This window comes from Heloderma suspectum, chromosome 6 (genome assembly GCF_057233095.1).
Source record: "Heloderma suspectum isolate Gila_16-S chromosome 6, 16-S_ref, whole genome shotgun sequence".
NCBI lineage: Eukaryota > Metazoa > Chordata > Lepidosauria > Squamata > Helodermatidae > Heloderma > Heloderma suspectum.
In genome coordinates this window covers 79,372,270-79,444,042 of record NC_139463.1, presented here as the reverse complement: position 1 = coordinate 79,444,042, position 71,773 = coordinate 79,372,270, and the positions used below count along the sequence as shown (strand labels likewise).

The 71,773-nt window shown below is 46.4% G+C and overlaps 3 protein-coding genes across 3 annotated transcripts in view; all 3 read right to left on the bottom strand.

The window, feature by feature from the left end:
- LOC146341348 (vomeronasal type-2 receptor 26-like) overlaps positions 1 to 17,984 on the bottom strand; it is a 21,607-nt gene extending 3,623 nt beyond the window's left edge. Inside the window, exons 1-2 of the mRNA XM_084807387.1 lie at positions 17,574 to 17,984; positions 1,544 to 1,670 (exon numbers count right to left, since the gene is read on the bottom strand). Of these exons, the coding sequence (XP_084663513.1) occupies positions 1,544 to 1,670; positions 17,574 to 17,984 (538 nt within the window). The remainder of the gene's footprint in view (positions 1 to 1,543; positions 1,671 to 17,573) is intronic.
- A 10,414-nt stretch (positions 17,985 to 28,398) lies between these two features.
- On the bottom strand, positions 28,399 to 49,208 carry LOC146341347 (vomeronasal type-2 receptor 26-like). The gene is made up of 5 exons (XM_084807385.1): positions 49,191 to 49,208; positions 44,051 to 44,109; positions 43,038 to 43,329; positions 41,362 to 42,082; positions 28,399 to 29,303 (listed from the first exon to the last, which is right to left on the bottom strand). The coding sequence occupies exons 1-5, from the start codon at positions 49,206 to 49,208 to the stop codon at positions 28,399 to 28,401; spliced, it is 1,995 nt and encodes a 664-aa protein (XP_084663511.1).
- Positions 49,209 to 49,915: 707 nt separating this feature from the next.
- Positions 49,916 to 54,124, bottom strand: LOC146341346 (vomeronasal type-2 receptor 26-like). The gene is made up of 2 exons (XM_084808325.1): positions 54,004 to 54,124; positions 49,916 to 51,132 (listed from the first exon to the last, which is right to left on the bottom strand). The coding sequence occupies exons 1-2, from the start codon at positions 54,020 to 54,022 to the stop codon at positions 50,279 to 50,281; spliced, it is 873 nt and encodes a 290-aa protein (XP_084664451.1). The 5' UTR covers positions 54,023 to 54,124; the 3' UTR covers positions 49,916 to 50,278.
- Positions 54,125 to 71,773: the final 17,649 nt, after the last annotated feature.

The window sequence follows — 71,773 nt, the reverse complement described above, 5'->3', positions numbered from 1 at the left end:
ATGGTTTTCCCAGTAGTAATGTATGGCTGGGAGAGCTGGACTATAAGGAAGGCTGAGCACCAAAGAATTGATGCTTTCGAACTGTGGTGCTGGAGAAGACTCTTACGAGTCTCCTGGACTGCAAGGAGGTCAAATCAGTCCATCCTAAAGGAAATCAACCCTGACTGCTCATTGGAAGGACAGATAATGAAGCTGAAGCTCCAATATTTTGGCCACCTAATGCGAAGAGAAAACTCCCTGGAAAAGACCCTGATGCTGGGAAAGACTGAAGGCAAAAGGAGAAGGGGACGGCAGAGGATGAGATGGCTAGATAGCATCACGGATGCAATGAATATGAACTTGAGCACGCTCCGGGAGAGAGCGCAGGACAGAAAGGCCTGGCGTGCTATGGTCCATGGGATCAGGAAGAGTCGGACATGACTGAACGACTGAACAACAACAACAACAATAATTAAGTGCCCCAAAAGGTGTGTATCATTCTAGCCCCTATTCAAATATAGTGAGCCTTTAAAATAGCAGACCATACAAGTTAGGGTAGGTATTTTTCCAGGTCGTTTTACTTCTTTATTACATTGTTTTAGCATCTGGCTCTTGGCTACTCACTATAAAAATGATTCCATATGAAAGAAACATTTACTTTAAATACAGGGACACAAATATGCATCTTTTTTGCTGGCTGGGTGAAGAACACAATGAAAACTAAAACTGAAAACTACAGCAAAGGCAAGTCCAAGCTGTGGACTCTAACTCTAGCCCACAAGAGAAAATTGTAATATGTAACTCTTCAGGGCACATGTTACCACAAAGAATCATGTAAGTAAAAACAGGGTGATGGTGACAATGAACACTCCCTGGGAGGTAAAGACAAATCTTGAGAGAGTAGACATGGGAGTCCTTCTGTACTTTTGTAGGGAGAACCAGCACCACCTGCAATATAAATATGACACAGGTGTGTGTGTGTGTCTGGCACAACTAATAATGTGGGTGGAAGCTGAAAAGCTTAGCTTAAAATATGTTTTTGAATACTCTGTTGTTAGTCTTGCTGTTTTTCATATATATCTGTCTCTATCAATATCACTATATAGACACAGAGAGAAAGAGAGACAGACACTTCAATTTTTCCTGTTGTCAAAACAAGCTGGCATTCCTTAAGGAGAGGCTGTCCTTGTCATGTTACAAAGTAAGAAGGACACCCAACCCCCCGCAAACATCCTACTATGGGCAACTCACTGCTCTAGGTTAGGCAGTGCGCCCAATGGCCCCACTTCACCTTCGGGAACTGTTGAGGGGCATTATGAAAATTAGTGGCAAGTAGTGCAAACATATTATATAATATGCCATTCCATATGCCAAGGAATTATAAATGCTCAAAAGATGCGTCTGTAAAAAATCAAAATCTCTTCGAGATTTTTGTCACCTGAAGATTACTACATTAACTGAGTCAGTTCTTTGGGGAATCAAAACTTGAATCAAGACGTTAAAATATGAAAGTAAATACGCATTTGAAAACATTATAAGGGCAAATCTGTGTGCTGCTGCTTACCTGTCTGGTTTGAGATCATGTCTTCTGGGCAATGAATACAGTCATAGCAACAAACTGGGTTCCCCTCTGGAACTATCTTGCTGTGTCCAGAAAGGCAGCTCTCAACGCACGTGGAACGGGGCTGCATCTAATAACAATAAACTGGGAGGTCAATAACAAATAATTTTTTAATGACAGTTAGTCCACCAATATTTCTACTCAAAAACCGAGGAAATTCTGAAGTCTGGTTTCCTGGCGTGCTGTCAAAAGTAGATCCAAATGAAATTCCATATATCATAAACATTGTATAATATTTACAAGACAAAAAGAATGAAATTCAATATTTCATTTTCAGGAATGATTTAAAAATATCCAGGGGAGTAAACATGACTTCTGCATCTTTTCTCACGTGCAGCATAATGTTTGTGTGTTGGGGGTGGGTGGGTGGTGGGGGTGGCAGTCTGTGAAATATTCTCTGTGGGAATACATGGAATTCTTAAAACACTATGAAAAAGAGCAATTCAATTCAGGATAAAGGAAACTATATTGTATGTCTACATTGATGGACAAAGAAAGCAATGGACTCAGGGAAGGAAAGTGGTAGTAAGAGGAGCAACACCCATTGGTTCCAAATATTTGCATAGCCTATCACGTCAAAATCAGGGATGCAAATGGCGCAGTGGATGCCATTTGCAGCCATGAAGCTGGTAGATTAGCCTAAATGCAGCCATTTATGTGCTGCATTTAGGTTAATCTACCAGCTTTACGGCTGCAAATGGTGCCCACTGTGCCATTTGCATCCAGAGATTTACAGTGATATGGCACTGCAATGGCTGCCGGCCGTATCGACATTCAGCATTGATGTGAAACAGGCAGCTGGCTCTGCAGGATCAACATGGAGTGGAGCCAGCCTGGACGGATTCTGGAGGAGGGGCGAATTGCCTACCCCCGCGGAATGACAGGTAGGGGATCCACCCATCCCTAGTTGCATAATGTGATGTTCACAGATGTTGTCTCACATCCATGTTTTTTCTAGTCAGAAATCTGGTTCTGAGTCCAGGAGGTATAGATTTTTAGAACAGATCTCATACTGTGTTGATATTTCCATTGTGTTAACAGGAAACATGAAATCTGAGTGTATGTAAGCAGATAAACATGCGTAAAAATGCTTATCAGGTAGAAAAGGCTGTTCAGAGATCAAATATTATAGTTCTCCATGGGAGAACTCACCTTCTTTGCTTGATTTGAGAAGACTGTTAAAGGGCCATATGTTCTATGGTGTTTTTCTCTTCATAAGCCTTGAGGCCATAAATGTATCTCGAAGTTGTTTTGATTTGTTTGTTTCAGCACTGTGTGCTTAGTGTGTATTCTGTACTAGAGATCGACTTGAAATGAGTAATAGACGGAAAAGACCAAAGCTCAGGCTCTGAGAGTTGTTACTGAACTACAACCCTGTGTCTAGTACCAGAAGTCAGTAAAACCTCGCATTTCCTGGTGACACTTTGCACTGGGGAAAAAAAATATGTGGGAGTGGTTATTTGGAGGGCTAGAACTCTTGCCACCCAATTATTGGAATTCCATTTCAGAGGGCATTTCTAAATGAGGTTAAAATTCTGCCCCCTTACAAAGGCTTCTGCTTTCAGATTCCTTGTGGGATTAAGACTGGCTCCATTTCACATGGTTTCACTTGGGGTTTCTCTTTCTAGGGAAAGTTCTAGATGTTTCATTATAGAGCCACTAGACTGTACTATACTACAGTTGCGATATCGTGGGATTCCAGAAATTCAAGGAACATTTATTGCACTTCAGAGAGCGATGCAATCTCTTATCGCACTTTCCCCATAGAAAAAAAGCCCAAATAATGGCCAGAAAGCACAGGGGCCCTGGAGGTGATGCACATAATTTCAAGGATCCACAAAAGCCTGTGAGGCACAATTACAGATGTTGGAGAAATCCTCCATGGACCCCATTGAGGCCAGATTCATTTGAATCCAGCACTCCGAAGTCCACAGAGGATCGGATGTCCTACCTGCGCCTCCAGGAGGAATCCTCTTCGACCAGGTCCTCCCCACCGGCTGGCTCCGGAGCTCCGTATTGCAGGCTGGGCGGATTGACTGAGGACACAAATGGCATCCGGGATGCCATTTGCCGCAGTAAAGGCCTTAGTTTAAGGTAAATGCAGCCATAAATGGCTGCATTTACCTTAAACTAAGGCCTCCACAGCTGCAAATGGCATCCTGGATGCCATTTGCATCCGTGCGTTTCATTAACACGATAGTCTATGCAGATATTTGCATAGACTTTCACATAAAAGCAGGGATGTCCCTGCCGAAGAGGATTCGAGGGGGGAGGAAGGGATCACCTCCCCCCCTGCAGACCCCCCCCCCCGGAATGGCAGGTAAGCGTTCTGCCCATCCCAGGGCACAATTAAAGCCTTATGTAGAAATGCTCATGGAATCCCTGGGTAAAGGCAATTTTTTTCACAGGAGGAAAGACAATTCTTCTATTTATCCAAAAATAATTTTCCCCACCCCTCAGAAATGTTAGCACAGCTCCACATTATCCGTTTTCCAAATATTTGGGAAATATTTTGGTAAATATTTCACCACAGAATAGACTGAAAGAATTTTACACATACATTTACACAAATGTAAACTTTTGTCTGCCAATGAGAAGGAATATATTTAGACCAAAGGTTGAAAGAAAGCCGAAAAACCTAGCCTGTTTATGAAATCAGTGGGGGAAACTCATTGACTCTTCCCTAGTAGTGTGAAAACTAGACATGAGATATTTCTTGAAATTGTGAGGAAAGGGGGGGGGGATGAAAAGAAAAACAAAACAAAACAAAATTTCTTGTTTTTTCGGAATCATTGAAAATTTGGGGGAAATTGAAAAATAAGCAATGCTTATGTTTTAGCACTTCTTTCAGATCGGAAGTCACTTTATTGCTTTAAGACAGCCTTCCCCAACATGGTCCAGACATTTTGGACTTCAGCACCCATCAGCCTCAGGCACTATGGCCAGTGGTCAGGAATGCTGGGCTCAAACATCCGGAGGGCATCAGTAGTCTAAAACATCCGGAGGGCACCAGATTGTGGAGGGTTGCTTCAGAAACAGAAAGCAGCCTTTCTGTTCCTCAAATTATTTTATGTAGAACTGAGTTTGCTCCTAAAATTGTCATGATACTTTAAAACTTTTAGAAGTAAGATCATTTAGCAAATTTGTAAATATTGACATGGGGGCAGTCTCCATGAGCAATTTACTCTGAGCGGGTTGCATTTGGAGGTCATTAGGGACACATGACATCGTGACCATGCAGCAGGCACCCCGGAACTTATCACAGGAAAACCGGATTTCCTGAGACTGCTTGAAGTCTCATTCTTTTTCTTAAGTAAGCTTCTCTGCAGTATAGTTGTTATGTGTCCCAACACCAGGAATTACCTCGGGTATGCTAGCCCTGCCCAGGGGTATGCTCTTCACAGTGAGAGCATATTTTACAGCACAACGTCCATAAAGGCTGTAAAGCAATATCTCAATCCTGCAATTCTCCATTGTTTGGGTTATTGCATCTGAGTGTAACTAATTCACACCTTTGTTTCAGTGCAGCATCAGCTTAGAAAGGGGGCTGGTAACTCCCATTGTGCTCAGTGAGGCTTGTTCCTGAAATGCAGGTGCATCTGGACCTTCAGGGAAAAGGAGAAAGGGGACAATGTGTTCCTTTAATGATTGTCCCTGCAAGGAAGTAATTAATGATGGTGGGGAGAGACAGGAAGAGAGTGATTTCTGCCGATACAGGGGAGGCAGACCCCAGGATTTTATCTAGAGAGAAGGGGGAGGGAGCCTGGGTGGGGGGGATTGGTTGAGCAACTGTGCCCTCAGATGATATTCATTCCAACCCTCCCACTGGGATCAGATATCCCACAGTGGTACCAGATGTAGGAGGCTTTGGAGGACCACCAGAAAGGGCTTTCCTGGCCAAATGCTGCACACAGGCAAGAGCTTTTGCACCAGTCATATAAGCCAGAGGGTAAAGGGCTACTCAGAAATATGCACTGATGAACAATCTCCAAGACTGAGATACAATGCCTGGGCAGCAATATCCTTCCATTTATCTCTGGCTTTAAAATGGATCCTGTTGTTTATAACCTGGGTAAATATGCTGGGTACCTGGGTAAATATGCTGTTCCATCTTATGGAATCCGAAGCAATGCTGAACTTTTGGCTTGATGTAATTGTTCCAACCTGGACTTTCAGAAAGGATTGGTTGGGAAAAGTGAGCCAGTTGATGATGTCATATCCAGCTGCCAGTTGCCCATCCCCAATGAATATTTCATGGCCAGCACCATTGTTAATGTGGAGGTTTTCTAGGAAGGAGTGGAGCTAGATGAGGAGAAAGTACACCAGCATTTATCAAGGAAAGGGCACTCTTTCTGAGCATTTATCCCATCAGTCTTCCATTTGAGAGTTTACTGTAAAGCTGAACTGCATAGGAATACAGAACAGCAGATTTCCCTTGCCTTCCTATCATCTTGGTACCATACGAAGCTCTGAAACTACATCTACTATTGTTAGATTGTTCACACAACACACAAAAGGGCTCCAGAATATAGGAAGAGCTGTCTTGGATCAGACCAAAGGCCTACCTTGCAGGAATCTAGAGAGCCACTGTGGTATAATGGCTAGAGTGTTGGACTGGGAGCCAGGAGATCTGGGTTCTAGTCCCCACTCGGCCATGGAAGCTGACTGGGTGACTTTGGGCCAGTCACAGACTCTCAGCCCAGCCTACCTCACAGGGTTGTTGTTGTGAGGCTAAAATGGAGAAGAGGAGGATTAGGTACGCCACCTTGGGTTCCTCAAAGAGGAAAAAAGGTGGGATATAAATGTAATGAATGAATGAATGAATGAATCGTTAGTTAGTTAATTAGTTAGTTAGTTAGTTAGTTAGTTACCTGCAGTGACCAACCAAATGGCTGTGAGAAACCTGGAAGCAGGATAGGAGGAAACAGCCCGTTCCCACTGTTGTCCCCAGCAACTTGTACCTGAGGCATTCTCCTTCTCAGTTTTGTGTCTCCTGGCAACAGTCCGTTATGCTACTGAAAGCCATGAAAATACATTGTCCTACTCTGGGGGAAATGTAAATGAGTGGTCACTTTACCTGCCATGGCTGAACATTCATATGTCCTGCTTTGACTCCAAGCACCATCATTTTATGTTTCGATAAATAGGTAGCATGCAAAGTGTGTGCGACAGCATAGAGGGCATTGTAGATACTGTAGCTCTGACTGCTCATATCCATATCAAAGAGGGATGTGGACAGGTTCTCCAGCTTTTCCCCTCCAGTACAGTTCTTACAGTTTGCAAGATTGGCACCTCTCACACAACACTTGAATGCCATTTGCCAGAACAGATAAAGGAAATGCATCAGTGTCTCATCAGGCTTCAGGCTTCGGAGAAAATCCTTGAATGCTGGCACTGCATTTGTTTGGACAGAGAAAGTTAATGCACCATGGAAGGTTTTGGAAGAAAAACTGCTTCCATACATTGTGCTGGTGAAATCCCACTGAGCTGTTGTAATCCAAACCTTCCCTATATGGGGATCATGAAAGTCATAACTGCCTAAGATGACAGTTAAAGGAAACAGAGTATGAACATCCCCGCTGACAATAACCACATTGCCTTTGGTTAATAAAAGTGCTTTCCTTAGCTTAGAAAGAATCTCGATGTAAGCACGTGTATTGGATCTGTGTACTGCTCGGGACCATTCCAGAAATTCAACACAGATATGATTCTGAGCAAGCACAGGATTCAGCAGATGCACAAACCTTTCTCCGTCATCATCCTCTGAAACAATGAGGCCAATCCATGTCCATCCAAAATGCAGGAGCAGCTGGACAATCCCCTCATGCAAAGTTGTTTCTCTTGGTGTCATCCAGTACAAAGAAGGAATATGGGTTTTACTGGAGAGAGTAGTCTCATGTCCACTATATGTGATCTAATGGGGAAAATGTAACTTAATAGAGGCTAGAGAAATCTTTCCAGGTTTCCCAATTACTGTGTCTGCAGATATTTCTTTCAATATTTGTCTTTTCAATGTTTCCTAAATAATATAGACGATACATTTTCTGTGATATAGAGTTCACAAAGAAACATTTCACTAATAGTAAATTATATTCTGACTGCAATAGACAAAAAACAGGATCAAATTATGCTGGTTAAAACAGGCAAATTCAATTCCTCAAGCTGAGCAATTGTTTTACTTGTTAACAAACATAACTCTCCATTAAATCATGGCTAAAATACCCAACAATCAGAAAAAGAGTGTGTTCTATGCATTTTACATCCATGTATTTAGATTTAATGACATGGAGGTGACTTCAATCCATCATTTCTATCCACAAAGAAAACCATAATTAACACCGGTCAGCCTGCAAAATATAGACATATAGTTATATATGTCTATATTTGGACTATAAAATATAGTCCAAACACACCTGTTTAAAAGAAGCTTTCTTCAAGTCTACGCCTGACACAGTGGAATCAGAGCATATCTCATGTTAGCTGGTTGCAATAATGGGGGATATATTTTGGTTATGGGGACATAATGAAGCAGCATATCTTCAGAGAGAGAGAGAGGGAGAAAAGAGAGAAAGAGAGAGGCGGGCAGGCAGGCAGGCAGAGAAGGAGACATGCAGGCAGATGAAATAAATGTAGGTGCATTCATTCATTACCACAACTGTCATCAAGGATGTATATTCATTCCATCTGCCCTTCCTTAAATGCTGGAGCAGGAAATGAAGGTTACATTAGGTAACATATATTTTAGTTTAATTTGAGTTTGTAGATTGCCGTGAAGCCGCAATGACTTTGTTTTGAAATGAACAAAGTTAACTGAAAGGACATCACATTAGAATATGTCTGAAAAGCAAGAGTTTTCAGCCATCCCAAAAGATGTTATTTACCTGTGGAATCTTGTACAGACTAATGATGCTGGCCATCTGGATAATGTCTCCTCCACTGAGCCCCCCAATGATAGACAACACCTCTTTTTTCTGATTACACTTGAAATTAGGCGCCTTCCTTTGCCGTGTGAACAGCAGATCCATAATGGCTTCAGATGTGCTTCTTGTATTATGTAGGTTGTCATAGATATGGAACCCCAGAGTCATGTTGGGCAAGAGGCTGGGATTCTTATTGATCTCATGGATGGCAAAAATAAAAGCAAAGATCTGTTGATAATTCTTCAACACTATTCTGCAATGAAATTGACAGGGAAAGAAATATTGCAATGCATTTTCACTAGTGGAAGATGGGCAAAGGTTGTAGAGCTTCCCATCCATATCAGAATTTGAGATTGATTAATTGATTGATTGATTTTCTTAATTGCCCATCTGGACAGTCACCCAGCCACTCTGGCCGATGTACAACAGTACAAACATTTTAAAACAGTAAAATCACACATTAAAGCATTGCATTTCTACAAATACCCTAACCGACACCAAATGCCTGCCTGAACAATCAAGTTTTCAATGCGTGGCAGAAGCCCATTAAAGAGGGGGTTTGGTAGAGTTCCCTAGGGAGGGAGTTCCACAGAGTGGGTGCCACCACAGAGAGGGCCCTCTCCCTCATCCTCACCAGCCTAGCTATCTTGGCTGTTGGGACAGAGAGAAGGCCATCCTAGGCTGATCTTGTTGAGTGGACGCTCTGGTGCTGATGGAGGAGTTCCTTGAGATACTGGGGCTGGAACTATATGGGGGTTTAAAGTTCAAAACCAACACCTTGAATTTGGCCCGGAAAACAACTGGTAGCCAGAGCTACTCCTTCAGCATCAGAAAGATTAAAGCAAAAGAAAGGGAAGGGTTAAACACAGGGTTGACACACCTCTAATAACTCCTGAAAATCTTGAGCTGATCCTATCTTCCCAATTCGTTGAGATCATTGATAGGCAAAGATGCACCAATTGGAGTTCCACCCTTGTCCATTCTAACCCTCATCTGGGAAATTGCATTATCACTACTAAGTAAAAAAGGAAGACTTACTGAAAATTACCAGGAGTCCAGTCTGGAGGATCTGTAAACTGAAGTGAATCATACAAAGGCTGTATGAGAGAGAGGAACCCTCCAATTATTATATCTCCAGACTTGGACACATTGGTTGATTCTTGAACCTTCTGTGGCTTAAGATCATACACAATAGGAGGCAGCAGGAGAAGCAGCCATACCACCATTAACAACCACTTGAGTCCAAGAACATGCGTACTCCTGAAACAACTGCACACCTTCATCCTTAATGACTGCCTTGTTTACATTGGTCCCGACGGCAGGAAACTCACTGAAATGTACCATACTTACATCCAAGTACCATACAGGAGAAGAATGAGTGGTTCAAAGAAAAGATGATGGATTTTTGGCCTACTCCTCAAAGGAGAAGTAGTACCCTAGCTCTGAGAGGCACGTTATCAGTTCAGCCCAGAAGTCAGTTTAGAAATGAAAAAAGCCTACATTTTAAGCTGGATCAATAATTCTCCCCTTAATGTACATGGCAAAATAACAGTGATTTTGATAATTACATAGGATAGAGATGCCTCCCTGGTGTCATGGATACTTTGTCTGTGTAAAGCAAAAAAAAAAGCAAGTTTTAAAGATGTCATCAAACCATCTCCCTGGAGAATCAGTAATGGGAAAAGTTGGCTCATACTGCACAACAGTTGCATATGGACATCTGGCATGTGTGGTATTGGTCATAAGTTTCCGAAAAAAGAGACATTGGTTTGAATCCAGCTTTAGTTGCATTACTGAAATATATATGTCCACCATACCAATATATGGGTCTCCTTTAAGGATGGCTACATCTGACTCCAACCAATTCTCCTGTGGACTGTTGGGAGAATCAGGCGCAGTCTTACTATGCTAACAATACGCTGTAAGTGTAGGTCTCAGGGTGGGTACGTCAAATCCTGCAAGCATCATTTTCCCTGACAATTACCAGGGTTAACAGCCAAACAGAGTGTTTATTTGAGGAGCAATGGTGAGGAAATCACAGTAAATCAAAATCTGCACTGAATGTCATGGGGACTCATAATCCCCTCCAGCCATTACCCCCCAGCTCATCCCCTCTACCCTCTTTCATCTCCCTCTTCCAGCTCTCCACTTAAATAATTCCAAGGGTGATGTCAGGCTCCCTCCAACTTTCCTTAACATTACATACTCCAAGCAATCTCCTCCTTCCTCACATCCAAACACAAACCCCAAGGATGGTTCATTACAAATTAGTTATTGATTTATTCTTTTGCCATCTTTATATACCACTCCACATCAAGGATTTCAGAGTGGTGAACAACAAGATAAAAGAATAAAAACCCCAAATTCAAAGAATTAAAACCTTTTAAAAGAGACAGATTCTGAACGTAATCAACAGCTGCTCGTCACAAGGAAATTAAGGCTATTCTTTGCCCAAACTCTGAGTCAAAGCTGGGTGTCTCAAACTCCAAGTCGAGGCAGAGGGGGCCCAAAGATCAGATAAAGGAGATCAGGTTAAGCAAATGCCCTTCAGTGCACTTTGGAGAGTTACCGAGGCCAAGCCACCATGCCTCGTTCCAGAAATATAGGGAGACACCGTTTTAAAAATGGTTCCCTGATTCCCTGCAACAAGATGGCTGCCAGACTGTGTCCAGAGGGCCTCGGAGCTGGTGGAGGCAGGGGCTCCCCCATAGCAGTGGCAGCAGTGGTGGCAGCGCACCCTTGTGGCCAACTGCTGCTACTGGCCTCACTCAAGCCTCCACGGACCCCTTGCAAATGAACAACCAGCAGAAGTTTGAGCAGAGGCTGAAGTCGGCCTGCAACAGGGCACCCTCCCCTCCTTTGAAGGAAGGGGGCAGCACAGTTGGGGGGTGACTCCTGCCCTCATGCCTGGGGGGGTGACTCAATGGCATATGAATGTTGAAAAATAGAGTCATATTCTAGTGATGCAAATTGTAAATGACTACAAACATTCCAACCAAGCACAAATAAAGCAAACAAAGCAAAATCCCGTTCCCATAATCATTGAACATAGAAAGTTCAAAACAATCTAAACATTTTGTATTCTTTTTTCATTTTCCAAAATGTAGATATCCAGCCTGAGTTTGAGAGACAACCAGTCTTATAGCCTGTGGGGTGGCAACATTGTACTCATGGTGAGGAGGGCACCCCATACAACTTTCTTGGCACTAGCCAAGGCATCCTACCTCTCCCACTTTTTATTTGTTGTTTGTTTTTAAATAACAAATGTTCTTACTGGCACCTGGGATTAGGGATGTACGAAAGGGACTTACCTGGTTCTGCAGCTTGCTTTGCGGTGGGGGGGAGGCGCTTCGGTTCTCCCCCCGAAATTCACGCCGGGGGGGGGGCACCCTGCCTCACCTGGCCGAAATTCAGGCCGGGGAGAAGTGCCCCGTCCCCCCGGCCACAAAATACAAAAGTAAAACACACACACACACACACACCTGTGATAGGCTATGTAAATAGGCTATTTGCGTTGCCCTTATTTTGGCCGTAGTCTACATAAATCTTTACGTAAACTACTGGGACCAAATAAGGAATGCAAATGGCAGCGCCCATGGGTGCCGCCATTTGCATACGTGCTTTTTTTTTTTCAAAGTCACCCGTGATAGGCTACGTAACGATTTACATGGCCTATCACGGCTGACTTTGGAAATCTAGCCGTGATAGGCTACGTTAATCATTACGTATCCTATCACGGGTGTGTGTGTGTGTTTTTACTTTATTTTGTAATGGCGGCGGCAGCAGCCGGTCAGAAGACCGGCCGCCACCCCCGCCCCCGACGAAACACCCCCGAACTCCCGCCGGGACCCGCCGCCGAGAGGGACATTCGAGGGAGGTAAGTCCCATCCAGGGGGGGCGGGGGGGCGGACAATTTCACCAACAATTTCGGGGGGCCGAATGCGTTGGCATTTGGCCTCCCCGAGATTCGTGGAGAAATTCTCCGCCATCCCTACCTGGGATCACGTCAAACCACAGTGAAGGCCTCTGGCCACTGCCATAGAATCACAGAATAGTAAGATCAGAAGGGTCCTATAAGACCATCGATTCCAACCCCCTGTGCAATGCAGGGGAATCCAAGTCAGAGCATCCCTGATGGATGGCTGTCCAGCTTAGGGATGGGGGAGAATTTCTTCCCAAAACTTCGGGGGGGCGAGTTCCAACGTATTTGGCCCCCCAAAGTAGTTTCGGAGAGAAATTCTCCACCCCCCCGCCCCCCGCCCCCCCCGGGATGGGACTTACCTTTCCCGAATGTCGATCCTGGTGGCGGGTAGCAGCGGTGGTTCGGCAGGGCTTCGACAGGGGCAGGGGCGGCAGCCGGTCTTTCGACCGGCTGCCGCCACCGCCATTCCAAGAAAAGTAAAAAAAAGAAAACGCCCCCATGATAGGCTACGTGACGATTAACGTACCCTATCACGGCTAGATTTGCAAAGTCAGCCATGATAGGCTACGTAAATCGTTACGTAGCCTATCACGGGTGACTTAAAAAAAAAAAGTGCGTACGGCTAATGGTGGACCCCATAGGGAGCCGCCATTCGCATTCCTTATTTGGTCGCTGTAGTCTACATAAAGATTACGTAGGCTATGGCCAAAATAAGGGCAACGCTATTTGCGTTGCCCTTATTTTCACTGTAGTCTACGTAAAGATTTACGTAGACTACAGCGACCAAATAAGGAACGCAAATGGTGGCTCCCTATGGGGGCCGCCATTTCCATAGGCGCTTTTTTTTTTTTTTAAGTCACCCGTGATAGGCTACGTGACGATTAACGTAGCCTATCATGGCTGACTTTGCAGATCTAGCCATGATAGGCTACATAAATCATCACGTAGCCTATCACGGGGCGTTTTTTTAAAAAAACTTTTTATTTCACGGCCGGGCGAGTCGAGGTGCCTCCTCCCTGGCCTGAATTTCGGCCGGGCGAGGCAGGAAGCCTCCCCCCTGGCCTGAATTTCGGCTGGGCAAGGAGGGAAGCCTCCCCCCCCAGCCTGAACTTCGGGGGGAGCAGCGAAGCTCCTCCCCCCCACCGCGAAGCAAGCTGCGAGACCAGGTAAGTGACTTTCGTGCACCCCTAGTCCAGCTTCATCTTGAATAGGGATGTCAGAGAATTTCACCACAAATCTCGGGGAGGCCGAATGGCAGTGCATTCGGTCCCCCGAAATCGGTGGCAAAACGGTCTGCCCCCCCAGCCCCCCCATGGGATGGGACTTACCTTGGGCGAATCTCCCTGGCAGCGGCAGCCGTGCAGCGGCGGTGCAGCAGCGGCGGCTGCGGCGGCCGGTCTTCCGACCAGCTGCCGCCGCCACCATTTCCAAATTAAAAAACAAAACAAAAAAACATGATAGGCTATGTAAAGATTGACATAGCCTGTCATGGCTAGATTTAAAAAAAATACCGTGATAGGCTACGTAAATGTTTATGTAGCCTATCATGGCTGAGTTAAAACAACAACAACAACACCGCGTGTGCGCAAATGTACGTAGCGTCTACGCTATTTGTGTTCCCCTTATTTTCACCGTAGTCTACGTAAATGTTTACATAGACTAGACATGCCAAAATAAGGAACACAAATGGCGGCGCCCATGGGCACCGCCATTTGCGTATGCGCGGGTTTTTTTTTTTAACTCAGCCGTGATAGGCTACGTAAACATTTACGTAGCCTATCATGGCTCACTTCAGGGACAGAAATGGCAGCGGCTACAGCCGCTGCCATTTGCAGACCCGGCCGGCAGGATTCGTGGCGGGAGGGACGGGGCGCCTCCCCCCCGGCCAGAATTTCAGGGGGGAGGGACAGGGCGCCTCCCCCCCTGCCAGGATTTCGGGGGGGAGGGACGGGACGCTTCTCCCTTGGCCAGAATTTGGGGGGGGAGGGATGGAGCACCTCCCCCCCACCGCGAATGAAGTTTCGTAAAAGGTAACGGACTTTCGTACATCCCTTGAATGCCTCCAGTGTGGGAGAGCCCACTACCTCCCTAGGTAATTGGTTCCATTGTCGTATTGCTCTAAAAGTCAGGAGTTTTTTCCTCATGTTCAGTCAGAATCTGGCTTCTTGTAACTTGAGCCCATTATTCCTCTCTTTGACAACCTTTCTCATACTTGAAGAGAGGTATGATATCTCCCCTCAGTCTTCTCTTCTCAAGGGTAAGCATGACCATTTCTTTCAGGCTCACCTGACAGGGCCTTGTTTCCAGTCCCCTGATCATCTTTGTTCCCCTCCTCTGAACACTCTCCAGTTTGTCTGCATCCTTCTTTTAGGGATGGCGGAGAATTCCACCATGGATTTCAGTGTGGCCGAATGCACTGGCATTCGCCCCCTAAAAGCTGTGGCAGAATGGTCTCCCACCCCCACCACCTCGCGGAATAGCCCCAGCACGAAACTTATCTGGGACTACAGTGGTGGTGGCAGTGACAGTGGTGGCTCCAGCGGTGGTGGCTGGTGTTTCGACCGGCTGCCCCAGCCGCCATTTGCATCCTGCTCTTTGCCGTGATAGGCTACGTAAGTATTTACGTAGCCTATCATGGCAAGCTAAAAAACAAACAAACAGCGTATCCACTACACTATTTGCATTCCCCTTTTTTTCGCCGTAATAGCCTACATAAATATTTACGTAGGCTAAAACAGCTAAAAATAGGGAACGCAGATGGGGGCCACTGTAGCCGCCACCATTTGCGTACGCTGTTTTTTTTTGTTGGGTTTTTTTTGGTTTGCCGTGATAAGCTACGTAAATACTTACGTAGCCTATCATGGCAGCTTTGCTGGACGCAAATGGCAGCCGGTACGGCGGCCGCCATTTGTGTCCGCAGCAGCCCGTCCGCGGCCGGACGGCCCTGGCTGGCGGCTCTGCAGAGCTGCCACAGAGTGGAGCCGGCCAGGCAGGATTCCAGGGGGAGAAATGGATCACCTCCCCCCCGGTCGAGGATTTTGGGGGGAGGGACGGAACGCCTCCCCCCCACTGCGGATGTCCCTGAATGAAACCAGGTAAGTCTTTCGTACATCCCTGTCTTCTTAAAGTGTGGTGGCCAGAACTGGATACAGCAGTCCAGATGAGGCCAAACCAGTGCTAGGTAGAGGGGAACTAGTACTTCACAGGATTTGGAAGCTACACTTCTATTCATGCAGCCCCAAATAGCCCTTGCCTGTTTTGCAGCCACATCACATTGTGGGCTCATATTGAGCTTGTGATCTGCAACAATTCCATGATCCTTCTCGTTTGTACTGTTGTTGAGGCAAGTATACCCATCTTGTAACTGGGCATTTGGTTTCTTTTTCCTAGGTGCAAAACTTGGCATTTATCCCTATGAAATGTCATTCTGTTGTTTTCTGCCCAGCGCTCCAGTTTATCAAGATCACTCTGAATTTTGTTTCTGTCTTCAAAAGTATTAGCTATCCTGCCCAATTTTGTGTCATCTGCACATTTCATCAGCATTCCCTGCACCTCCTCATCCAAGTCATTAATACAAATGTTGAAGAGCACTGGGCCCAGGACTGAGCCCTGTGGTACCCTGCTCGTTACCTCTCCCCAACTGGAAATGATCCCACTGAGAAGTGCAGTTTGACTCTGATCCTGTAGCCAACTGTGGAATCACCTGACAGTTGTTTCATCTAGCCCACATTTCACTAGTATGCTCATCAGGATATCATGGGGCACTCTCTGGAAAGGTTTGCTGAAACTGAGGTATGTGATGTCCACAGCATTCCCACAGTCCACAAGAGAGGTCACCTGATTAAACAATGAGATCAGCTTAGACTATGGATGGCAGAGAATACTGCCACGGATTACAGTGAGGCCGGATTCTTTAGAATCTGCCCCCCCCGGAATCCATGGCAGAATGGCCTCCTGCCCCCCCCGCCCGCCCCATGGAATCCCCAGGGATGGAACTTACCTGGGGCAGATTCAGCGGATTTGGTGGTGGTGGCGGTTCCAGTGGCGGCGGCTGGTCTCCTAGCCGGCTGCGGCTGGGCTGTTGTGGCCGCCATTGGCATCCTTGCAGCTGTGATAGGCTACATAAGTATTTATGTAGCCTATCTTGGCTACCCCCCAAAAAAACCCCAGCGTATGCAAATGGCGGCAGTTACGGCGGCCGCCATTTGCGTTCCCTATTTTTCGCCGTTCTAGCCTACGTAAATATTTACATAGGCTATTATGGCAAAAAAAAAAAAAGGAACACAAATAGCGCCCACTATGCTATTTGCGTTACACTTTTTTTCATCGTAATAGCCTACGTAAATATTTGCGGAGGCTAGAACGGCAAAAAATAGGGAACGCAAAAGGCGGCCGCCATAGCCGCCGCTACTTGCGTACACTGGTGTTTTGGGGGGAGGGTTACGAGTGATAGGCTACTTAAATACTTAAGTAGCCTATCACAGCAGCGTGTCTGGATGCAAATGGCGGCCGCTACAGCGGCCGCCATTTTCTTCCGCAGCAGCTCGTGTGCGGCCAGAACTCCAGCTGCAGATGGGCCTGGCCGGATGCTCCGCAGAGCCGCCATGGAGCGGAGCCGGCCGGGCAGAATTCCAGGGGGGAGGACTGGATCGCCTCCCCCCCATTGAGGATTCCGGGGGCAGGGACGGAGCGCCTCCCCCCCACTGCGAAAAATTCCATGGAAAGATAAGTGAGTTTCCTACATCCCTAGCTTAGATTGACAGGATTTGTTCTTCAAAATTCCATGTTGGCTTTGAGTAACCACTGCTAGTGGTGTATGAAACCCCACTTACCTGGCTCCACTGGGGTCCGCAGGTGGGGGGAGGCTATCCGTTCCTTCCCCCTGGAATCTGCATGGAACAACTCCACTCCGCGAGGATTCCACAGAGCCTTTGAAAGTGTCCAGCAGCTTTCTGTCTAGGAAAGCTACTGTGAAGCTGATGAGGGCCAGAAAGCCCATGTAGCCCAGAACACAGTAGAACATGAGGATGGAGCCTTCATTGCATTCCACTATGATCTGCCCAGCCTGAGAGTGCATGTCAACATCTGGGAATGGAGGAGAGGTTGAGAGCCATGCAGTGCAAATGCACACTTGAATGAAGGAGCAGGAAAGCACAATGGCATTTTCCACTTTTTGCCCAAGCAGTTTCCGCATCCTGTTGCCCGGCTTGGTGGCCATGAAGGCCAGGACCACCATGACGGTTTTTGCCAAAACACAAGACACTGCAATGGAGAAAATGATTGCAAATGCCAACTGCCGGAGAACGCAGGACACCTTCCCAGGAGTGCCAATAAACAGAAAGGAAGAGAAGTAGCAAAGCAGGATGGAGGTGAGGAGAATGCAGGTGAGGTTTTGGTTGTTCGCTTTGACAATGGGGGTATTCCAGTTCTTTACAAAGGTCAGTATCACCAAACCTGTAATCATAGCAAAGGAAATAGCCAGGGAAACCAGAACGATCCCCAAAGGCTCATCATAGGTTAAGAAGGTCCAAAGCTTGGGCATACATTGATCATGGTTCTTGTTTGCATGTTGATCTTCTGGGCACTTGACACAATGGACAGCATCTGAAAGGCAGGGATGTACGAAAGTCCCTTACCTGAACCCGAAAGTTGATTCGCGGTGGGGGGGAGGCGCTCCATCCTCCCCTTGAAATTCTGGCCAGGGGGGAGGTACCCCATCCCTCCCGCCTGAAATTCTGGCCAGGGGGGAGGCGCCCCATCCCTCCCCCCCGAAATTCTGGTGGGGGGAGGTGCCCTGTCCCACCTGCCGTGAATCCTGTCCTGCTGGGACGCAAATGGTGGCGGCCGTAGCCGCCGCCGTTTGCGTCCCTGCAGTCAGCCATGATAGGCTACGTAAATGTTTACGTAGCCTGTCACGGCTGAGTGAAAAAAAACAAACAAACTGCATGTACGCAAATGGCAGCGCCCATGGGCCGCCGCCACCAGGGTCATTCACACAAGGTAAGTCCCGTCCCAGGAGGTGGGTGGGGGAGTGGCAGACCATTTCTCCACCAATTTCAGGGGGCCGAATGTGCTGGCATTTGGCCTCCCTGAGATTCAAGGAGAAATTCTGTGACATCCCTACTGAAAGGTTTAAGAAAAGTGTGTGGCAGTGTTAACTTTGTTGGCAAACCATGGCTGTCACAATGCAAAGTTAACGGTTGACAAGAATTACTAACTTCAGTTTTATTTCCTTTTTAGCCTTCAAATATCTATATGACATAAAAGTTCAATGTACCTGCTACTCTTGTGGGCTCATATTCATTCCCAGCAGCAACATTGACAATAATTAGGGGTGTCAGAGAATTTCACGCTGAACCTTGGGGGGCCGAGTGCCAATGTATTTGGCCCCCCGAAGTAGTTTCGGGGAGAAATTCTCCCCCCCGCCCACCCACCCCCCGGGATGGGACTTACCTTTCCCAAATGTCGCTCCCGGTGGCGGGTTGCAGCGGTGGTTCGGCAGGGCTTCAACAGGGGCGGGGGCATTTCGACCAGCTGCCGCCGCCGCCATTACAAGAAAAGTAAAAAAAACAAAATGCCCCTGTGATAGGCAATGTGACGATTAATGTAGCCTATCATGGCTAGATTTGCAAAGTCAGCCGTGATAGGCTACGTAAATCATCACGTAGCCTATCACGGGTGACTTTAAAAGAAAAAAAAGCACGTACGGGTAATGGCCGCCCCCATAGAGAGCCGCCATTCCCGTTCCTTATTTGGTTGCTGTAGTCTACATAAAGATTACGTAGACTACGGCGAAAATAAGGGCAACGCTATTTGCATTGCCCTTATTTTCGCCGTAGTCTACGTAAATCTTTACGTAGCCTACAGCGACCAAATAAGGAACGTGAATGGCGGCTCCCTATGGGGGCCGCCATTTGCGTACGCGCTTTTTTTTTTTAAAGTCACCCGTGATAGGCTATGTGACGATTAACGTAGCCTATCATGGCTGACTTTGCAGATCTAGCCGTGATAGGCTACGTAAATAATTACGTAGCCTATCACGGGGCGTTTTTTTTTTACTTTTCTGTTGAAGTTCGCGGCCAGGGAGATGGGGCGCTTCTCCCCGGCCTGAATTTCGGCCGGGGGCAAGGCGGGAAGCCTCCCCCCCACCTGAATTTCAGCCGGGCGAGGCGGGAAGACACCCCCCGCTCGCATGAACTTCAGGGGGCGAAGTGAAGTGCCTCCCCCCCACCGCGAAAAAAGCTGCGGGACAAGGTAAGTCCCTTTCGTACATCCCTAACAATAATAAGCATTTCAAACAACATATATGTTAGATCTTAGATCAACTGCAACTTCACGACGGTTCATGGAAAATCGCCAACTGACCCCAATGATGGTGTTACATGCTGAGGATTCCGTGTGGTAGCCAACCTTGGAATGATCCAGACAACATATCCAGGCATGACTTTATGTCATTTCACAGCTCACTAATGAACCCTCTCCACAGTCTCAAAGATACTACAGTCTACTGAGCTGTATTAGTTACTGCGAAGGCCTTTAAGGCACCTCCAGGATAGGGAGTAATTTTTCAAGTACTCAGATAGGCTGGGAGAAATAATCTGAGATCTTTTGAATTTTTAATTTGAGATCTTTTGAATTTTGAATCATTTTCAAGTTAATCCAAGGTGAACAGACATTGGAGGTTTTGTCCCAGCATCAGTCTCACATTCAGCTTTTTTGTTTTTCCACTAAGCAGAGATGTCCCTGATTTACAGTGTTGGTTGTCTCTCCCTTTTTGGTCTCAGTTCTAGGGATGGCGGAGAATTTCTCCCCGAAACTACGGGGGGCCGAGCGCCAACGTGTTCGGCCCCCCAAACAAGTTTCGGGGAGAAATCCTCCGCCCCCCCGCCCCCCGCCCCCCCCCGGGACGGGACTTACCTTCCCTGAATGTCCCTCCTGGCGGCGGGTCCGGCTGGCGGTTCGTCCGGTGTTCGAGCGGGGCGGGAGCGGCAGCTGGTCTTTCGACCGGCTGCCACCCCCGCCATTGCAATGAAAGAAAAAAAAAAAAAGTCCCCTGATAGGCTACGTGACGATTCACGTAGCCTATCACGGCTAGATTTGCAAAGTCAGCCGTGATAGGCTACGTGAATCGTCACGTAGCCTATCACGGGTGACTTTAAAAAAAAAAGCGCGTACCCGAATGGCGGCCCCCATAGGGAGCCGCCATTCCCGTTCCTTATTTGGTGGCTGTAGTCTACGTAAATGTTTACGTAGACTACGGCGAAAATAAGGGCAACGCTATTTGCGTTGCCCTTATTTTCACCGTAGTCTGCATAAACATTTACGTAGACTACAGCAACTAAATCAGAAACGCGAATGGCGGCTCCCTATGGGGGCCGCCATTCGCGTACGCGCTTTTTTTTTTTTTAAAGTCACCCGTGATAGGCTACGTGACGATTCACGTAGCCTATCACGGCTGACTTTCCAGATCTAGCCATGATAGGCTACGTGAATCGTCACGTAGCCTATCAGGGGACGTTTTGTTTTTGTTTTTTTTACTTTCGTGTTCGCGGCCGGGCGAGGCGGGAAGCCTCCTCCCCGGCCTGAATTTCGGCCGGGCGAGAAGGGAAGCCTCCCCCCCGGCCTGAATTTCGGCCGGGCGAGAAGGGAAGCCTCCCCTCCCCGGCCTGAACTTCGCAGGGGGAGCAGCGAAGCGCTCCCCCCCACCGCGAACAAGCTGCGAGAAAAGGTAAGTGACTTTCGTCCACCCCTACTCAGTTCTTCTAGTCATCATTACCCATTACTTCATGGGGACTAGTAATCCCCTGAACGCATTACGCCACAGCTCATCCCATCTACCCTCTTTCATCACCCTCTTCCAGCTGTCAGCTCAAATAATTCCAAGGGTGATGTCCTGCTCCCTTCAACTTTCCTTAACATTACATACTCCAAGCAATCTCCTCTTTCCTCGCATCCAAACACAAGCCCCAAGGATGGTTCATTGCAATTTATTTATTTATTTATTTATTTATTTATTTACCATCCTTATATTCTGCTCCACATCAAAGATTTCAGACCAGTGTACAACAAGATAAAAGAATAAAACTCCAAAATTAAAACAATTAAATCTTTTTAAAAGAGACAGATTCTGAACTAGTGATGTACGAAAGTCACTTACCATTTCGCGGAATCTTTCATGAAGGGGGAGAGGCACTCCGTCCCTCCCCCTGGAATCCTCGATGGCCGGCTCTGCTCCGTGGGGATTCCGTGGAACCATTGGCTGGCTCTGCCAGCAGCTGGACATCCGGCTGCTGGCTAGCAGGGACGCAAATGGCGGCTGCTGTAGCCGCCGCCGTTTGCGTCCCTGTATTCAGCCGTGATAGGCTTCGTAAAGTCTTACATAGCCTATCACGTCTGGTTTTTTTTAAAAAAAAAAACGCGTACGCAAATGGTGGCGGCTATGGCCGCCACCATTTCCATTCCTTATTTTTGGCCGTCTTAGTCTACGTAAATATTTATGTAGACTAAGACGGCGAAAATAGGGGGGAATGCAAATAGCGTACCAGCTCTATTTGCGTTCCCCTTTATTTTCACTGTCTTAGTCTACGTAAATATACACATAGACTAAGACAGCCAAAAATAAGGAACGCAAATGGCGGCAGCCATAGCCGCCATTTGCGTACACATTTTTTTTTAAACCCAGACGTGATAGGCTATGTAAGTCTTTATGTAGCCTATCACATCTTTGTAAAAAACAAAACAAAAACAAAAGTGACCAGACTTCAAATGGTGGCGGTGGCAGCCGGTTGGAAGACCAGCCGCCGCTGCCGCCACCGCCGAAGCTGCCGCTGGAGCTGCCGCCATCTGGAACATCCGCCCCAGGTAAGTCTTGTTCCGGGGGGGATCTGCAGGGGGCAGGGGGGTGGCAGGCCATTTCGCCGTGGATTTTCAGGGGCTGAATGCACTGGCATTCGACCTCACCGAGATCTGTGGCGGAATTCTCTGACATCCCTATTCTGAACGTAATCCACTGCCACTGATCACTCAAGCAAATTAGGGCTGTGCTTCGCTTTGGCTCGAAGCCCAAACTCTGAGTCAAAGCTGGGTGCCTTGGACCACCTCTGAGTTGAGGCAGAGGGGGCCCGAAGTGGCCTGAAGAAGATCAGGTCGCACAAAAGCACTTCAGTGCGCTTTGGGGAGTTATGGAGGCCAAGCCAACATGCCTAGTTCCAGAAATATAGGGAGACACCCTTTCAAAAATGGTTCCCCCCATTCCCTGCTGCAAGATGGCTGCTGGTGGGTGTCCAGAGGGTCTTGGAGCTGGTGGAGGCAGCGGCTCCCCCGTGGCAGTGGTGACAGCCTGCTCTCATGGCGAACTGCTGCTACTGGCCTCACTCAAGCCTCCAGGGACTCCTTGCAAGCGAGCAACCGATGAAGGCTTGAGCAGAGGCTGGAGTCAGGCTGCAACCGCGTGCCCTCCCCTCCTTCAAAGGAAGGGGGCAGTGCAGTTGGAGGCCAACTCCTGTCCTCATGCCTGTTTGCGGTCTGTGAGGCGCAGCGCCTTCCCCAGCAGTTCTCCCGGCAGCATCTCCCTCAGCAGCAGCGGAGGTTCCCGAGCTGCAGCAGAAAGAATAGAACATAAAATATAATTATATGAAAAGGACAAGTGGTGGGGGGACTTAGTGAAAATGCTAATGTTGAAAAATACAGTCATTCCCTAGTGATGCGAATTGTAAATGACTACAAACATTCCAACCAAACACAATTGAAATAAATATAGCAAAATCCTGTTCCTATAATTATTGGACAAATAAAGTTCAAAAACTCCAATCCATTTTTTTTTCATTTTGCAAAATGCAAATATCCAATCTGAGTCCAACTGGCAACCAGTCTTATAGCCTGTGGTGCACCAAAATTGTGCCCATGGGCAGCAGGGCACACCCATACAACTTGGCACCCAAAGAGGCTCCCTGCCCCTCTCACTTTTTGATTGCTTTAGGGATGTACGAAAGGTACTTACCTTTCCACGGATTATGCTGATGCTGGGGGGGAGGCGCTCCATCCCTCCCCCCTGGAATCCTGGCCAGCCGGCTCTGCTCCGCAGGGATTCTGCGGAGCTGCCAGCTGGCTAGCAGGGACGCAAATGGCAGCGGCCGTAGCCACTGCCGTTTGCGTCCCTGCAGTCAGCTATGATAGGCTATGTAAATGTTTACGTAGCCTATCACAGCTGATTTAAAAGAAAAAAATCATGCGTACGCACATGGCAGCGCCCATGGGCACCGCCATTTGCGTTCCTTATTTTGGCAAGTCTTAGTCTACATAAACATTTACGTAGACTAAGACGGCGAAAATAAGGGGAATGCAAATAGCGTAGCGTCTACGCTATTTGCGTTCCCCTTATTTTCGCCGTCTTAGTCTACGTAAATGTCTACGTAGACTAAGACGTGCCAAAATAAGCAACACAAAGGGTGGTGCCCATGGGGGCCGCCATTTGCATAAGTGCTTTTTTTTTTTTTACTCAGCCATGATAGGCTATGTAAACATTTACGTAGCCTATCATGGTGTTTTTTTAAAATCTAGCCGTGATAGGCTACGTAAATCTTTACGTAGCCTATCACTTTTTTTCCTTGTTTGTTTTAACTGGAAATGGTGGCGGCAGCCAGTCGGAAGACCGGCCGCTGCAGCCACTGAACCGCCGCCGGAGCCACCACCGGAGCCGCCGCAGCCAGGAAGATCCGCCCCAGGTAAGTCTCGTCCCGGCGGGGGTGTGGCAGACCGTTCCGCCACCGATTTCGGGGGCCGAATGCCCTGGCATTCGGCCTCCCCGAGATCCATGGCGGAATTCTCTGACATCCCTAAATTGCTTAAAAAAACATTACAAATGTTCTTCCTGGCAGCTGGGATTACATCAAAGTGAAGGCCTCTGGCCACTGCCATAGAATCATAGAATAGTAGGGTTGGAAGGGGCCTATAAGACCGTCGAGTCCAACCCCCTACTCAATGCAAAGCTCCCTGACAGATGGCTGTCCAGCCTCATCTTGAATGCCTCCAGTATGGGAGAGCCCACCACTTCCCCAGGTAATTGGGTCCATTGTTGTATTGCTCTAACAGTCAGGACATTTTTCCTGATGTTCAGCTGGAATCTGGCTTCCTGTAACTTGAGCCCACTATTCTGTGTCCTGCACCCTGGGATGATCGAGAAGAGATCCTGGCCTTCCTCTCTGTGACAACCTCTCAAGTAGTTGAAGAGCACTATGATATCTCCGTTCAGTCTTCTCTTCTCAAGGCTAAACATGCCCAGTTCTTTCAGTCTCTCTTCATAGGGCTTTGTTTCCAGTCCCCTGATCATCTTTGTTGCCCTCCTTTGAACCCTCTCCAGTTTGTCTACATCCTTCTTCAAGTGTGGTGCCCAGAACTGAACCCAGTACTCCAGATGAGGCCTAACCAATGCTGAGTAGAGAGGATCTAGTACTTCACAGGAGTTGGAAGCTATACTTCTATTAATGCAGCCCCAAACAACTTTTGCCTGTTTTGCAGCCACATCACATTGTTGGCTCCTATTTAGCTTGTCATCTACAACAGTTCCAAGATCCTTCTCGCTTGTACTTTGTTGAGCCAAGTATCCGCCATCTTGTAACTGGGCATTTGGTTTCTTTTTCCTAGGTGCACAACTTGGCATTTAGCCCTATTAAATGTCATTCTGTTGTTTTCTGCCCAGCACTCAGGCCTATCAAGATGTCTTTGAATCCTGTTTCTGTCTTCCAGGGTATTAGCTATCCCTTGTAATGTAGTGTCATCTGCAAATTCGATGAGCATTCCCTGCACTGCCTCATCCAAGTCATTAATAAAAATGTTGAAGGGCACTGTACCCAGGACTGACCCTTCTGGTACCCTGTTCATTACCTCTCCCCAGTTGGAGACAATCCCATTGATAAGCAGTCTTTGGCTGTTTCTACATTAAGCAAACCTCCTGCAAAACCCCACATCCTTTCCGGATCTTCCAGCTTTCGGATTCTTTGCTGGATTAGGAAGGGCTCCTTTACATGGCAGAAATGTGGTTTGAACTGAGGGAGTGCATTCCTCTCTCTCTCTCTCTCTCTCTCTCTCTTTCTGACATGTGTGCTAAGGAGCGGGAGGGGCATGGGTTCTTATTTCCATAGCTTATTCTGCTGTACTCTTTTATTGCAGCCTCCAGGAAACGTCTGACTTACTTCTGAGCAGACATAAAATGTAAGATCGCCCTGTAAGTCTGCAACCCTCGGCACACTTACATGGGAGTAATCCACATTGAACTTAATGGGGTGCTCTGAATCAACAGAAGATGTTGCTTCTGAGCTTGGAGGGGTGGGAGATCAGATGTGTCTCCCTTCATTGCAGGGAGGCATTTTACCCTTTTCTCCCTCCAACTGAGAAATGTGCTCAAGGATTTACATGGCAGACACCTGGAAATCGAGGGAAGTCCTTCCTCAGCAAGATTTGAGTGGAGGCAGGAGTTGCAATCAACAGGTGATACTTGCCCTCAGACCTGTCAAATCTGCTTCTGCATGCCCCACTCCCATCCTCAGTGCCTTCTTCATCCTGATGGCACACACACCCAGCAACTACAAACAAATGCCCACAGCAGGCAGAAAGAGTGGTTTCTTCCAGTTTTGGAGAATTTCACAGGGAGCTCATGCCGCTCCTGTTCCGTGGGGTGGAAGAAATACGACATGTCTTATAAAATGCAGGCTATTTGTGTGTGTATGTGTGGGTACACATATAAATACATTTTAAGATATGATATTACTTAAAATATACAAATGATTTGCTTTTTTGTTTGTTTTTTATCTTTTTCTTAAACTTTTTTATCTTTTTTTTATTATTATTATTAATATTATTATGGGATTATTATTATTATTACTATTTCTTGTTGGCTAACCCTTTAATGGGTTAGCCTATCATGGCTAGATTTAAAAAAAACACAGTGATAGGCTATGTAAATGTTTACGTAGCCTGTCATGGTTGAGTAAAAAACAACAACCACGCGCCGCCGCCATTTGCGTTCCTTATTTTGGCATGTCTTAGTCTACGTAAACATTTATGTAGACTAAGAGGGCAAAAATAAGGGGAACGCAAATAGTGTAGACACTACGCTATTTGCGTTCCCCTTATTTTCGCTGTCTTAGTCTACGTAAATGTTTATGTAGACTAAGATGTGCCAAAATAAGGAACGCAAATTTGCGTACAAGCGTGTGTTTGTTTTTTTTTAAATTAGCCGTGATAGGCTACGTAAACATTTATATAGCCTATAACAGCTGACTGCAGGGACGCAAACGGTGGCGGCTACGGCTGCTGCCATTTGCGTCCCCCGCAAGCCAGTGGCCTGATGTCCGGCTGCTGGTGGAGCCTGCTGGTGGCTCCGCAGAATTGCTGCAGAGCACAGCCAGCCGGACAGGATTCCAGGGGGGAGGAACAGAGCACCTCTCCCCCCGGCGAGGATTCCGGGGGGAGGGACGGAATGCCTCCCCCCCACCATCAACATAATCCGCGAACAGGTAAGTGACATTCCTACATCCCTAGGCAAGCCTCATTCAGGACCATGGGAGTTACTTCTGAGGGGACATGAATGGGTTTATTGTCCCAACGATAGTAGAAAACCCAAAGATAGTTCTAGCCCGTATTGTTACCCACAGGTAGGGATGTCAGAGAATTCCGCCACAGATCTCGGTGAGGCTGAATGCCAGTGCATTCGGCCCCCCAAAATCTGTGGCGGAATGGCCTGCCCCCCTGCCCCCCCACGGATCCCCCCCAGGATGAGACTTACCTGGGGCAGATGTTCCAGGCAGCGGCAGCTGCTGCGGCTGCTGCGGCTGGTCTTCCAACCGGCTGCCGTCGCCGCGGCCATTGGCAGTCTTGTCGGGTTTTTTTTTTTTTTTACAAGACATGATAGGCTACGTAAAGATTTATGTAGCCCATCATGGCTGGGTAAAAAAACAAAACAAAACCGTGTATGCAAATGCTATTTTGCATTCCCCTTTATTTTCACCGTAATAGTCTACATAAATATTTACGTAGAATAAGATGGCCAAAAATAAGGAATGCAAATGGCGGTGGCCATAGCTGCCACCATTTGCATACGCGGTTTTGTTTTTTGTTTTTTTACCCAGAGCCCTCCACGGCCAGAAATCCGGATGCGGACGGCTCTGGCCTGGGCCTGGCTGGCTGCTCCACGGAGCTGCCACAGAGCGCAGCCAGCCGTGAAGGATTCCAGGGGGGAGGAATGGATCGCCTCCCCCCCGTTGATGATTCTGGGGGGAGGGACGGAACGCCTCCCCCCCCACCATCAACATAATCCACGGAAAGGTAAGTGACTTTTGTACATCCCTATTTACAGATTTATTTTCGTAAATATTTTTGTAAAATCCGCCGTTTGGCAGAAAAAAAAGAAAGGGTCCGCATGAGCTCCAGTCTGGGTGGGCTGGGCTGCCCGTTCTGAGGAGGATTCCATGGACCAGATTTGTCAGAATTTGCTCCCATTTAAAATTCAGGTGGAATTCTCTGACATTCCTACCCAGAATCTGGTTTCCTGTAACTTGAGCTCATTATTCCGTGTCCTGCAGTCTGGGATGGTCGAGAAGTGATCCTGGCCTTCCTCTCTGTGACAACCTTGCAAGTACTTGAAGAGTGCTATCATATCTCCCCTCAGTCTTCTCTTCTCAAGGCTAAACATGCCCAGTTCTTTCAGTCTCTCCTCATAGGGCTTTGTTTCCAGTCCCCTGATCATCTTTGTTGCCCTCCACTGAACCCTCTCCAGTTAAATCCATTAAATGATCTGAAGAAACATTACAGTGCAAATGGAGAAGCCAAATTTAATTAAGCAGAAGAAATCCATCAAGAAACTTAGATACCTTCCAAATTCCCTGACTATAACTGCCTTGGCCTTCCTCCAAATAATCAAGGGGATGAAGTAGAGTACAACTTTGATTTTCCCATATTCCCTAAGTGGTTTTCTTTTCTGTTAGAAGTTTCCTGGAGTTCAGATCAGCTCTTAGAACAATGATGTAACACTTTGGGAGAAAGATGCAACCCAATAACCCAGTGTTGGAAGCCAAGAGAGCAAAAACTTCCACAGCCACCACATCTTTCCCCTTGGTGCTCAGAGAAGCTGGAATGAAGGAGATCCAAACACTGCAAAACACCAGCATGCTGAAGGTGATCAGCTTGGTTTCATTGAATGTGTCTGGCAGCTTTCTGGCCAGGAAAGCTACCGTGAAGCTGATGAGGGCCAGAAAGCCCATGTAGCCCAGAACACAGTAGAACATGAGGATGGAGCCTTCATTGCATTCCACTATGATCTTCCCAGACTGAGAGTGCATGTCAACATCTGGGAATGGAGGAGAGGTTGAGAGCCATGCAATGCAGATGCACACCTGAATGAAGGAGCAGGAAAGCACAATGGCATTTGCCACTTTTTGCCCAAGCAGTTTCCTCATCCTGTTGCCCGGCTTGGTGGCCATGAAGGACAGGACCACCATGACGGTTTTTGCCAAAACACAAGACACTGCAATGGAGAAAATGATTCCAAATGTCAACTGCCGGAGAAGGCAGGAGAACTTCCCAGGAGTGCCAATGAACAGAAAGGAAGAGAAGTAGCAAAGCAGGATGGAGGTGAGGAGAATACAGGTGAGGTTTTGGTTGTTGGCTTTGACAATGGGTGTATCCCAGTTCTTTACAAAGGTCAATATCACCAAGCCTGTAATCACAGCAAGGGAAATAGCCAGGGAAACTAAAATGATCCCCAAAGGCTCATCATAGGTTAAGAAGGTCTGAAGCTTGGGGATACAATGATCATGGTTCTTGTTTGCATAATGATCTTCTGGACACTTGACACAGTGAGCAGCATCTGAAAGGGTTAAGAAAAGTGTGTGATAGTGTTAGCTTTCTTGACAAACCATGGCTGTCACAATGCAAAGTTAATGGTTGACAAGAATTACTAACTTTGAAGTTATTTCCTTTTTTGCCTTCAGATATCTATATGACATAGAGCGACTTCAGTGTACCTGCACTCTCGTGGGCTGGTAGCACAGCAGAGATCATATTCATTCCCAGCAGCAATGTTCAGAATGTTTGGCATTTCAAACAACATAGATGTTAAACGTTATCAACTGCAACTCCATGGACGGTTCATGGAAAACTGTCAACTGACCCCAATGATGATGTGACATCCTGAGGATTCCATGTGGTACCCAACCTTGGAATGATCTAAACAACATATCCAGGCATGACTATATGTCCTTTCACAACTCACCAAAGACACAGTTCCTCTAATCATCATAACTTGAACAGAATTCAACCAGCCTTCATTGCAATACTAAGAGGATGGAATGTGTATTAACATTCAAAGACCGCACAATCTCAGCAAGTATCTCGGCAGGTATGTTCAAGGGTTGAAGGCAGCTGTCCAGGCAGCTGTCCTTTATAGGTAAGGCAGTCCCATTTCTTGAAGGGCCCTTTTTCTTTTTGCTGATTCATAGCATCAGCTCCCCCCCCCCCATGCTTCTCATGATGGAAGAGGTTTTGCAGACAGGAAAGGAAGCAACTTTCCTCTCGCTCCTCTGTGCAGAGTGAGCATGAACATACATAACAGTCTCTGTAAAATGTAATTAACTGAAAATTCATTATGAACCCCAGAAATTAAATGGTCAATATCCCACCACCACACACACACCACACACACACACACACACTCCAAGAAATAAGGCTGTTAAAGATCGAGTGAAGATGGGGATACTGAAAAGTGGAAAATGCACAAAGTCATTTCAAAATGGAAAGGAAATAACAGTGGAACTTGTTTTCTAAAAAATTCATTTTAATCTTGAATCATGAGAAAACACTGATACAAAACAACAAGCAAACCCTGTTCAAGGAACAGAGTAAGAAAGAACATGTTACAATGCAGCCAAAGTAAACCTTTGGGGGAAGGTGCTGCTGACAACAACACGTATAACTTCCTCAACTTCAGATTCCACCTGAATAGCCAATGTTTTCATCCTATAGCTCTAATTATTTTAAGAAGGAGAGAGAAACAAGTAAGATGTTAGTGTGTGCCTTAATGCCTTGCAGGTCCCTCTTTGTACTTTTGTCTGGCTTCTCCTTTGATTTTCCTCCCTGTCAGAAAACCAAACGAAAAGACTTAATTGGTTCCTATGTCATGGAGTACTCAGAAAGTGGAAAATAAGTATGGAAAGCCAAGGATGAGGTTGATTTTTATTTTTGCTGGAAGCTGGCTAGATTTTTTTGCCTAGCATCCCTGTGAAGGCCTCATGCTACTCTGCACACATTCAGTGGAAAGCCGGAAATAAGACCTGAGTACATCCTAGGTGTCCAGCCAGCTCGTTGTCGTGTACCGAGCACTGTAGTGTTTCTAATAATCTAGGGCCCTGTTTTCAGCCTTTGCAATCATTAAGTGCCCCAAAAGGTAGGTATCATTCTAGCCCCTTTTCAAATATACTGTGCCTTAAAATTGTAGGCCATAAAAGTTAGGGTAGGTATTTTCCAGGTTGTTTTGCTTCTTAAATTAAACTGTATTAGCATCTGATTCTTGGCTACTCGCTATAATAATGATTCCATATGAAAGAAACATTCACTTTAAATGCAGGCACACAAAAATGCTTCTTTTTTGCTGCCTGGGTGAAGAACAAAAAAAAATACAAGTGAGAACTAGAGCAAAGGCAAGTCCAAGCAGTGGACTCTAACTCTAGCCCACAAGAGAAAACTGTAATATGTAACTCTTCAGGGCACATGTTACCACAACGAATCATGTAAGTAAAAACAGGGTGACAATGAAAACTCCCTGGGAGGTCAAGGCAAATCTTGATAGGGATGGGTGAGAATTTCTCCCCGAAACTTCGAGGGGACGAGTGCCAACGCATTCAGCCCCCCGAAATTGGCGGTGAAATTCTCTGCCCCCTCCCCCGGGATGGGACTTACCTTTCACGAATGTCCCTCCCGGCGGCGGGTCCCGGCGGCGGTTCGTCGGGTCTTCGGCAGGGGCAGGGGCGGCAGCCGGTCTTTCGACTGGCTGCCGCCGCCGCCATTACAAGGAAAGTAAAAAAAAACACAAAACCCCGTGATAGGCTACGTAATGATTAACGTAGCCTATCACGGCTAGATCTCCAAAGTCAGCTATGATAGGCTACGTTAATCGTCACGTAGCCTATCACGGGTGACTCTGAAAAAAAAAAAAAGCGCGTACGCAAATGGCGTCCCCCATAGGGCGCCGCCATTTGCGTTCCTTATTTGGTCCCTGTAGTCTATGTAAAGATTTACATAGACTACGGCGAAAATAAGGGCAACGCTATTTGCGTTGCCCTTATTTTCGCCGTAGTCTACGTAAATCTTTATGTAGACTACAGGGACCAAATAAGGAACGCAAATGGCGGCACCCTATGGGGGCCGCCAATTGCGTACGTGCTTTTTTTTTTTTTCCCAAGTCACCCGTTATAGGCTACGTGACAATTTACGTAGCCTATCACGGCTGACTTTGTAAATCTAGCCGTGATAGGCTACGTAAATCGTTACGTATCCTATCACAGGGGTGATTTTTTAAAAACTTTTTTTTTCACGGCCGGGTAGATGGGGCGCTTCTACCCAGCCTGAATTTCGCCAGCAAGGGATGGGGCGCCTCCCCCCTGGCCTGAATTTCGGCCGGGCGAGGCGGGTCGCCTCCCCCCTTCGCATGAACTTCGGGGGGAGAACCGAAGCGCCTCCCCCCCACCGCGAAGCAAGCTTTGAGGACAGGTAAGGGACTTTCGTCCATCCCTAAATCTTGAGAGAGTAGACTTGGGAGTCCTTCTGTACTTTTGTAGGGAGAACCAGCACCACCTGCAATATAAATATGACACAGGTGTGTGTATGTGTGTGTGTGTGAGTATGGCACAACTAATAATGGGGGTGGATGCTGAAATGTTTAGCTTAAAATATGTCTTTGAACACTTTGTTGTTAGTCTTGCTGTTTTTCATCTATATGTCTATCTCTGTCAATGCCTTTATATAGACACAGAGAGAAAGAGAGAGAGAGAGACACTTGAATCTTTCCGGTTGTCAAAACAAGCTGGCATTCCTTAAGGAGAGCTTGTCCTTGTCAAGTCACAAACTGAGAAGGACACACCACCCCCTCAAAAGGTCCTAGGTAGGGACGGTGGAGAATTCCACCATGGATTCCAGTGAGGCCGAATGCACTGGCATTCGGCCCCCCGGAATACGTTGCAAAACGGCCTCCTGCCCCCTCACCTGCCCCGCGGAACCCCCCGGGACAGCACTTACCTGGGGCAGATGTGGCGGATGAGGTGGCTGATGTGGCGGTGGATGCGGTGGCGGATGCGGTGGTGGATGCGGCGGTGGTGCGGAAAGTGTGGCAGCAGCAGGGGCGGCGGGGGCAGCAGCGCGGCGGCGGAAGTAGCGGCAGCAGCAGGGGTGGCGGCAGCAGGGGAGGCGGCGGGGGCAGCAAGTGCAGTGGCGGCAGTGCGGCAGTAGCGGCAGAAGGGGCGGTGGTGGGGGCGGAAGGTGCAGCAGCGGGGGCAGCAGTGGAGGTGGCAGTTGCGGGGGCGGGGGCGGCAGTTGCAGTGGCGGTGGGTGCAGGGGTGGCAGCAGGGGCGGCAGGGGCGGCTGGTCTACTGGCTGGGCGCAGCATAGGCAAATGGTGGCAGCTACGGCAGCCGCTATTTGCATTCGCTATTTTTAGCCGTTCTAGCCTATGTAAATAATTACGTAGGCTAGAACAGCTAAAAATAGCAAACGCAAATGGCACCTGCTACCGCTACCATTTGCGTACACGTTTTATTTTACTTTGCCGTGATAGGCTACGTAAATATTTACGTAGCCTATCACGGTTAAGTACAGGGATGCAAATGGTGGTGGCTACCACCGCCGCCATTTGTGTTCCTGCTGCCCAGCGGCTGGATGTCCGGCTGCGGGCGGAGCAGGCTGGTGGCTCCGCAGAATCCCCACGGAGTGGAGCCACCCAGGCAGGACTCTGGGGGGAGGGATGGAGAGCCTCCCCCCTCCACTGCGAAGCAGATCCACAAAACGGTAAGTGGCTTTTGTACATCCCTAGTCCTAGGTCAGGCAACTCACTGCTCTAGGTGGGGCAGTGTACTCAATGGCTCCACACCACCTTTGGGAACTGTTGAGGGGCTTTATGAATGTCAGTGAAAAGTAGGGCAAACATTATTATATGATATGCCATTCCATATGCCAAGGAATTATAATGCTCAAAAGATGCGTCTGTAAATCAAAATCTCTTTGTCACCTGAAGATTACTACAGTCACAGAGTCAGTTCTTTGGGGAATTAAAAATTGAATCAAGATGTTAAAATATGAAAGTAAATACGCATTTGAAAACATTCTTTCTTGGGCAAATTTGTGCACTGCCACTTACCTGTCTGGTTAGAGGTCATGTCTTCTGGACACTGAATACAGTCATAGCAACAAACTGGGTTCCTCTCTGGAACTATCTTGCTGTGTCCAGGAAGGCAGCTTTCCACACACGTGGAACGGGGCTGTGTCTAATAACAATACACTGGGAGGTCAATAGCAACTAATTTCTTCATGACAGTTAGTCCACCCATATTCCTACCCTTAAAACTGAGGAAATTCTGAAGTCTAGTTTCCTGATGTGCTGAATAGCTTTCAGAAGGAGAGCCAGCTGAGATTTCACATATCATAAACACTGTATAATATTCACAAGAGGATAAAAAAATGAAATTCAACATTTCATTTTCATGAATGATTTAAAAATAGCCAGGGGAGTAAACATGACTTCTGCATCTTTTTTCACGTGCAGCAAAATGTATGTGTGGGGGGTGGCATTTTGTGAAATATTCTCTGTAGGAATAGATGGAATTCTTCCAACACTATGAAAAAAGAGCAATTATCCTTTGGGACATTTCACTTCAATTCAGGATAAAGGAAACTATATTGTTAGTTTACACTGATGGACAAAGAAAGCAAAGGACTCAGGGAAGGAAAGTGGGAGTAGGGGGAGCAACGCCCATTGCTTCCTTCAACAATAACAGAAGTAGAAGGAACTAGTAAGAACATAAGACATAAGTAGGGTCATGTTGGTTCCAACCAAAGGTCCATCTACTCCAGCATTATGCTCACACAGTGGCCAAACAGCTGTTAACCATGAAGTCATAAGCAGGACACAAGGGCAACAGCACCCTCCCGCCCATGTTCCCCAGCAAATGGTCTAGGCATACTGCCTCTGGTACAGGAGATAAAACATAGCCCTCAAGCCTAGTAGTCATCAACAGAATTCTCCTCTAGTAATTTGTTTAACCCCCTTTTAAAGCCATCCTAGTTGGTGGCCATCACAACATCTTAAGGTAGCAAATTCCATCGTTTAACTATGAGCTGAGGAAGTCCTTCCTTTTATCTGTCCTGAATCTCCCACCAGTCAGCTTTATGGGATAACCTTTGGTACTAGTATCCTGTGACAGGGAGAAAAACATCTCCCCATCCACATTATCCAAACCATGCATAATTGCGTACATCCTGTCATGTCCCCTTACCCTCTTTTTTCCAAGCTAAACAGTCTCAGCTGTTGTAACCATCCCTCGTGGAGGAGATGTCTCCTTGCAGGTAGCAATATTGAGTCTTCAACAATTAATGGGGAGCCCAGTATGGCAAATATTGGGACCGATATTGCCTAGCCTGATCTGGCTAAGCAGAGCAAGAACAGTCATAAAATCAGAAATGTTATCAACCCAGGAAGGGATGGTTGAAACACCAGGTCCCCCAGGCTAAAGCACAAAACAATTTTTGGGGCAATTGATTTATTTTTCACTGACATATCAGTTGCATATGGTGATGGTCACAGATGTTGTCTCATGTCCATGTTTTTTCTAGTCAGAAATCTGGTATTGAGACTGGGAGGTATAGATTTTTAGAATAGATCTAATATTGTGTTGATATTTCCATTGTGTTAACAGGAAACATGAAAGCTGAATGTCTGTAAGCACATAAACCTGTGTAAAAATGCTTAACAGGTAGAAAAGGCTGTTCAGTGATCAAATATTTCAGTTCTCCATTGGAAAACTCACCTTCTTTGCTGTTTTTGAGAAGAGTGTTAAAGGGCCATATGTTCTGTGGTGTTTTGCTGTTCCTAAGCCTTGTTGCTATAAATACATCTTGAAGTTGTTTTAATTTGGTTGTTGTGTCAGCATTGTGTGCTTGGTGTCTGTTCTGTTAGAGGTCAACTTGAAATGACCAAAAGATGGAAAAGACCAAAGCTCGGGCTCTGAGACTTGTTAGTGAACTTACACTGTGTGTCTAGTACCAGAAGTCAGTAAAACTTTGCATTTCCTGGTGACACTTTGTGCTGGAGAAAAAAATATGTGGGAGTGGTTATTCAGAGGGCTAGACCCCCCCCCCACACACCCCATTACTGGAATTCCATCTCAGAGGGCATTTCTATATGAGGTTACGATCCTGCACTCTTACCGAGGCTTCTGCTTTCAGATTCCTGGCAGGATTAAGATTGGCTCCCTTTCACATAGTTTCACTTGGGGTTTCTCTTTCTAGGGAAAGTTCTAGATGTTTCATTATAGAGTCACTAGACCGTGCTATTGTACAGCTGAATATCACGGGATTCAATGAACATTTATTGCACTTCAGAGAGCGATAACATCTCATATTGCACTTTCCCCATTGAAAATAAAGCCCCTATAATAATGGCCAGAAAGTACGGGAGGGGATCTGGAGGTTGACCACATCATTTGAAGGACCCACAAAAACCTGTGAGGCATAATGAAAGCCTTGTGTAGAAATGCTCATGGAATACCTGGGTAAAGGCAGTTTTTTCACAGAAGGAAAGACAATTTTTCTATTTATCCAAAAATCCTTTTTTCCCGCCAGAAATGTTAGCACAGGTCCACATTATCAGTTTCCCATATATCTCGGAAATATTTGGACAAATATTTCACTACAGAATAGACTGAAGGTATTTGACACATACATTTATGCAAATTTAAACATTTGCATGCCAATGAGAAGGAATATATTTCTTCCGACCAAAGGTCGGAAGACAACTGAAAAACCTAGCCTGTTTATGACATCAGTGGGGGAAACTCATTGACTCTTCCCTACTAGTGTGAAAACTAGAAACAAAAAATTTCTAGAAATTTTGAAGCAATGGGTGGGAAAAAACAACAAGAAAAAAACTAAACAAAATTTCTGGTTTTTTTTTTTTGAATAATTGGAAATTTGGGGGAAATTGAAAAATAAGCAATACTTATGTTTTAGCATTCTTTTCCAATCTGAAGTTACTTTGTTGCCTTAAGACAGCCTTCCCCAACATGGAGCCCTCAAGATATTTTAGACTTCAGCACCACTTCAGCCTCAGGCACTATGGCCTATGGCCAGGAATGCTGGGCACTGTAGTCTAAATCATCTGGAGGGCACCAGGTTGGGGAAGGTTGCTTCAGGAACAGAAAGCAGCCATTCTGTTCCTCAAATTATTTTATGTAGAACTCAGTTTGCTCATAAAATTATAAATATATTTTAAAACTTTAGAAAGGAAATCCAGTTAGCAAATTTGTAGTTATTGACATGGGTGGGTGTCTTCATGAGCAATTTACTCTTAATTAATGGCATTGTGACCATGCAGCAGACAAGCCGGACCTTATCACAGGAAAAATGGATTTCCTGAGACTGCTTAAAGTCTCATTCTTTTCCTTAAGTCGACTTCTCTGCGGGATAGTTGTTATGTGTCCCAACACCAGCAATTACCTCGGGTATGCTAGCCCTGCCCAGGGGTGTGCCTTTCACTGTGATAGCATATGTTAAAGCACAACTTCCCTAAAGGCTGTAAAGCAATATCTCGATGCTGCGATTCTCCATTGTTTGGTTTATTGCATTTGAGAGTAACTAATTTGCACCTTTGTTCCAGCGCAGCATCAGCTTAGAAAGGGGGCTGGTAACTCCCATTGTGCTCAATGAGGCTGGTTCCTGAAATGCAGGTGCAACTGGACCTTCAGGGGAAAGGGGACAATGTGTTCCTTTAACAATTGTCCCTGTAAGGAAGTAATTAATGAAGGTGGGGAGAGACAGAAAGAGAGTGACTGCTGTTGATACCGGGGAGGCAGACCCCCAGGGTTTTATCAAGAGAGAAGGGGGAGGGCATGGAGGAGCCTGGAGGGGAGGGATTGGTCAAGCGACCCTCCCCTCAGATGACGTTCACTCCAACTCTCCCATCCTACCCAGAAGTATGTTCAGCGAAGCAACTTGTATTTGCGATTCACTCACCCATGGAGCCCTGCGTGGACCAAATCTGGCTCCATGAATCCAGGTAAGACACCATTGCTTCTCCTTCCATTTACTTCCATTGTCAAAGAGAAACCCCCATGGTCCGTGCTTATCTCTGATCTCTCATCAGAGAGAGGGGATCAGAAGTCCCACAGTAGTACCAGATGCAGGGGGCTTTGGAGGATGTATTGCCCCCAGGAGGGTAGCCAAGTCATTTATTTACTACATAAATATTTACGTAGGCTAAAATGGCAAATCAAAAAGGAACGCAAATAGCACCCACTACGCTACTTGCGTTCCCCTTCATTTTCACTGTCTTAGTCTACGTTAATATTGACATAGACTAAGACAGCGAAAAATAAGGAATGCAAATGGCGGCGGCCGTATCCACCGCCATTTGCGTACATGGGTTTTTTTTTAACCCAGACGTGATAGGCTACGTAAGTCTTTATGTAGCCTATCACGTCTATGTAAAAAACAACAACACAGAGACTGCAAATGGTGGCGGTGGCAGCCGGTCGGAAGACCAGCCGCTGCCACTGCCGCCGCCGAAGCTGCTGCTGGAGCCGCTGCCATCTGGAACACCCGCCCCAGGTAAGTCTTATCCCAATGGGGATCCGCAGGGGGCGGAGGGGTGGCAGGCTGTTCCGCCATGGATTTCTGGGAGCCGAATGCACTGGCATTCGGCCTCACCAAGATCCGTGGCAGAATTCTCTGACATCCCTAATTTGGATCCATCATCGTCTGGGCTTTTGAGAGGGACTCTGCACATGGACTGGAACTTTGGACTGTTAGAGACTTGCCGTGGAAAGTACTGTGAGGCTTTTCATGGACTTGAACTCTCGTTTCTGTGGATTGTGTGTCTGTGTTTGTAGTCAGCTCAGTGTATGGCAGGCTGAGTTTGATCTATGACTTTTGGACTTCCCTCTGCCAGAACTCATGCAGCATGGAGTTGCTGATGCAAAAAGGGTGGCCTAGAACTCTTTGCGTGTGTGGGTGTGCCCGTCCCCTTGATCTTCATGGGCCCTGACCATGCGGCCCGGAGGAGCAGTATGATTGCTGGATCTGCTCCATCATGCCTCACCATGCAAGAAGTGTTTTCCAGTTATGGTGTTAGATTTCAATGAACGTTTGTTGTGTGTATTTTATGATTTGTTAAATAGAATGTGATATTTGCAAATGTCTTGACTGTCAGTTGCAACTCCAAATGATGAAAAGAGAGAAGGATTGAGACAGGGGCAAAGACAAAGACAAGTAGGAAAAGACAGAGAGAAGGAGAAAGTGGCAGACAGAGACAGAGGGGGAGAAAATGAACCAATGAAGAGAAAAGCAGAGGACCGAAAGAAGGAGAAACAGTGTGGCCATGGTTGCCCCCAGTGTGAATTGGAAGCAGCTGATTGTGGCTGGAGCCTATTACCTGGGGGTGGAGTAGCCACAATAATGTAAGAGTTCTTTAAGATGAGAAAATGTGACTAGAAGATGAAAAACAGCCTATCCCAAACGTGCATCACTGGGACTAGTGTAAGGCAGAAAAGTTTAAGTAAGTGAGTTTCTGTTGAGACGAAGGCAAACAGCCTAACTTGCAGAGAAGACAAGTGAAGGGTTAAGGCTGGTGCGTGGCACAGAAAGTTTTATGTAGAAAGTTTACAGGCAGTTCAGAAAGAGAGAGAGAGAGAGAGAGAGATTTCTCTTCCCAAACTGGGGGTGGAGGAGGTAATAGCCCACCTCTGGGCTGTTACGTACAAGCAAAGTGAGAAAATACATCACCCAGAAGAGGAGTCCCGCTTTGAACCGATTTCAGACTGGTTTCAAGGAATCGGGGGGTGGTGGAAGTGAGTGGATGCAATAATTCTGAGTGTTATTGGCTGCTTTATAGCTTTGTGTGCTTGCTCATATGGCTGTCGCATTTAAAGTATACAGTTAAGTAGATGTCAACCCCCTGGTGATCCAGTGGCAAAGCAGACTGTTATCAGCCTTGGATCATCTGGGGGTGGAATGTATTGGTCCCAGGAGCATAGCCAAGTCATGTATAGTGTTGGAGGGGCCTAGAGATCCATAGTGCTTGCTTAAGTTCATTATTGGTGCAGTTCCCATGCTAGTAAGCCTCTGAGCATGTGCAGATGAGTCAAAAGGCTGATAACAGCCTTCTTGGTGCATTCCTTGCTAATGAGGAGAGTCTTTATCCCTGATATGCCTGGGAAGCAAAGTCCGTTTACAAGTGGCTGTGCGTGAGAACCAAATACTTGTACCCTATGCTGAGAATGAATGCGAGGGGCGCTTAATAGTGTCGTCCTGCCTCATGGCTGACATGCAGAGTATAAGACCTTTTGTACCCAATGACTCAGGGTTCAGAGGAGCTGTCTGATCCAACCATTGGGTACGCGTGTGTGCTGGAAGTTAACCAATAAAGTACTCCTTGTGAGCAAACCTTTGATTGTGATTTATCACTATCTTGGCACCTCTATCCTAAGAGTTCAAGGCCCACTGGAGGGGCAACACAGAGGACCACTAGAAAGGGCTTTCCTGGTCAAACGCTGCCCACAGGCAAGAGCTTTTGCACAGTTCATATAAGCCAGAGGGTAAAGGGCTACTCAGAAATATGCACTGATGAACAATCTCCAGGACAGTGATACAGGGGACAGGGCAGCTTTATCGTTCCATTATCTCTGGCTTTAAAACAGATCCTGTGGTTTATTATTACCTGCTTAAATATGCTGTTCCATCTAATGGAATCTGTGGCAATGCTGAACTTTTGGCTTGATGAAATTGTTCCAACCAGGACTTTCAGAAAGGATTGGTTGGGAAAAGTGATCCAGTTGATGATGTCATATCCAGCTGCCAGTTGCCCATCCCCAAACAATATTTCATGGCCAGCACCATTGTTAACGTGGATGTTTTCCAGGAAAGAGTGGAGCTAGATGAGGAGAAAGTACACCAGCATATATCCAGGAAAAGCCACCCTTTCTGAATGTTTGTGCCATCAGGCTTCCATCTGAGATTTTACTGTAAACCTGAACTGTATAGGAATACAGAACAGCAGATTTCCCCTTTCTTCCTAACATCTTGGTACCGTACGAAGCTCTGAAACCATATCTATTATTGTCAGATTGTTCATAAAACAGACAAGAGGGCTCCAGAATATAAGAAGAGCTCTCTTGGATGAGACCAAAGGCCTACGTTGCAGGAATCCAGTTACCCGCAGTGACCAACCAAATGGCTGTGAGAAACCCAGAAGCAGGATAGGAGGGAAAGAGCCCTTCCCCACTGTTGTCCCCAGCAACTTGTATTCAGAGGCATTCTCTTCTCAGTTTTGTGTCTCCCGGCAACAGTCTGTTATGCTACCGAAAATACATTTTCTGACTCTAGGGGAAATGCAAATGCAGCCCGTTCCCACTGTTGTCCCCAGCAACTTGTATTCATTTCAGAGGCATTCTCCTCTCAGTTTTGTGTCTCCTGGCAACAGTCTGTTATGCTACTGAAAGCCATGAAAATACATTGTCCTACTCTGGGGGTAATGAGAATGAGTGGTCACTTTACCTGCCATGGCTGAACGTTCAGATGTCCCATTTTGCCTCCAAGCACCCTCATCCTATGTTTTGATAAATACGTAGAACGTAAAGTGTGTGCTACAGCATAGAGGGCATTGTAGATACTGTAGCTCTGACTACTCATATCCATATCAAAGAGGGATGCAGACAGGGTCTCCAGCTTTTCCCCTCCGGTACAGTTCTTACAGTTCTCAATGCTTACACCTCTCACACAACAGCTGAATGCCATTTGCCAGAACAGATAAAGGAAATGCATCAGCCTCTCATCAGGCTTCAGGTTTCGGAGAAAATCCTTGAATGTGGGCACTGCATTTGTTTGGACTGAGAAAGTTAATGCACCAAGGAAGGTTTTGGAAGGAAACTTGCTTCCATACAGTGTGCTGGTGAAATCCCACTGAGCTGTTGTAATCCAAACCTTCCCAATATGGGGATCATGAACGTCATAACTGCCTAAGATGACGGTTAATGGAAACAGAGTATGAACATCTCCGCTGACAATAACCACATTGCCTTTGGTTAATAAAAGTGCTTTCCTTAGCTTAGAAAGAATCTCGATGTAAGCATGTGTATTGGATCTGTGTACTGCTCGGGACCTTTCCAGGAAGGCAGCACAGATATGATTCTGCGCAAGCACAGGATTCAGCATCTGCACAAACCTTTCTCCATCGTCATCATCTGAAACAATGAGGCCAATCCATGTCCATCCGAAATGAAGGAGCAGCTGGACAATCCCCTCATGCAAAGACGTCTCCCTTGCTGTCATCCAGTACAAAGAAGGAATATGGGTTTTACTGGAGAGTGTAGTCTCATGTCCACTATATGTGATCTAATGGGGAAAATGTAACTTAACAGAGGCTAGAGAAATATTTCCAGTTTTCCTAATGACTGTGTCTGCAGATATTTCTTTCAATATTTGTCTTTTCAGTGTTTCCTAAATAATATGAACCATACATTTTCTGTGATATAAGGTTCACAAAGAAACATTCCACTAATGGTAAATTATATTCTGGCTGCAATAGACAAAAAACAGGATCAAATGAAGCTGGTTAAAATAGGCAAAATCAGTTCCTCAAGCTGAGCGATTGTTTTACTTCATAACAAGCATAACTCTCCATTAGATCATGGCTAAAATACCCAACAATCAGAAAAGAGTGTATTCTATGCATTTTACATCCAAGTATTTAGCTTTAATGCCATGGAAGTAACTTCAATGTTCAATCCATCATTTCTGCCACAAAGAAAACCATAATTAACACCGGTCAGCCTGTGAAATATAGACCAAACCAACCTCTTTAAATGAAGCTTCCTTCAAGCCTTTGCCTGAAACAGTGGAATCAGAGCATATCTCATGTTAGCTGGCTGCAATATTGGGGGATATGTTTTGGTGATGGGGACACAAAGAAGCACCAAATGTTCAGAGAGAGAGAGGGAGGGGGAGAGAGAGAGAGAGAGAGAGAGAGAAGGCAGGCAGGCAGGCAAGCAGGGAGGCAGAGAAGGAAGGAGACATGCAGGCAGATGAAATAAATTTAGCTGAATTCATTCATTAACAGTCATCAACAGTCATCAAGGATGTATATTCATTCACTCTGCCCTTCCTTAAATGCTGGAGCAGGAAATGAAGGTTACATTTGGTAACATATAGTTTCGTTTACTTAGTTTGTAGATTGTCGAGAAGATGCAGTGTATTTGTTTTGAAATGAACAAAGTTAACTGAAAGAACAACAGATTAGAATATGTCTGAAAAACAAGATTTTTCACCCATCCCAAAAGATGTTATTTACCTGTGGAATCTTGTACAGACCAACGATGCTGGCCATCTGGATAATGTCTCCTACACTGAGCCCCCCAATGATAGACAACACCTCTTTTTTCCGATTACACTTGAAATTAGGCGCCTTCCTTTGCTGCGTGAACATCAGATGCACAATGGCTTCAGATGTGCTTCTTGCATTATGTAGGTTGTCATAGATATGGAACCCCAGAGTCATGTTGGGCAAGAGGCTGGGATTCTTATTGATCTTGTGGATGGCAAAAATAAAAGCAAAGACCTGTTGATAATTCTTTGACACTATTCTGCAATGAGATTGACAGTGAGAGACATATTGCAATGCATTTTCACTAGCGGAAGATGGGCAAATATTGTAGAGCTCCCCATCCATATCAGAAAGGGAGATTTATAATTTATTTATTTATTTATTTTCTTAATCGCTGATCTGGACAGTCACCAGGCCACTCTGGGCGATGTCCAACAGTACAAACAGTTTGAAACAGTAAAGTTACACATTAAAACATTGTATTTCCAAAAATACCCTAACCCACCCCAAATGCCAGCCTGAACAACCACGTTTCCATTGTGTGGCAGAAGCCCATTAAAGAGGAGACATGACAAAGTTCCCTAGGAATTAGTTCCACAGAGTGGGGGCCACCACAGCCAAGGCCCTCTCCTTCGTCCTCACCAGCCTCACTGTCCTGGCTGATGGGACAGAGAGAAGGCTATCCTAGGCTGACCTTTTTGAGTGGACGGTCTGCTGCTGATGGAGGTGCTCCTTGAGATAGGCTGGGCCGGAACCTTATAGGGTTTTAAAGTTGAAAACCAACACTTTGAATTTGGCCTGGAAAACAACTGGTAGCCAGTGCAGCTCCTTCGGCATCAGAGAGATTAAAGCAAAAGGAAGGGAAGGATTAAACACAGGGTTGACACACCTCTAACAATACCTGAAATTTTCCAGCTGATCCTATTTTCCCAATAACTTGAGATCATTGATAGGCAAAGATGTAGTAAAGGAAGACTTACTGAAGATCATCAGGAGTCCAGTCTGGAGGATCTGTAAACTGAAGTGAATCATACAAAGGCTGTATGAGAGAGAAGAACCCGCCAATTATTATATCTCCAGACTTAGACATATTGGTTGATTCATGAACCTTCGGTAGCTTAAAATCATACACAATTGGAGGCAGCAGGAGAAGCAGCCATACCACCATAAACAACCGCTTGAATCCAAGGACATGCTGACTCCTGCAACAACTGCACACCTTCATCCTTAATGACTGCCTTGTCTACATTGGTCCCCACAGCAGGAAACTCACTGAAATGTATCCCTTTCCTCTAAGTATCACACAGGAGAAGAATGAGCGGATCAAAGAAAAGATGATGGATTTTGGACTACTCCTCAAAGGAGCAGTACCCTAGCTCTGAGAGGCACGTTATCAGTTCAGCCCCGAAGTCAGTTTAGAAATGAAAAAAAGCCTACATTTTAAGCGGGATTAATAATTCTCCCCTTAATGTACACGAAACAATGACAGTGATTTTGATAATTACATAGTATAGAGATGTCACCCTGGTGTCATGGATTCTCTGTCTGTGTAAAGTAAACAAAACAAATCAAAACAAAAAGCAAGTTTTAAAGATGTCATCAAACCATCTCCCTGGAGAATCAGTAATAGGAAAAATTGGCTCATACTGCACAAGAGTTGCATATGCACATCTGGCATGTGTGGTATTGGTCAGAAGTAGGGATGGGGGAGAATTGCTCCACAAAACTTCGGGGGGCCGAGTGCCAACGCATTTGGTCCTCCGAAGGTTGTTGGGGGAGAAATTCTCTGCCCACCCGCCCCCCCCCCCCCGGGATGGGACTTACCTTTCACGAATGTCCCTCCCAGCAGTGGGTCCCGGCGGCAGTTCGGCAGGTCTTCGTCAGGGGCGGTTGCAGCAGCCGGTCTTTTGACCGGCTGCCGCCGCTGTCATTACAAGAAAAGTAAAAAACAACAACACGCCCCTGTGCTAGGCTACGTAACGATTAACGTAGCCTATCACGGCTAGATTTGCAAAGTCAGCCATGATAGTCCAAGTTAATCATCACGTAGCCTATCACGGGTAACTTTAAAAAAAAAAAAAGTGCATACGGCTAATGGCGGCCCCCATAGGGAACCACCATTTGTGTTCCTTATTTGGTCCCTGTAGTCTACGTAAAGATTTACGTAGACTACGGTGAAAATAAGGGCAAGACTATTCTCAAACTATTTTCTCAAATTATTTCCTTAGTTTGGCAGGTACACATTTGCATACGCGCTTTTTTTTTTTCCAAAGTCACCCATGATAGGCTACGTGATGATTTACATAGCCTATCATGGCTGACTTTGGAAATCTAGCCGTGATAGGCTACGTAAATCATTACGTAGCCTATCACGGGTGTGTGGGGTTTTTTTACTTACTTTTTTTTTCGCGGCCGGGGAGATGGGGCGCTCCTCCCCAGCCTGAATTTCAGCGGCGAGGGATGGGGCACCTCCCCCCCGGCCTGAATTTCTGCCAGGCGAGGCGGGGCACCTCCCCCCCCTCACCTGAACTTCGGGGGGAGAACCGAAACGCCTCCCCCCCACTGCAAAGCAAGCTGCAGGACCAGGTAAGTCCCTTTCGTCCATCCCTAGCAAAAGCTGGTTTGAAACTCAACATTAAAAAACCAAAGATCATGGCATCTGGCCCCATCTCTTCCTGGCATATTGAAGGGGAAGAAATGGAAGCAGTGACAGATTTTATTTTCTTGGGCTCCAAGATCACCATAGACGGTGACTGTAGCCATGAAATTAAAAGACGCTTTCTCCTTGGGAGGAAAGCTATGGCAAACCTAGACAGCATAGTAAGAAGCAGAGACATCACCTTGTCGACAAAGGTCCATTTAATCAAAGCTATGGTTTTCCCAGTAGTAACCTATGGCTGTGAGAGCTGGACTATAAGGAAGGCTGAGCACCAAAGAATTGATGCTTTCAAACTGTGGTGCTGGAGAAGACTCTTACAAATCCCCTGGACTGCAAGGAGGTCAAATCAGTCCATACTAAAGGAAATCAACCCTGAGTGCTCATTGGAAGGACAGATACTGAAGCTGAAGCTGAAATATTTTGGCCACCTAATGTGAAGAGAAAACTCTCTTGAAAAGACTCTGATGCTGGGAAAGACTGAAGGCAAAAGGGGAAGGGGACGACAGAGGATGAGATGGCTAGATAGCATCACTGATGCAATGAATATGAACTTGAGAACACTCCGGGAGAGAGCGGAGGACAGGAAGGCCTGGCGTGCTATGGTCCATGGGGTCACGAAGAGTCGGACATGACTTAACGACTGAACAACAACTTCAGTTTTCTTCTAGTTTGGGGATTATTGGGAACAGTAAATGTATTTGTACTGGATTGAACACAGTTTACATAAGTAACATCACATTAGATAATACATAAATATTTACGTAGCCTATCACGGCAAAGAGCAGGGACGCAAATGGCGTCAGTTAGGCTGGATGCCATGTGTGTCTGCAGCCCTGCAGCGGACGCAAGTCCAGCTGCAGATGGGCCCGGCCAGTGGCTCCGCAGACTCGCTGCAGAGAGGAGCTCGCCAGGGAGGATTCTGGGGGGAGGGACGGATCACCTCCCCCCCCCTGCGGATGCCTCCAGAGGACCGGTGAGTATGTTTCGTACACCCCAAGTTGGACAAGAGGCTGGGATTCTTCTTGATCTCGTGGATGGCAAAAATAAAAGTAAATGCTTGTTGATAATTCTTTGTCACTATTCTGCAATGAGATCGAAAGTGAAAGAAATATTGAAATGCATTTTCACTAGTGGCAGATGGGCAAAGTTTGCAGAGCTCCCCATCTCTATCGGAATGGGAGAGAGATTAATGCAAAAGGAAGAGGATAGTTAAACAGAGGGTTGACACACTTCTAATAACACCTGAAATCCTTCAGCTGATCCGATTTTAGCAATAACTTGAGATCATTGATAGGAAAAGTTGCACCAAATGAAGTTCCACCCTTGGCCACTCTAGCCCTAACCTGGAATTTCCTTACCACTACTACGTAGTAAAGGAAGGCTTACTAAAGATCACCAGGAGTCTAGTCTGGAGGATCTGTAAACTGAAGTGAATCATGCAAAGGCTGTATGAGAGAGAGGAACCCTCCAATTATTATACCTCCAGACATGGACACATTGGTTAATTCATGAACCTTCTCTAGCTTTAGAACATACCCAATAGTAGGGATGTCATAGTATTTCTCCACGAATCTCGGGGAGGCTGAATGCCAGTGCATTCGGCCCCCCGAAATTGGTGGAGAAATTCTCTGACATCCCCCCGCCCCCTACCCCGGGATGGGACTTACCTTTGGCGAATGTCCCTGGTGGCGGCGGCTCCGGCGGTGGTGTGGTGGCAGTGCGGCGGCGGCAGCTGCAGCGGCCGGTCTTCCGACTGGCTGCCGCCACCACCATTTCCAAATAAAACAAACAAACAAACGTGATAGGCTACGTAAACATTTACGTAGCCTATCACGACTAGATTTTAAAAAAAACACGTGATAGGCTACGTAAATGTTTACGTAGCCTATCATGGCTGACTGCAGGGATGCAAACGGTGGCGGCTATGGCCGCCGCCATTTGCGTCCCAGCAGGAGAGGAGGTTTTGCGGCCGGAGGGAAGGGACGCCTCCCCCCCGGCCAGAGTTTTGGGGGGGAGGGATGGGGCGCCTCCCCCCTGGCCAGAATTTCAGGGGGAGGGACGGAGCACCTCCCACCCACCACGAAGCAAGCTTCAGGATCAGGTAAGGGACTTTTGTCCATCCCTACCCAATAGGCGGCAGCAGGAGAAGCAGCCATACAACCATTAACAATCATTTGAGACCAAGAACATGCTGACTCCTGCAACAACTACACATCTTCATCCTTAATGACTGTGTTGTCGACATTAGTCGCCATGGCAGGAGACCCACTGAAATGTATCCCTTTCATCCAAGCACACACAGGAGAAGAATGAGCAGATCAAAGAAAAGATGATGGATTTTAGCCTAGGCTGATTACTATGCAGATCAAGCTGTGCCTCCCCAAGATTGAATTCTACGTGCTTCTTCGGGTGCACCTTCCATTTTCCCTACAAGATTCTCATGGACCTCATCTAACTGTCTTTTGAGAGGACCATCCTGCCCAACCTGAATTTGTTGTGGAACCATGGGCCGAGGTAACTTGCAGTCCAGCACACAATACCCTCTTGTACTGCTTTGATATGCTTGTTGGTTTACAGTTGTCCTAGGACATCACACATCAGCCTGTGGGAGGCTTCTCCCACTTCTGCCTCATTTTCCCAGATGGTTTTCGACAAATACTCTCCAAGGCAGTGACATAGGGCAGTGATTGTCCCATGTTAGATGTATCACTTGATAGAATACGTGTAATATCCTCAGTAGGGATGGACGGAACACTTACCTTCTGTTCCGTTCTGTTTCCGCTGGGGGGGAGGCACTCTGTCCCTCCCCCTGGAATCCTCAATGGGGGGGGAGGTGATGTGGTCCTCACCCTCAGAATCCTGCCTGGCTGGCTCCGCTCCGCAGCCAAGCCGCGGAGCCGCTGGCCGGCTCCAGCTGCCTGTACCAGACATCCGGCCGCAGGGCAGCCCTTCAGGGACACAAATGGCAGCGTCCCTGTATTTAGCCGTGATAGGCTACGTAAATACTTGCGTAGCCTATCACGTCAGGGGGAAAAAAAACCCAGCATACACAAATGGCGGTAGCCGTCGCCATTTGCATACGCTGGGTTTTTTCCCTCCTGCAATGATAGGCTACGTAAATACTTATCTAGCCTTTCACGGCCTATGCAGGGACTCAAATGGTAAAAAAAGTATATACGTAGCCTATCACGGCTATGAAGAGGAAGCAAATGGCGGCCGCAGGACCGCAGCCATCCGCAAAGCAGCGCAGACGGGAGCAGGTAAGTGCCCCGTTTCGCATGCCTTTTGTGGTTTGGGGGGGCGGGGGCTTCGTTCTGCGATGGATTTCAGGGGGCGAAATGCACTGGCATTTGGCCTCACCGAGATCCGTCGCGGGATTCTCTGACATCCCTAATCCTCAGTGCAGTGCTAAATCAAGATCCTTCATGAGTACCCGCTACCTCAGTTAGAAGAACACATACCAAAACAGTTGCCCCCATGGTAACCACACAATATTCTGCACCCCTCCTACTCATAAAATTGGTGAACACATGCAATTCTATTTCCCTTCCCTTCCTGCAACACTTATGAATTCCATAGCCTAAAAAAGGTTGATAAATTGCCTTTTTTAAACCAAATTAATATAATTTAGGATAATTCATATTTCTTCCTGTGGCACAGTGCATACCATACCTTCTCCCTTTCCTACAACCTCTTTTCAAAAGACTGCTGTATGAATGGATGAATTTGGCAACAAACTAAACCCCATGTAAGTCTCTGGGTAAAACACACACACACGTACAGACACCTGTTGAACTGCTGGTTTACACTTGTCCAATTTTAAACTCCTACAAATATTTCTTGGACATTCTACCTCAAGTGTGGTGGTCACCTTCCTCAAGCCCCATCTCTCCTATACTGCCAAGTTTCAGATCACTCCATTCAGTCATTTTCTCATTATAAGCCCCACCAATTTCTGGTTGTATTTGTGGAATAGCATTCAGCCAAATCACCCTTAACATGGAGCCATGACTGTAGCCTTCTGATAACATGATGTACTGGCAGATATTTTGGGGAACCGAACCACAACACCAGAATAGGTTCCAGCTCAAGAATATGGGGGGGGAGGGGGCTCTTACCCATCATTAGTAATATGGCTGTAAAATTGACACATCTAGAAATACACAGAAAGCAGCAAAATGATTTTAGTATCAGGGCAATGTTTTGATTTATTTAGTATCTGGCCTATTTTTTTTCTTTACATTCCTCCATTTAAATAAAGAAAAAAATAAACAAGGTAACTCACAAAATATGAGTATCAGAATGATCTACAATATAGTATCGATTAAATGATCTGGAGAAACATTACAGTGCTAAGATGGAGAAGTCACACTGTAATTAAGCAGGAGAAATCCATCACAGAAATTATATAGTTTCAAAATTCCCTGACTATAACTGCCTTGGCCTTTCTCCAAATTAACAATTGGATGAAATACAGTACACCTTTGACTTTCCCATCATCCCTAATTAGCTTTCTCTGTTAGAAGCTTCCTGGAGATGAGATCAGCTCTTAGAACAATGACGTAACACTTTGGGAGAAAGATGCAACCCAATAACCCAGTGTTGGAGGCCAAGATGGCAAAACTTCCACAGACACCACATCTTTCCCCTTGGTGCTCAGGGAAGCTGGAATAAAGGAGATCCAAACACTGCAGAACACCAGCATGCTGAAGGTGATCAGCTTGGCTTCATTGAAAGTGTCTGGCAACTTTCTGGCCAGGAAAGCTACTGTGAAGCTGGTGAGGGCCAGAAAGCCCATGTAGCCCAGAACACAGTAGAACATGAGGATGGAGCCTTCATTGCATTCCACTATGATCTGCCCAGCCTGAGAGTGCATGTCAACATCTGGGAATGGAGGAGAGGTTGAGAGCCAAGCAATGCAGATGCACACCTGAATGAAGGAGCAGGAAAGCACAATGGCATTTGCCACTTTTTGCCCAAGCAGTTTCTGCATCCTGTTGCCTGGCTTGGTGGCCATGAAGGCCAGGACCACCATGATGGTTTTTGCCAAGACACAAGACACTGCAATGGAGAGAATGATTGCAAACGCCAACTGCCGGAGAAGGCAGGAGACCTTCCCAGGAGTGCCAATGAACAGAAAGGAAGAGAAGCAGCAAAGCAGGATGGAGGTGAGGAGAATACAGGTGAGGTTTTGGTTGTTGGATTTGACGATGGGTGTATTCCAGTTCTTTACAAAGATCAATATCACCAAACCTGTAATCACAGCAAGCAAAAGAGCCAGGGAAACCAGAGTGATCCCCAAAGGCTCTTCATAGGTTAAAAAGGTCCGAAGCTTGGTGATACATTGATCTTGGTTCTTGTTTGCATAGTGATCTTCTGGACACTTGACACAATGGACAGCATCTGAAAGGGTTAAGAAAAGTGTGTGGTACTTTTAGCTTTCTTGACAAACCATGGCTGTCACAATGCAAAGTTAATGGTTGACAAGAATTATTAACTTTGGATTTATGTCCTTTTTGGCCTTCAGATATTTATATGACATAGAATTACTTCAATGTACCTACTACTCTTGTGGGCTGGTAGCACAGCAGAGATCATATTCATTCCCAGCAGCAGTGTTCAGAATAATAGGCATTTCAAACAACATACATGTTAGATGTTATCAACTGCAACTCCATGACAGTTCATGGAAAACCGGCAACTGCCCCCAATGATGGTGTAACATGCTGAGGATTCCGTGTGGTAGCCAACCTTGGAATGATCCAAACAATATCCAGGCAGGACTTTATGTCATTTCACAACTCACCAAAGACACAATTCTGCAGTCTCAAAGATACTACAGTCCACTGAGCTGTATTAGTTACTGCGAAGGCCTTTCAGGCACTTCCAGCATAGGGAGTAATTTTTGAGCACTCAGATAGGCTGGGAGAAATAATTTGAGATCTTTTGTTTTTGAATCATTTTCAAGTTAATCCAAGGTGAACTGATGTTGGAGGTTTTGCCCCAGCATCAGTCTCACCTTTACCCTTTTTGTTTTTCCTCTAAGCAGGGATGTCCCTGATTACATTGTTGGTTGTCTTTCCTTTTTTTGGTATCAGTTCCTCTGGTCATCATAACTTGAACAGAATTCAGCTGGCCTTCATTGCAATACTAAGAGGATGGAATGTGTATTAACTTTGAAAGACATCACACAATCTCAGCAAGTATCTCAGCAAGTATGTTCAAGGGTTGAAGGCAGCTTTCTAGGCAGATGTCCTTTATAGGTAAAGCAGTCCCATTTATTGAAGTGCCCTTTTTCTTTTGGCTGATTCATAGCATCAGCTGCCCCCCCCCCACGCTATTCATGATGGAGGAGATTTTGTGGACAGGAATGGAAGCAACTTTCCTCTCACTCCTCTGTCTGGAATGAGCATGAACATACGTAACAGGCTCTGCAAAATGGATTAACTGAAAATTCATTATGAACCCCAGGAATTAAATGGTCAATGCTCCCCCCACCACACACACACACACACACACACACACACTCCAATAAATAAGGCTGTTAAAGATCCAGTGAAGATGGGGATACTGAAAGGTGGAAAATGCACAAACTCATTTCAAAAAGGAAAGGAAGTAACACTGGAACTCGTTTTCTAAAAAAAATCATTTTAATCTTGAATCACGAGAAAAAACCAATACAAAACTACAAGCAAACCCTGTTCAAGGAACAGAGTAAGAAAGAACATGTTACAATGCAGCCAAAGTAAACCTTTTAGGGAAGGTGCTGCTGACAACACCACGTATAACTTCCTCAACTTTGGATTCCACCTGAATAGCCAATGTTTTCATCCTATAGCTCTAATTATTTTAAGAAGGAGAGAGAGACAAGTAAGATGTTAGTATGTGCCTTAATGTCCTGCAGGTCCCTCCTTGTAGTTTTGTCTGGCTTCTCCTTTGATTTTCCTTCCCGTCAGAAAACCAAGTGAAAAGATTTAATTGGTTCCTATGTCATGGACTACTCAGAAACTGGAAAATAAGTATGGGAAGCTAATGATGAATTTGATTTTTATTGTTACTAGATTCTGGCTAGATTTTTCTGCATAGCATCCCTGTGAAGGCCTCATGCAACTCTGCACACATACAGTGGAAACCCGGAAACAAAGCCTGAGTACAGCCTAGGTGTTCAGCCAGTTAAATGTAGTGTACACATCACCACAGTGTTTCGATTAATCTATGGCTCTGTTTTCAGCCTTTCCTTCATCCAAAAGGAACGTATCATTCTAGCACCTATTCAAATATAGTGTGCCTTAAAATAGTAGGCTATAAAAATTAGGGTAGGTATTTTTTCAGGTCGTTTGAGTTCTTTACAACACAGTTTTAGTATCTGACTCTTGGCCAGTCACTATAATAATGATTCCATATGAAAGAAACATACACTTTAAATGCACGCACACAGATATGCTTCATTTTTACTGGCTGGGCAAACAACACAAATAAAAATACAAGTTTAAACTAGGTCAAAGGCAAGTCCAAGCTGTGGACTCTAACTCTAGCCCAAAAGAGAAAAGTGTAATATGTAACTCTTCAGGGCACATGTTACCACAAAGGATCATGTAAGTAAAAACAGGGTGATGGTGACAATGAAAACTCCCTGGGAGGTCAAGGCAAATCTTGAGAGAGTAGACTTGGGAGTCCTTCTGTACTTTTGTAGGGAGAACCAGCACCACCTGCAATATAAATATGACACAGGTGTGTGTATGTGTGCGTGTATGTGTATGGCACAACTAATAATGGGGGTGGAAGCTGAAAAGTTTAGCTTAAAATATGTTTTTGAATACTCTGTTGTTAGTCTTTCTGTTTTCATATATATCTGTATCTATATCAATATCTCTATATAGACACAGATAGAAAGAGAGAGAGAGAGACTTCAGTTTTTCCTATTGTCAAAACAAGATGGCATTCCATAAGTAGAGGCTGTCCTTGTCATGTCACGAAGTCCTAGTTTGGGCAACTCACTGCTCTACGTGGGGTAGTGCACCACCTGGCCCCACACCACCTTGGGGAACTGCTGAGGGGCTTTATGAAAGTTAGTGAAAAGTACTACAAACATAAATGCTCAAAGGATGTGTCTGTATAACTTCAAAATCTCTTTGAGTTTTTTGACACCTGAAGATTACTATAGTCACTGAGTCAGTTCTTTAGGGAATCAAAAATTGAATCAAGACATTAAAATATGAAAGTATACAGACATTTGAAAAAAATTCTTGGACAAATCTGAACGCTGCCACTTACCTGTCCGGTTTGAGATCATGTCTTCTGGGCACTGAATACAGTCATAGCAACAAACTGGGCTCCCCTCTGGAACTATCTTGCGGCGTCCAGGAAGGCAGCTCTCAACGCACGTGGAACGGGGCTGAATCTAATAACAATAAACTGGGAGGTCAATAGCAACTAATTACTTCATGACAGTTAGTCCACCTCTATTCCTACTCGAAAACCAAGGAAATTCTGATGTCTAGTTTCCTGATGTGCTGAATAGCTGTCAAAAGTAGACCCAGCTGACATTTCATATATCATAAACACTGTATAATATTTACAAGAGAAAAAAAAATGAAATTCAACATTTCATTTACAGGAATGATTTAAAATATCCAGGGGAGTAAACATGACTTCTGCATCTTTTTTCACTTGCAGCAAAATGTATGTGTGTGTGTTTGTGGGGTGTGCGTGGCATTTTGTGAAATATTCTCTGTAGGAATAGATGGAATTCTTCCAACTCTATGAGAAGCGGGGGAAAAAAGAGCATTTCTCCACTGGGAAATTTCACTTCATTTCAGGATAAAGGGAACTATATTGTTAGTTTACACTGATGGGCAAAGAAAGCAAAGGACTCCAGGAAGGAAAGTGGAAGTAGGAGGAGCAATGCCCATTGCTTCCTTCAGCAATAACAGAAGTTGCTGGATCTACGAAGAACATAAGAACAGAAGAAGAGTCATGCTGGTTCAGAGCAAAGATCCATCTCCTCCAGAATTATGCTCACACAGTGGCCAACCACCTGTTGACCATGAAGTCACAAGCAGGACACAAGGGCAACAGCACCCTCCTGCCCATGATCCCCAGCAAATGGTCTAGGCATACTGCCTCTGTTACAGGAGATAAAACATAGCCCTCAAGCCTAGTAGCCATTGACAAAATTCTTCTCTAGTAATTTGTTTAAACCCCTTTAAAAGCCATCCAAGTTGGTGGCCATTACTACATCTTAAGGGAGCAAATTCCATAATTTAACTATGAGCTGAGGAAGTCCTTCCTTTTCTCTGTCCTGAATCTCCCACCAATCAGCTTTATGGTATGACCTCCAGTACTAGTATTATGTGACAGGGAGAAAAAAGTCTCCCCATCCACATAATCCAAACCATGCATCATTGTGTACATTCTGTCATGTCTCCCCTACCCTCTTTGTTCCAGGTTAAACAGTCCCAGCTGTTGTAACCTTCCCTCATAGAGGAGATGCCCACTTGCAGGTAGCAATATTGAGTCTTCAACTATTCATGGGGAGCCCAGCGTGGCAAACATTGGGACCGATATTGCCTAGCCTGACCTGGCTAAGCAGAGCAAGAACAGCCATAACATTAGAAATGTCATCAACCCAGGAAGGGATGGTTGAAACACCAGGTCCCCCAGGCTAAAACACAAATGAAACTATTTTGTGACAATTAATTCATTTGTCACTGACATATCAGTTGCATATTGTGATGGTCACAGATGTTGTCTCATGTCCATGTTTTTTCTAGTCAGAAATCTGCGGTTGAGCCTGGGAGGCATAGATTTTTAGAATAGATCTAATATTGTGTTGATATTTCCATTGTGTTAACAGGAAACATGAAAGCTGAATGTCTGTAAGCACATAAACCTGTGTAAAAATGCTTAACAGGTAGAAAAGGCTGTTCAGTGATCAAATATTTCAGTTCTCCATTGGAAAACTCACCTTCTTTGCTGTATTTGAGAAGACTGTTAAAGGGCCATATGTTCTGTGGTGTTTTGCTCTTCCTGTCCTAAGCCTTGTTGTTATAAATGCATCTCGAAGGTGTTTTGATTTGATTGTGTCAGCACTGTGTGTTTAGTGTGTATTCTGTACTAGAGATCGACTTGAAATGAGTAAAAGATGGAGAAGACCAAAGCTTGGGCGCTGAGAGTTGTTAGTGAACTAAAACTGTGTGTCTAGTACCAGAAGTGAGTAAAACCTTGCATTTCCACTTTGTGATGGAGGAAAAAGTTGTGGGAGTGGTTATTTGGAGGGCTAGTCCCCCACCACCCAATTAGTGAAATTCCATGATTTCAAAGACCCACAAAACCTGTGAGGCACAATTAAAGCCTTGTGTAGAAATGCTCATGGAATACCTGGGTAAAGGCAGTTTTTTCACAGAAGGAAAGACAATTTTTCTATGTATCCAAAAATGCTTTCTCTCCCCCCCCCCCTGAAATTTTACCACAGCTCCACATTTTCAGTTTCCCAAATATTTGGGAAATATTTGGGTAAATATTTCACCTCAGAATAGACTGAAGGAATTTGACACATGCATTTATGCAAATGTAAACGTTTGCATGCCAATGAGAAGAAAACTGAAAGACCTAGCCTGTTTATGAAATCAGTGGGGGAAACTCATTGACTCTTCCCTACTAGTGTGAAAACTAGAAACAAGAAATTTCTTGAAATTTTGAAGCAATGGGGGGAACAAACTCTGTTTCCCACCTCTCAGCTGAGTCTGTTTCCCACCTCCCAGCTGAGCAGAGCAGAGCAGAGCAGAGCAAGCTGGTCCAGGGACTACAGAAGCAAGCAAGCTCCCAGAGAACGAGCGAACAGGGGGAGCAAACAGGAGTTGGCCAGAGGAGTTGCAGTGGTTGAAGAGACAAAGGAGACAAAGGAGACAAAGGAGACAAAGGAGACAGAGGCTAAGAGGTAAGTGGGCTGCAGGAAGCCCAGGGGGCTGCCCTTTATCCTTCTGATTGGCTGTGAGCTCACCAGGTGCTTCTGAGAGCTCCAACTGAATTGGGGTGTGTGGCCTGAGTACTCCCAGCAGCTGAGTGGGCGGGAAGCTTCAGTCTGTTTCCCGCCTCCCAGCTGAGCAGAGCAGAGCAGAGCAAGCTGCTCCAGCTGGTCCAGGGACTACAGAAGAAAGCAAGCTCCCAGAGAGCGAGCGACCAGAGCAAGCGGACAGGGGGAGCAAACAGGAGTTGGCCAGGGGAATTTGGCAGGGGAGGTCAAGGGGGAGACCCCTAACTTTTTTTTCATTTTTTATTTTATTTTTTAACTAACTTTTTTCCATTTATTTGTCTTGTAACACACACTTTCACACCAGTGGGACTCTGCTTTTAACCTCTACTGAGTAGAGGAGCAGGTACAGGCTAGTCTAGAACAATCACAAAGGGAACACAAAAAGGGAAAAGAGGCAATGAAAGGACAAGACTCTCCAGTGGTGGTGACCTGCAAGGTGTGTGCAATGTTTGTTTTCTTGCCTGAGAACAACATGGCCTACACCTGCAACGAGTGCAAGTTGATCACGCTGCTGGAAGAAAAAGTAAGTGGACTGGAGCGGCGACTGTCTACCCTCCGGGGAATAAGAGAACATGAGGAGTTCTTGGACAGAATGGGGGAAGTACAGCAGCAAAGGGAAGACCAGAAGCTTGAATAGCAACAGCAAGATGAGGCAGTGGGAAATGCTGAGGTGAAGAAAAATGGAGTAGAGGATACTACTTGGAAAAGGGTGACAGTTAGGAGAAGAAGAACTAGACACCACTCTGCACCAGTGGAAGCAGTGGAGCTGTGGAACCGATTCCAGGTACTTGCGGATGAGACTGGAGGACAGCCTGCAGAGGAAGAATCACAGGGGAACCTACATGAGAGTGAGCAAGAGGCTGAAGGTCAGTAAAACAGAGGCGATGAAACCCAGGCCTACAACAAGAAGAAGAGAAGAGTGGTAGTAGTGGGGGACTCCTTGCTGCGTGGGATTGAGACCCAGGTATGTCGCGAGGACCCGTGGACTCGCCAGGTATGTTGTCTCCTGGGATGACGAATTAGAGATGTGACTGAAAGGTTGCCTGCACTCATAAAACCCACTGACAGGTATCCCTTTCTTCTCATCCATGTGGGAACAAATGATACCGCCAAGCGGAGCTACGAAGAGATCACGTCTGACTTTGAAGCTTTGGGAAGGAAATTCAAGAACTTTGGGGCCCAGATAGTTTTCTCATCCATCCTTCCAGTAGTTAGAAGAGGGATAGAAAGGGAACGAACAATACTCCGGGTGAATGACTGGCTACGAAAGTGGTGCCGATGAGCGAGATTTGGATTCTGGGACCATGGGCTATACTTCCTGGAAGATGGGCTGTTGGCAAGGGATGGGTTGCACCTCACAAAGGCTGGGAAGAATGTGTTTGGCCACAGCATGAAGAACTTCATCAGGAGGGCTTTAAACTGAATCCTACGGGGAAGGGAGATGTAATGTTGGGGGTAACAATGGACGTAGGCGCATGCACTGCAACAGAGAGAACAGCTCTGATAGTGCCCAATAATAGTCTTCAGACACATGTAGGAAGAAAGCCAGACTATGAAGCACGTGGTATTCGATGTCTATATACTAATGCCCAGAGTATGGGAAACAAACAGAACAAACTTGAACTCTTAACACAAGAGGGAAATTATGACCTGATAGGTATAACTGAGACTTGGTGGGATGATTCTCATGACTGGAATAGAGCAATTGAAGGATATAACTTGTTCAAAAAGAACAGGAGGAACAGAAAGGGAGGTGGGGTTGCACTTAGCAATGTACGAAAGTCACTTACCTTTTTGCAGGGGTGCTTTGCGGTGGGGGGGAGGCGCTTCGCTTCTCCCCCCAAAGTTCAGGCGAGGGGAGGGAGCCGTCCCGCCTCGCCCGGCCAAAATTCAGGCTGGGAGGGGAGGCTTCCCGCCTCGCCCGGCCGAAATTCAGGCCGGGGAAAAGCACCCCGTCTCCCCGGCCGCGAAACAAAATGTAAAAAAAAAACAAAAAACCCGTGATAGGCTATGTAACGATTAACATAGCCTATCACGGCTAGATTTCCAAAGTCAGCCGTGATAGGCTACGTAAATCGTTACGTAGCCTATCACGGGTGACTTTGAAAAAAAAAAGCGCGTATGCAAATGGCGGCGCTCTATGGGCGCCACCATTTGAGTTCCTTATTTGGTCCCCGTAGTCTACGTAAAGATTTACGTAGACTATGCCGTAGTCTACGTAAATCTTTACGTAGACTACCGGGACCAAATAAGGAATGCAAATGGTGGCGCCCATAGAGCACCGCCATTTGCATATGCACTTTTTTTTTTTCAAAGTCACCCATGATAGGCTACGTAACGATTTACGTAGCCTATCATGGCTGACTTTGGAAATCTAGCTGTGATAGGCTACATTAATTGTTACGTAGCCTATCACGGGGGGTTGTGTTTTTTTTACACTTTGTAATGGCAGTGGCGGCAGCTGGTAGGAAGACCGGCTGCTGCCCCCGCCCCCGACGAAAGGCGACGAACCGCCGCCGGGACCCGCCGCTGGGAGGGACATTCGCCAAAGGTAAGTCCCATCCCAGGGGGGGGCGGGGGGCAGAGAATTTCACCGCCGATTTCGGGGGGGCCGAATGCGTTGGCGCTCGGCCCCCCCAAGATTCGGGGAGAAATTCTCCGCCATCCCTAGTTGCAATGTATGTGAAAAATAGATATCTCTGCACAGAAATACAGGAGGAGGAGCTTGGTAGCCCCATCGAGAGCATCTGGATCAAAATAAATGGAGCAAAGAATAAAAGGAACCTGGTGGTTGGAGTCTACTGCCAGCCATCCAACCAAGGAAAAGACAAGGATAAAACTTTTGAAAAACAAATAGCCAATGTTTTAAGGAAGCATGATGTCGTAGTAATGGGGGACTTCAATTTCCCCGATATTTGTTGGGAGACAAATTCTGCAAAACATGGCCCCTCCAGGAAATTCCTGACTTGTGTGGCGGATAAATTCCTCCTACAGAAAGTAGAGGAAGGAACTAGAGGATCGGCTATCCTTGACTTGATCCTAACCAACAGAGATGACTTAGTGGATAAAGTAGCAGTTACAGGAACTCTGGGGGAAAGCGACCATGTTGTACTTGAGTTCTTGGTTCTAAGGGAAGCAAAAGCAGAGTGTAGTCAAATGCGTACCCTGGATTTTAGGAAAGCTGATTTTCATAAACTCAGAACAATGACCAGTAAGGTCCCATGGCAAGCGACACTAATGAGAAAAGGAGTCCAAGATGGGTGGGAGCTTTTAAAAAAGGAAATTCTCAAGGCACAATCACAAACAATTCCAACAAGAAGAAAAGGTGGAAGACAACAGAAGAAGCCAATGTGGCTTCACAAAAAGCTTAGGGATGACCTGAAAACAAAAAAGGACACATATAGGAAGTGGAAAGAAGGCCAAGTAACAAAGGAAGAGTACAGGCAGGTAGCACAGAATTGCAGGGATGGTGTCAGGAAGGCTAAAGCTGAGAATGAGCTGAGGTTAGCGAGGGATGCTAAAAACAACAAAAAGTCTTCCTTCAGCTACGTGCATAATAAAAGGCAGAGGAATGAAATGGTGGTTCAGCTATTAAATAAGAATGGCAAAACGATAACAGATGACAAAGAAAAGGCAGAGGTGCTCAATTCCTACTTTGGCTCAGTCTTCTCCCAAAAGAGGGTCTATGAACCCACTGGCAAAGGCGAAGTACAGGCTGAAGGGGAAGGATCGCAGCTTGAGATCAATGGGCATATGGTCAAGGAACACCTCATTACTTTGAATGAGTTCAAATCTCCAGGGCCAGATGAACTGCATCCTAGAGTAATCAAGGAACTGGCAGAAGAACTCTCAGAACCGCTGTCTATTCTGTTTGAGAAATCATGGAGGACGGGGGAAGTGCCAGATGACTGGAGGAGGGCTAATGTTGTCCCTAACTTCAAAAAGGGTAAAAAGGAGGAACCTGGGAACTACAGACCAGTCAGTCTCACATCAATCCCTGGGAAAATTCTGGAGCAGATGATAAAGCAATGCATCTGGAAGCACCTTGAAAACAATGCCGTGATTACTCGAAGCCAATATGGATTTGTCAAAAACAAGTCCTGCCAGACAAATCTGATCTCACTTTTTGATCAGGTAACCTCACCCATGGACTGTGGGAATGCTGTGCACATAATATACCTCAATTTCATCAAGGCTTCGAACAAACTGCCCCATGATATCCTGTTAAGCAAACTAGCTCAAAGTGGGCTAGATGAAACAACTCTCAGCTGGATCCACAATTGGCTACAGAATCGGACTCAAAGAGTGCTTATCAATGGGACCTTCTCAAACTGGGGAGAGGTAACAAGTGGGGTACCACAGGGCTCAGTCCTGGGCCCAGTGCTCTTCAACATTTTTATTAATGACTTGGAGGAGGAGGTGCAGGGAATGCTGATCAGATTTGCAGATGACACAGAATTGGGCGGGATAGCTAATACTTTGGAAGACAGAAACAAAATTCAAAGTGATCTGGATAGACTGGAGCGCTGGGCAGAAAACAACAGAATGACATTTAATAGGGACAAATGCCAAGTTCCGCACCTAGGAAAAAAAAAACCAAATGCACAGTTACAAGATGGGGGATACTTGGCTCAACCACACTACAAGCGAGAAGGATCTTGGAATTGTTGTCGATCACAAGCTGAATATGAGCCAACAATATGATGTGGCTGCAAAAAGGCAAATGCTCTTTTGGGCTGCATTAATAGAAGCATAGCTTCCAAATCCTGGGAAGTAGTCTACTATTTGGTCCCGGTAGTCTACATAAAGACTTACGTAGACTACGCCGTAGTCTACATAAATCTTTACGTAGACTACCGGGACCAAATAAGGAACGCAAATGGCGGTGCCCATAGGCCGCCGCCATTTGCGTATGCACTTTTTTTTTTTCAAAGTCACCCGTGATAGGCTATGTAACGATTAACGTAGCCTATCACGGCTGACTTTGGAAATCTAGCCATGATAGGCTACGTTAATCATTACGTAGCCTATCACGGTTTGTTGGTTTGTTTGTTTTTACACTTTGTTTCGCGGCTGGGGAGACTGGGCGCTTCTCCCCGGCCTCAATTTCGGCCGGGCGAGGCGGGAAGCCTCCCCCCCCGGCCTGAATTTCGGCCGGGCGAGGCGGGACAGCTCCCCCCCTCGCCTGAACTTCGGGGGGAGAAGCGAAGAGCCTCCCCCCCACCGCAAAGCACCCCTGCAAAAACGTAAGTGACTTTCGTACATCCCTACCTGAGACTCATTCTTTTCCTTAAGTCGGCTTCTCTGCGGTATAGTTGTTATGTGTCCCAACACCAGCAATTACCTCGGGTATGCTAGCCCTGCCCAGGGGTGTGCCTTTCACTGTGATAGCATATGTTAAAGCACAACTTCCCTAAAGGCTGTAAAGCAATATCTCGATCCTGTGATTTTCCATTGTTTGGTTTATTGCATTTGAGAGTAACTAATTCACACCTTTGTTCCAGTGCAGCATCTGGTTAGAAAGGGGGCTGGTACCTCCTATTGTGCTCAATGAGGCTTGTTCCTGAAATGCAGGTGCATTTTGACCTTCAGGGAAAAGGAGAAAGGGGACAATGTGTTCCTTTAATGATTGTCACAGTAAGGAAGTAATTAATGATCAGAAAGAGAGTGATTTCTGTCGATACAGGGGAGGCAAACTCCCAGGATTTTATCAAAAGAGAAAGTTGGGGTGGAGCTTGGATAGGTGGGATTGGTTGAGCACCCCTCCCCTCAGGTGATGTTCACTCCAACTCTCCCACCCTACCCAGAAGTATGTTCTGTGAAGCAACTTGTACTTGCGATTCACTTACCCATGGAGTCCTGCGTGGACGAAATCTGGCTCCATGAATCCAGGTAAGACACCATTGCTTCTCCTTCCATTTACTTCCATTGTCAAAGAGAAACCGCCATGGTCCGTGCTTATCACTGATCTCTCATCAGAGACAGGGGACCAGATGTGCCACACTGATACCAGATGCAGGGGGCTTTGGAGGTACGTATTGGCCCCAGGAGCGTAGCCAAATCATTTATACAGTTAGAGGGGCCTAGTGATCCATAATGCTTGCTTAAGTTGATTATTGGAGCAGTTCCCATGCTAGTAAGCCTCTGAGCATGTGCAGAGGAGTCAAAAGGCCGATCAAAGCCTCCTTGGTGCATTCCTTGCTAATGAGGAGAGTCATTATCTCTGATGTGCCTGGGAAGCAAAGTCTGTTTACTGTGGCTGTGCCTGAGAACCAAACACTGCTAGCCTATTCTGAGAATGAACGTGAGGGGCACTTGCTAGTGTTGTGCTCTCTCATGGCTGACATGTAGAGTATAAGACCCTTTGCACCCAATGGCTCTGGGTTCAGAGAAGCTGTCTGATCCAGCCATTGGGTACGCCTGTTTATTGGGTAAGTTACCCAATAAAGTACTCCTTGTGAGCAGACTTTTGAGTCTGATTTATCACTATCTTGGCACCTCTAAATTACGAGTTCAGCACCAACAGCTGGGTCAACACATTTGGCACAGCGAGCAGGGTGCCAAAAATATTGCTATGTTCAGATTGAAAGGGAAGGAATATCGAGGGGGTCAGTGTGTTAAACCGACCCCCAGGCTGGCCACAGGAGGGTCTGTGGGGTCCAGCCTCAAAGCAATTGGCAGTCCTGAGTGGCCCGACTGCATGGCCAGAGGTCGAAGAGGACTGCACACCAGTGGGCCGGGAAACTGCGGAATCTCTGCAGCTGGAGTGGTCAGCTAAAGAGAAGCAGCATGCAGGACCTCTAGCATGGTCATTGCTGACAGCTTTAGGAGCTGTCAGGCAGAAGGATTCCAAATGGAGCCAGGAAACAGCAGAACAGCCCATGGCTGAGCTGCGAAAAGAGCAAGATATGAGGCTGTTAATTAGAGAAATGTTGCAGGACAGCCTGGCCTCTAATGAAGCATAGGAGCATGAAGCCAAAGAAGTAGCCATTAGCCTGAGATGCTGAGGTCGGAAGAGTGTCAATTGCCCACAGCGTCCTGGGGTGTGCAACCACATCACCTCGCCTGATTGGAATTAAATCTCTAAGAATTGGAAACTGAAAATGAAGACCTGAGAGATGAGGCCGAGGAACAGAATAAAGGTGAAGAATCAGCCCCCAGAACATGGGTTAGACCCCTCTTAGAGTGGAAAGTGTGCCAGTGGACAGTCCCAAGGCAGAATGAAGTGGAGAGACCATGTTGAAGATCTCTGTCAAGGTAACAGTGTCTGGCTTTGAACTGTTATAGAATTGCATAGAGCCTGTAGCTACTGACCATCAGCTATATGATTTCTGAAGAGTGTAACCATTAAGCTTTTGCTGTGGGATTCCCTGCAATGAAGACATCTCACTGATTTGAGTGTCCAGCATTGGACTGCCTGAGCATGTGCACTGAAGAGATCGAGAAACCAGACAGCATGTTCCTGGCCAAGCCAAAATAGCGCTACTGCCATGCTTGTCAGGGTGGAAACTGAGCCGATAGAACCCCAGAGCAGTTCTGATTCTGAGGAGGATCAGCAATCCCTGGGAGAGGAGCCAGCTCATCCCTCACAGGCACCACAGCTGGCAGAGATTCCTCCTGCTGGCATTCCTGAGATAGATAGTGATCCTAGCAGTGAGAAAGTGCAGGAGGGGGCTTTCTAGATGCTCGATGAAGATGCAGGGAGCCATGAGCAATGGAGGGCGCAGAAAGGAGGTGTAGCGCCCGTTTGGCACCCAAGAAATGGCCGCCTCCCATGGACCCAAGGGAAAGAGAGAGGATCTTCAAGTGATTCTCCTTCAAATGGGGATCAACTGCCTACTCGGAGTATAGGCTACTCTGCTGTTCCTTGCTTAGTCGCTGGTGATTAGCATCTGAAAGAGTCATTAAGTTGTAAAATGATTAAAGCCTTGAAAAGAATCCTTTCTTCTGTGTCTTGAGTTGGCTATTGGAGTCTACTGAAAGAGGCCACTAGGGCGCTCCTGACAGCACTCCTGCAAGCTGCAAGGAACTGTGTAAGATGAGAGACCCAACCTGATTGAGAAGAAAAGAAGATATTGGAGTAGCTGTCTTCAAAAACAGTGAGATCTGTGTAGCCAGCTGGCTGATGCTGGCAGTGATGTTACAATAGCAAACTAAGACTGTTTTCCTGTTTGCGACCCCAGTGAAAAAAGCTAACCTCAATTGTTTGTCGACCCTGACCAAGCAAGAATTTGGCTGCCCTGTAGCTCATTGTGTCTTGTTTCAAATTTGGGATTTACAAAACAAACTGTAAAGTTTTACTTTGAAGCCCTGAAAATCACCCCACTGCCTCCCAAAGAAGATGAATGGCTGCATAATGAATGCAAGTTTGAAGTGACCCCCACCTCCCTGTTTGGCACTTTGTTGCTGTGTGCCAGGTTAAGGGAGAAGAAAAAGAGTGTATGTGTGTGTCAGGGTGGAAACTGAGCCCATAGAGCCCCAGAGCAGTTCTGATTCTGAGGGGGAACAGCAATCCATGGGAGAAGAGCTCGCTCATCTCTCACAAGCACAGCAGCTGGCAGAGATTCCTCCTGCCAGCATTCCTGGGATAGATAGTGACCCTGGCAGTGAGAGAGTGATGGAGGGGGGCTTGCTGGATGCTCGGCAGAGATGCAGGGAGCCACGACAGATGAAGGGTGCCGAAAGGAGGTGCTCCGCTCATTTGGCACTCAAACAACAGTTGCATCCTGAGGACCCAAGGGAAAGAGGGAAGATCTCTCCATAGCCTATGAGTTCAGAGTCTTCCCGTGGTTCCCCTTCAAACTGGAACCAACTGCCTTACCTGGAGCTTAGGCTACTCTGCTATCTTTCCCCAGTGCTGTTCCTTGCTTAGTCACTAGTGATTAGTATCTGAAAGAGTCATAAATGAATAAAAGAATAAAGCCTCAGAAAGAATCCTCAGCATCTGTGTCCTGAGTTGGCTACTGGAGGGGACTGCAAGAGGCAGCTAGGGCACTCCTGACAGCGTGTCATATTGTGAATCCCTAACTATCCTGTCTAGTGAGTAGTGACTGATAGCCCCAAAGGCTTACTCCTTGTTTAAGGAGTGTTTAAAAGTTCAACTGTTTGTTCCCTTGCTGACTTAGCCATGCAGTTTAAAAGTGTACTTTGGCAGAAGGGTGGAGGAGCATAGCCGATCTCTCCTTTCCTCCTTGCAAAAGAGATGTTTCTGTTGTTTTTAATGTGTTTGAAATAGCTTAAATTGAGATTTCTAAGTAGACCCATTGAAAGTTCAGAAGCACAAGCAATGTGTTTACAAGTTCCCTAGTTCAGATTAGGGATGTACGAATCCCCTCCCTGCCAGTCCGGGAGGGGGGGTCCACGGGAGGGGAGGCAATCCATTCCTCCCCCTGGAATCCTCGCCAGCTGGCTCTGTTCTGCAGCAACTCCACAGAGCCGCCGGCTGGCTCCATCCAGCAAGTGATACGGCCGCCATTGCCATGCCATATCATTGAGCGCTCACTGGAGGAAGGGATCTGGATGCAAAAGTCATCCACTATGCTATTTGCAACCCTGTTTTTTCACGCAATAGGCTATGCAAATATCTACATAAATATAAATGCGTAGCCTATCGCGTGAAAAACAGGGACACAAATGGCATAGTGGACGCCATTTGCGTCCATAAAGCTGTTAGATTGACCTAAATACAGGCATTAAAGGCTGCATTTAGCTTAATCTAAGACCTTTACAGCCACAAATGGCGTAGCAGATGCCATTTGTGTCCAGATCCCTTCCTGCATAGGGATGTCAGAGAATTCCACCACAGATCTCGGTGAGGCTGAATGCACTGGCCCCGAAATCTGTGGTGGAACAAAGGCCTCCACACCCCCCACCCCGTGAAATGGGCCTGGAACGGAGCACCTACCTGCTGCTGTCCGCGCTGCATTGCGAATGGCGGCCACGTCTGTACATAAATACTTACGTACATAAGTAAATAAATACTTATGTAGCCTATCACAGCTAACGCAGGGACACCATTTGCGTCCCTGTGGAAGCCGTGATAGGCTGCGTAAGTATTTACGTAGCCTATCATGGGAAAAAAAAGGGAATGCAAATGGCGGCGGCTACAGCGGCCACCATTTGCGTTCCCTTTTTTTTTTTTTTTGCCATGATAGCCTACATAAATATTTACGTAGGCTATTACGGCAAAAAAAGAAGAACACAAATGGCGTAGTGGCCGCCATTTGCGTTCCTTTTGGTTTTTTTTACCATAACAGGCTACATAAATATTTACGTAACCTATCACGGCAAAAAAAAAAAGGGAATGCAAATGGCAGCCACTACGCCATTTGCATTCTTTTCTCTTTTTTTTGCCATGACAGGCTATGTAAATACGTAAATATTTACATACCCTATCACAGAAAAATACAGGGATGCAAATGGCGATGGCTACGGCAGCCGCCATTTGCGTCCCTGCAGGCTGCCCAGTGGCCGGATGTCTGGCTGCGGGTGGCCCCGGCCAGCAGCTCAGCGGAATATCCGTGGAGCGGAGCCAGCCAGAGAGAATTTCGGGGGGAGGGATGGAGCGCCTCCCCCCCACAGTGAATGTCACCCTTCGAAAAGGTAAGTGACTTTCGTACTTCCCTATTCCTGCAATGAGTGCCCAATGATAGGGTACAGCAATGGTGGCCGTATCGCTTGCTGCACGGAGCTGGACGGTGAGGAGGATCTGGCTCCATGCAGGTCCGGCGGGAGGTGGAGGTAGATGGACGCATTCTGCCACGGACTCTGGAGGCTGTATTCAAAAGAATCTGGCCTCAATGGAGTCTGTGGCGGAATTCTCGGACATCCCTAGTTTGGACAGTCGCTTCCCCTCATCAATCTCCGGGCAACCAAGCCAGGACAGTGTGGGGGGAGAGAAGTAAATCTTTAGTGTAAATGAGTGTTATGAGAGCAAACATAATGTAAAGGCCCAGCTTCAGCAATGTTTTAAGGCCTTGTACGTTATAGCCATGATTCAATTAGAAGTAGCCTAAAAGAGTTTAGGCCTATTCAGTTTTTAGAATGTCAGAGCGCAGCCAGCGGGAGTCACCCAACTCCCTGTCCACCACTAGTTTAGCCTAGAGAGGGAGAGGGAGGCTAAAAGATGTCTGGTGAGAACCTGACAGAAGCAGAGTAAAAGTTAGAGAAGGGTTGCCCGAGCTGAAGCGTCACAGCTAGAGAGCTGAGCCGTGCCGCTCTGTTTAGTCAGAACTCAGAAGCCTGGCTAAAAGGCTGAAAGCCCTTGTCTGTCGAGAGATCTGGAAGGGGTGTAGTGTCACACCTTCCCCTTTCGAACTGATGCAGAGGCAGAGAGCCTTTGCTGGAAACATCACATCTTCATTTCCTTAAGCCTTCTCAGTTTGGATCCATCATTGTCTGTGCTTTTGAGAGGGACTCTGCACATGGACTGGAAATGTGGACTGTTAGAGACTTGCCGTGGAAAGTACTGCGAGGCTTTTCATGGACTTGAACTCTCGTTGCTGTGGATTGCGTGTCTGTGTTTGTAGTCAGCACAGTGTATGGCAGGCTGAGTTTGATCTATGACTTTTGGACTTCCCTCTGCCAGAACTCATGCAGCATGGAGTTGCTGATGCAAAAAGGGTGGCCTAGAACTCTTTGCGTGTGTGGGTGTGCCCGTCCCCTTGATCTTCATGGGCCCTGACCATGCAGCCCGGAGGAGCAGTATGATTGCTGGATCTGCTCCATCATGCCTCACCATGCAAGAAGTGTTTTCCAGTTATGGTGTTAGATTTCAATGAACGTTTGATTTGTTGTGTGTATTTTATGATTTGTTAAATAGAATGTGATCTTTGCAAATGTCTTGACTGTCAGTTGCAACTCCTAAAGATAAAAAGAGGGAAGGATTGAGACAGGGGCAAAGACAAAGACAAGTAGGAAAAGACAGAGGAGAAAGTGGCAGACAGACAGAGGGGGAGAAAATGAACCAATGAAGGGAAAAGCAGAGGACAGTGAGAAAGAGAAACAGTGTGGCCATGGTTGCCTCCAGTGTGAATTGGAAGCAGCTGATTATGGCTGGAGCCTATTACCTGGGGGTGGAGTAGCCCCAATAATGTAAGAGTTCTTTAAGATGAGAAAATGTGACTAGAAGATGAAAAACAGCCTATCCCAAATGTGCATCACTGGGACTAGTGTAAGGCAGAAAAGTTTAAGTAAGTGAGTTTCTGTTGAGACGAAGGCAAACAGCCTAACTTGCAGAGAAGACAAGTGAAGGGTTAAGGCTGGTGCGTGGCACAGAAAGTTTTATGTAGAAAGTTTACAGGCAGTTCAGAGAGAGAGAGAGAGAGAGAGAGAGAGAGATTTCTCTTCCCAAACTGGGGGTGGGGCAGGTAAAAGCCCACCTCTGGGCTGTTACGTACAAGCAAAGTGAGAAAATACATCACCCAGAAGAGGAGTCCCTCTTTGAACCGATTTCAGACTGGTTTCAAGGAATCGGGTGGTGGTGGAAGTGAGTGGATGCAATAATTCTGAGTGTTATTGGCTGCTTTATAGCTTTGTGTGCTTGCTCATATGGCGGTCGCATTTAAAGTATACAGTTAAGTAGATATCAACCCCCTGGTGATCCAGTGGCAAAGCAGACTGTTATCAGCCTTGGATCATCTGGGGGTGGAATGTATTGGTCCCAGGAGCATAGCCAAGTCATGTATAGTGTTGGAGGGTCCTAGAGATCCATAGTGCTTGCTTAAGTTCATTACTGGTGCAGTTCCCATGCTAGTAAGCCTCTGAGCATGTGCAGATGAGTCAAAATTAGGGATGTACGAAACTCACTTAACTTTTCGCGGAATCTTTCGTGGGGGGGATGTGGGGGAGGCGATCCAGTCCTCCCCCCCGGAACCCTCAATGGCCGGCTCTGCTCCGTGGCCAGGCTGCGGAGCAGCCAGCCAGGGCTGTCCGCAGCTGGGCTGCTGCAGACTCAAATGGCGGCCACCATAGCGGCTGCCATTTGCATCCAGCCAGGCAGCCATGATAGGCTACAAAAGAATATACGTAGCCTATCACGGCTAACCTCCCCCCCCAAAAAAACCCCAGCGTACGCAAATGGCGGCGGCTATGGCGGCCGCCATTTGCCTTGCCTATTTTTTGCCCATTTATCTTACGTAAATATTTATGTAGGCAGGGAACATAAATGGCGGCCGCCGTAGCCGCTGCCATTTGCGTACGCTGGGGGTTTTGGGGGGGGGGTTAGCCGTGATAGGCTACATAAATTCTTACGTAGCCTATCACGGCTGCAAGGATGGCAATGGCAGCGGCAGCAGCCCAGCCATGGCCGGCCAGGAGACCAGCCGCCAGAGCCGCCGCCGCCAAATCTGCCCCAGGTAAGTGCTGTCCCGGGGGGAATCCATGGGGGGTGGGGGGGCGGGCCGTTCCACCATGGATTTTGGGGGGCCGAATGCCAGTCCATTCGGCCTCACTGAAATCCGTGGTGGAATTCTCCACCATCCCTAGTCAAAAGCCTGATAACAGCCTTCTTCATGCATTCCTTGCTAATGAGGGGAGTCTTTATCCCTGATGTGCCTGGGAAGAAAAGTCTGTTTACAGGTGGCTGTGCATGAGAACCAAACACTTGTAGCCTATGCTGAGAATGAACGCGAGGGGCGCTTGCTAGTGTCGTCCTGCCTCATGGCTGACATGTAGAGTATAAGACCCATTGTACCCAAAGGCTCAGTGTTCGGAGCAGCTGTCAGATCCAACCATTGGGTACGCTTGTGTGCTGGAAGTTAACCAATAAAGTACTCCTTGTGAGCAAAACTTTGAGTCTGATTTATTACTACCTTGGCACCTCTATCCTAAAAGTTCAAGGCCCACTGGAGGGGTGACACAGAGGACCACTAGAAAGGGCTTTCCTGGTCAAATGCTGCCCACAGGCAAGAGCTTTTGCACCGTTCATATAAGCCAGAGGGTAAAGGGCTACTCAGAAATATGCACTGATGAACAATCTCCAGGACTATGATACAGTGCCTGGGCAGCATTATCCTTCCATTTTCTCTGGCTTTAAAATGAATCCTGTTGTTTATTATTACCTGCTTAAATAGGCTGTTCCATCTAATGGAATCCGCAGCTATGCTGAACTTTTGGCTTGATGAAATTGTTCCAACCAGGACTTTCAGAAAGGATTGGTTGGGAAAAGTGATCCAGTTGATGATGTCATATCCAGCTGCCAGTTGCCCATCCCCAAATAATATTTCATGGCCAGCTCCATTGTTAACTTGGATGTTTTCCAGGAAAGAGTGGAGCTAGATGAGGAGAAAGTATACCATTACCAGCATATATCAAGGAAAGGCCACTCTTTCTGAGTGTTTGTGCCATCAGGCTTCCATTGAGATTTTACTGTAAACCTGAACTGTATAGGAATACAGTACAGCAGATTTCCCCTTTCTTCCTAACATCTTGGTACTATTTGAAGCTCTGAAACCACATTTATTATTGTTAGATTGTTCACAAAACCCACAAGAGGGCTCCAGAATATAAGAAGAGTTCTCTTGGATGAGACCAAAGGCCTACCTGGCAGGAATCCAGTTACCCACAGTGACCAACCAAATGGCTGTGAGAAACCCAGAAGCAGGATAGGACGGAAAGAGCCCTCCCCCACTGTTGTCCCCAGCAACTTGTACTCATTTCAGAGGCATTCTCCTTCTCAGTTTTGTGTCTCCTGGCAACAGTCTGTTATGCTACCAGAAGTCATAAAAAAATAATAATAATCCTACTCTGGGGGAAATGTGAATGAGTGGTCACTTTACCTGCCATGGTTGAACATTCAGATGTCCCACTTTGCCTCCAAGCACCCTCATCCTATGTTTCAATAAATACGTAGAACGTAAAGTGTGTGCTACAGCATAGAGGGCATTGTAGATACTGTAGCTCTGACTGCTCATATCCATATCAAAGAGGGATGCAGACAGGGTCTCCAGCTTTTCCCCTCCAGTACAGTTCTTACAGTTTGGAAGACTTGGACCTCTCACACAACACTTG

Excerpts from the sequence above, each read along its gene's own strand:
- LOC146341347 (XM_084807385.1), bottom strand. Across the intron at positions 42,083-43,037 it reads GTCTGTACAAGATTCCACAG|ATCACATATAGTGGACATGA; the intron begins GTAAATAACATC and ends TTTCCCCATTAG. Across the intron at positions 29,304-41,361 it reads TATGAGTAGTCAGAGCTACA|ATGCTGCTCACTGTGTCAAG; the intron begins GTATCTACAATG and ends TAACCCTTTCAG.